Source organism: Archocentrus centrarchus, chromosome 6, assembly GCF_007364275.1.
Source record: "Archocentrus centrarchus isolate MPI-CPG fArcCen1 chromosome 6, fArcCen1, whole genome shotgun sequence".
NCBI lineage: Eukaryota > Metazoa > Chordata > Actinopteri > Cichliformes > Cichlidae > Archocentrus > Archocentrus centrarchus.
The window spans coordinates 20,045,030-20,097,712 of NC_044351.1; the positions used below are offsets into that span (position 1 = coordinate 20,045,030).

At 39.3% G+C, this 52,683-nt stretch overlaps 3 protein-coding genes across 4 annotated transcripts; all 3 read right to left on the reverse strand.

Annotated features, from left to right (window-relative positions):
- Window positions 1-4,104: 4,104 nt before the first annotated feature.
- On the reverse strand, window positions 4,105-12,430 carry blm (BLM RecQ like helicase). Of its 2 annotated transcripts, XM_030731519.1 has the most exons (22): window positions 12,061-12,430; window positions 11,680-11,740; window positions 10,971-11,589; window positions 10,744-10,879; window positions 9,870-9,973; window positions 9,638-9,752; window positions 8,976-9,550; window positions 8,483-8,659; window positions 8,284-8,402; window positions 7,915-8,028; window positions 7,688-7,786; window positions 7,443-7,591; window positions 7,185-7,291; window positions 6,718-6,878; window positions 6,356-6,551; window positions 6,064-6,254; window positions 5,836-5,980; window positions 5,482-5,681; window positions 5,176-5,371; window positions 4,968-5,090; window positions 4,640-4,838; window positions 4,105-4,515 (listed from the first exon to the last, which is right to left on the reverse strand). In XM_030731519.1, exons 1-22 carry the CDS (start codon window positions 12,153-12,155, stop codon window positions 4,332-4,334), a joined length of 4,065 nt encoding a protein of 1,354 aa, XP_030587379.1. In that variant the 5' UTR covers window positions 12,156-12,430; the 3' UTR covers window positions 4,105-4,331. The 2 variants fall into 2 exon arrangements, with proteins under 2 accessions (XP_030587379.1, XP_030587378.1); XM_030731518.1 differs by having other exon boundaries at window positions 10,971-11,740.
- Window positions 12,431-13,178: 748 nt separating this feature from the next.
- On the reverse strand, window positions 13,179-16,722 carry ctsh (cathepsin H). The gene is made up of 12 exons (XM_030731818.1): window positions 16,585-16,722; window positions 16,371-16,402; window positions 16,085-16,190; window positions 15,927-15,997; window positions 15,737-15,841; window positions 15,176-15,262; window positions 15,029-15,084; window positions 14,861-14,942; window positions 14,690-14,758; window positions 14,500-14,606; window positions 13,627-13,752; window positions 13,179-13,538 (listed from the first exon to the last, which is right to left on the reverse strand). The coding sequence occupies exons 1-12, from the start codon at window positions 16,649-16,651 to the stop codon at window positions 13,469-13,471; spliced, it is 978 nt and encodes a 325-aa protein (XP_030587678.1). The 5' UTR covers window positions 16,652-16,722; the 3' UTR covers window positions 13,179-13,468.
- A 1,971-nt stretch (window positions 16,723-18,693) lies between these two features.
- rasgrf1 (Ras protein specific guanine nucleotide releasing factor 1) lies at window positions 18,694-48,403 on the reverse strand. Its single transcript, XM_030732351.1, has 27 exons — window positions 48,128-48,403; window positions 43,790-43,896; window positions 43,385-43,532; window positions 38,289-38,381; window positions 37,955-38,208; window positions 34,597-34,676; window positions 34,289-34,482; window positions 32,165-32,274; window positions 31,713-31,831; window positions 31,040-31,200; window positions 29,481-29,544; window positions 29,075-29,217; window positions 28,858-28,940; window positions 28,525-28,773; window positions 26,611-26,981; window positions 26,385-26,504; window positions 24,861-25,031; window positions 24,633-24,739; window positions 24,282-24,394; window positions 24,116-24,176; window positions 23,272-23,375; window positions 23,090-23,174; window positions 22,806-23,003; window positions 22,641-22,720; window positions 22,419-22,536; window positions 22,252-22,320; window positions 18,694-21,175 (listed from the first exon to the last, which is right to left on the reverse strand). Exons 1-27 carry the CDS (start codon window positions 48,401-48,403, stop codon window positions 21,083-21,085), a joined length of 3,771 nt encoding a protein of 1,256 aa, XP_030588211.1. The 3' UTR covers window positions 18,694-21,082.
- Between the last annotated feature and the right edge of the window lie 4,280 nt (window positions 48,404-52,683).

The following is a 52,683-nucleotide window of genomic DNA, read 5'->3' on the forward strand; positions in this document are numbered from 1 at the left end:
GATGACTGTTGTTGTAGAATTTATCGATAGCTTAAGACACAATTAGACTTTAGTATACAATTGTATACAAGGTCCGCAAGGTTATTTTCAAACACTTTATAAGGATATGGTAAAAATAAGTACCAGTGCCAGTAGTGTTATTTGCCCAGTAGTGTCAGATGCGGTTAGAAAAATACTTACGATGAGCCAAGATTCACTGGCACCAGTAGATGATAGTCTAGATAGATGTGCAATGCTGACATGATTTTAATAATTAAGAACTTTGAATGTGCTCATTTGTTCAGTTCTTCTGTTATTTCTTGATTTCATTTGATTTACATTTTTTCATCAAGTTGAAATTCAATGAATTTCAATGATTTCATTCTATGAAGAATTCTTGATTTATTTTGGTTTCATATCAGCCTTTCTCTTACTATATTATTATTATTGTTAGAATAAGAGTAATATTGTACTTTTTGTACAAATTAGTTTGTTTCCTAATATATATTGACAGGTTTTTCATGTATATTTTAACAGAACTGAAATGTTATTTTGTTATTGAGATTAAATTATACCTTTTTTAGCGCTGTAAGGTCAGAAGCATTTATGGAAAGATGGAAGGGGGGGTCTAAAAAAAAAAAAACAGGGCTTTTATCCAGATCCACTCAACACTGATCGGCTTCCCATCACTCCACCAGCAGTGTGTGTGTGCAACTTTAATGATCATTTAGATATGTATTTGTACTGAATAAAATCTGGATATATCATTGTACCACCACAAATACTACATAATCCAAAAACACATTTTCAACTTTCATAACTTTATCATATCTTATTTTACTTGAAGAGTTTGGAGAGGTGACTGAGCCTGACCGACTGGATCTGTGTTAAAGGGGGCCTATGTTAAACTTGGCTCAAGGTTAAAAAATTAGGTCTGCAAATGTTCAAGTAATCCCTGTTGACAGTTTAGTTTTTTGTACCCTTGGATCTGCATGATGTCACTAAGAGCAGATTTCCCTAATATGGTCATTTTTAAGCAGACAGCTCTGGCTGTGAGCACATCAGTGCCATCCACCTAAATGGAAGAGCTAAAATGAATGGCTTTTTTTCAGACAAGATAAACTAAGGGGTGACACTAAAGCCTAGCATAAGGTAAATAATTATTTTAAAGCTGTGAATTATGCAGGGCTACTCTTATGAAAAAAAAAGGTCCCATTTGAAAAGCAAATAAGCAACAAAAAAACACATATTTTTACTTGTGGCCTGAACAAGTGTGGCCAAAAATAAAACTGGGACTGAAACAGTGAGTTAAATGTTAGGTTAGAGGAACGGGCAGCTATTTTGATAAATGAATAAATGTGAGGATTATCTTTTGTCTGCATTTATAAATGTAATATCTGTTGGTCAGGTTAAGGAAAAGAATATGCCACCTTGAAAACTGTAAGTGTACAGTAAGTTAATCTAGAGTTAACAGATATGAAACTTGATATTACTACTTTGGGGACAAACTGCATACAGTTACATTTTCTTTATCTGCAGGGTCATATCAAATAACATCTGTCCCTTGATATTTCGGTCAGGCTCGAGGCTCTTCAGTCTCACAGCTCAAGGGAGCAATAACTGTCGTGGCTGCTGGATTCTGGGTAAAATCTGTTTTTGTATTGAGTGTCTACCTCCTGCACTGAGTGCAGGTGTTAGTGTGTCTGTATGTAGGAGTGGAAACACGATTCAAGGTGATGCGGTGGAGGCTTGGACAGAATAAAACAAAAAAAGAAAGAGAAGTGAGAGGGGTGACAAGAAAAAGAGGTAGAGAAGTTTATTTTAAAGTAATAATTACCATGTAAATTGGAAACTGAAGGCACTTGATGACTGATCAACGGCTGTACAGGGTTAATTTTTTTCTTCTTCTTTTTTTTTTTTTAAACACACTCCTCCCTCCTGCAGCTGCTCCACTAAAGGCTTGATGGTGCTACTTCGCTTTGTTTGCTTCTGTGCAATCTGAGCACATCAGTCCTTGGCTATAGCCTGACTGCAGAGTAGCATGCACTTTAGCATTGTGGCTGGATCCACTCCTTTGGCTAATTGTCTTTCACAAACCGTAGTTATGTCTGGTGAAGGTACCAGCAATGACATTTGTCAGCACAATGCTAAAAGGAAATATGGAGTCGTTACAGCAACACTAGCAAGGAAGCTGTTGGTGTATGAGCTTATTTCCGTGAATAATATATATATATATATATATATATATATATATATATATATATATATATATATATATATATATATATATATATATATATATATATATATATAGCATTTTTTTTCCTACCAAGGGGTGGAGCAGGGTGGGTGGATTGACTTTTTTTGTGTACTTCATATTTATTACTTTTTCACTGCGGTCAGGGTGACCTATTAGTCCAGCCTCTGAGTTGCTAGACATCTTTTTTTTTTAAAGGTGTTCCTTTTACATTTATCAGCATTATGTAGCTTTAGTGGGTCTCTCTGAACATGCAACAATTAAAAAAGGCAGCATTATTCATGAAGCAATAACCAGCTGTAAGAGCAAAAAGTTGTATGAAAAACTTGTGTACAAAAATCTGATGAGTAATGTTTGATAAGTCAAATTTGTCCCACCTGTTTCTAGAAACCCACTCGCCAATTTGCTGTCATGCTCGCTCACAATGATGCGACCACCGAGACTCTTAGTTACTGTTGCATTCAGTAATGACAGTTTATAAAATCTTATAAAATTTTCCTTAGAGACCTCTTGTGTGGATGTTTGTTCTGCTGTTTTCTTTGTTGTTTCATCGTTAAGGGACACATTGTTCCCCGTGCCTGGATCCTCACGCTGCAGTTTACCAAAGTGGCAAAGATAACGGAATGGAGACAGAGAGGTGCAACATCTCTTTCGACTACAGACTTCTCCATCCTTAAATCTCTCAAACCAAGAGGGGGAAACTGGTTTTCATCTCTGTCTCAAACTTTAATGTTCATGAGGCAGACGAAAATCTTTGCAGGCCTGTTTCCTGTGACAAACCTGACATCGCATTTCAGTTGCTGTGCCATGTTTACATATTCTGCAGTTACTTTACTTCATGGATAATGGCAAGAAATTGTGACCAGTTGTGGGGGTATTGTTGCAATTTGTCATTTATGGTTCATAAGGGAAATTAGCGTGTTTGTACTTTTCAAAAAATATGAGGTTGCAGTGGAAGATGAAACAATTTTAGTAAAAGTAAAATACACACAATGGGAATGAACCCAATAACAGCAACTGCATGGATTTATAATGAAACTCCATACAACAGCCAAGCACTGTAGATTTATGTAAACCTACAATCAAATCTTATGAAGGTTGCAACAAAAGGTTAATGTTTGAGGCTGCATTTTTTTTTCTTTCTTTGGTGTTATTCTACTGGACTGCACTTTACTGTGAGATGTTATTTTGTCTACTCCTTGTATTTTTCTATGAGTCATCATTAGATGAACAGAACAGCTAAAAAAAACAATCAGAACTTAAGATTTCTTTTGCAATCACAACCAATTTACTTGACCACAATTAGATTTATTCTTAATTGGCTTAATTTCCTTCCTGTAACATTAATGTGATGCATTTCACACCAAGGGTTTAATGAAACTAATTGAAGACAGCTTCTCTACTTTTTGCCCTTTGCTCGCTCCCAGTAGACAGACCTTCACACAACTGTGCATACACGTCAAGAAGTGTATATGCATATCCATGTCTGGTGGCGTGTTCTCTAGTCTGCCTCATTCTATCCTCAGATTGGAGATTGCTGTTTAATTATGTTAAATATACAAGTATATATATCTATATATATATCCATGTGCCAAATCCAGTTCTTGTTTAGTCTGATCCATTCCAAAACCAATGTTTGTACTGTAGGTAACCTTCTGTACAAGTCAGTATAAAATATTGTTTCTCTCCAATAGTCCCTTGTAACTGGTGCCATTAAATAAGACACTTCAAACTTGAAATAAATGTTAAATAAAAATGTGATGCAGCTGCTCCTGTGGTTTTGTGAAAAAAAAAAAGAAAAATCAACAGCTTTCCTGTCTTTAAAAAAAAAAAAAAAAAAAATCTTACAAATGTTGAAGCAATGGTCATAAATTAAACTGATCTTTATTATCAAATAAGCATATAAAAAAAGAACCGCGACCATTTCCACTCACAGTGTTCTATTAAAAATGTACAACAATAAACATGCAATAACTGTATATAACTGAAATACACAGTTTTAACTGTTCCAATAAGCAGCAGCAGTGAACACATTAAGGTGATTTATAAAATTGGTTTTCAACCCCATCAAAGTCAGGTGCTGGAGAAAACAGTCCTAGCTCAAGTGTGAAAAGACTGGCTTTAAGAACGGACGCTGGCTGCTTTGAGGCACCGGGGCTGCCAGTAATCCTGGTCTCTTGGTTGCGGATGCATCGCCTGCTGAGCTCCTGAACCCTTGACCTCCACCTCCACCCCTAACGCTGGATGATGACCAGGATTTATTGCTGCTGTAGCCACGGCTGAATCCACAAAAACCACAGCAAGACAGAAAGAGAAAAAAAAGCAAAGAAGTTAGAAGGTGAAACTGCTTGGCAAACATGATCCCCAGCTGGATGATGAAATGTGAGACAACACTCTACAGACCCTTTAGAATTGGAGCTTGTGTTGCCACATCCTTTTTTCTTCTTAGAATACTTGAAGAATGGAGCCTTCTTTCTCTTCTGTCCCTGCGCAGGCTTATTACGGAAGTAGGTGGAGGACTCCGTGTCATCCTCATCATTTCCACCTGTGCGGCCTCGTGCTGTGTCTATCCACCCATCTCCCCCACTGTCAGCCTGTTCCTCTGATACACAGAAAATGTAACTTTAATACAATGTGTGCATTGAAAGAGAGAGAGAAAAAAAATAAAAGTGAACCTGGGTGATGTGATGCAAAAAGTTAAAATGTGCAAAATGTCAGTAGGATCTCTTACCAGGTAGCTGCCACTCAGAGTATTTCTGTAGGACCTGAATGACTTCGGCTCCATACTTCTCCAGTTTGTCCTCTGTTACACCATCAATTTGCAGGAGGACTTCAGGGTCAGAAGAAAGCTTTTCTGAATGTGACAAAGTGTGATAAGTTATAAAATGCTTCATTGTGAAAATAAACAAATTCTGCATCTGAGAAGTTTCAAAAATTACCAGCTATCTTTTTCAATGTGGCAGTGGAGAAGATGTTATAATAGTGAATGCCAAATGCTTTCCCCAGCTGCTTGCACAAATCCAAAAGCTCCTTCAGACACTCCTGCACCTTCTCCTCTCTCTGGGAGACATTGTTGGCCACGGCAGCTTTATGCTTCCTGATGGTGGATGCGCTCTCCGTCTCATAAAACTCCACCTGGGAAGCGAAGAGTACCAGTAATGTTTTCAATGATGGGCAGCAGTTCATTACATACCCCTATTCTACTTCTATTTACACCACTTTAAACACTGATGTGTGACTCTTACCTGCATGTGTCCAGACAGCACATTCACGGCTTTTGTTCCAGCAGAGATATAAGACACTGCTTGGCCACCATTGGTGATGTAGAGGTCCTCAACCAGGACATTATCCAGAACCAGCTTTTTAAAAAGACGGTCAGCATTATGCCTGGAGTAGCCTGCTCCAAAGCCAAACATTCCTGTCTGTACCTTTGCAGTTTTTGATCCTGACCAAAAAAAAAAAAAAAAAAAACATTTAGTTTTCAACCACACACAATTCAAACACAGCTGTACTAAGAAAATCTGCTTTTCCTATTGCATTATCACACTAGTTTTATGCTTGTAAAATGCATTTTCAGTGGAAGTCTGTATGTACTGTACCTATGAAGATATCCACGAGCATGTTCAGGGTCAGTCGGTTTTGGTTAGCAGTCTTGCCAAATCTTGCTCCGACTTTCTCACAGTTCTCCTGGACAAACCTCACGATCTTTTTCACATCTTCAGTCACGTTTCTCATTTTGTATTGCTGCATTCAGGAATATTGATGTTCAATTACATACAGCTGGGGTGTGTTACATATACATTTGATATAGAGGAACTTATTCCTACGTTGGGTTTGGCACAGTTGTCGCAGCTGACATCTGGATGTTCCTTGCAGAAACCTCTGTTAAACTTCAGCTCTCCAAAGTATGCGAGCAGCTGAATTCTTCTGCACTCCATCACATTCTCACAGAAGTGCACCATGCTGTGCAGGTTGTTGTAGTGAGTTGCCTTGGTGTGCCTGTCCCCTTCTCTGTCCACTGCAATAGTTCAAGAACCCAAAGAGAGACTGCGTTAAAAAGTTAAGAGCAATTAACTGGCCTCACATCCAAAAAAGACAGTTTAAATTTCCATCACATACTGCTGATAATCCTCTTGATGCGATGCACATCAGTGTAGGAGTAGAAGAGAATGCAGTGAGAGATCTCTCCATCCCTGCCAGCTCTCCCTGACTCCTGGTAGTACCCTTCCATTGATTTAGGCAGACTAGCATGGATCACATAGCGCACATCAGGCTTGTCAATGCCCATGCCAAAGGCTATGGTGGCACAGATGACCTGTTGACAACAATTAAATGAGCAGTGTAAAGTATGTCTCAAAATCTACTTTAAATTGTACAAATGTCACATTTTTTGGCATCCAGTCTTTGTGACTTTAGCTTTGTGTTAAGTATCTAGACTGCTAGTTTCTTCATAATATCAATGATTTGAGTTGTCACCTAACCTGGCAACCATCCTGATTGATCCATTTGGTCTGCACATATTCTCTGTCACCGTCACTGAGTCCTGCATGATATGACAGCGCCAATATCCCTGCTCTCTGCAGACTCTCGGCCATGGCATCGCAGTCGTTACGAGACAGGCAGTACACGATGCCAGAGTCACCTGGAAAAAAAAAAAATGCGATTTAAAAAAAATCATTCAACACGAGCACAGATTTAAGAGAGCTTAGGAATTTTACTTCTATCCAAAAATCATATGCAGCAACCTGATATAACTAATTAGATAGAATAATCCACATGGCTTGTTGTCTGTAGACTGTTTTGATTTTCCACTTACTGTTCCTTCAGCTTTAGCCAAACATGTGAGAGCTCAAAGTGTTCATAGACAGCTAAATTTTTAACATAGCAGTTATGACAGTGTTCTGAAAATAGCATGCACTGGGATCAGAAAGAGGACTGAATTATTCACGTGGGTAGTGCTTCTTGATCCAGCTGATGCAGTCCTCATCAACCTTTTTAGGCTTCTTGGGCAGCACTGAGTACTTCAGGTTTGTTCTGTTGAAGCTCATCGTAAACCTGTAAATACATTGGAAGAAAAATCTGCAGTTATTATTTTGCTTAAGAAAGTCAGCAAGGAAAAAAAATAACAAAAAAACAAAACAACAACAACATAAACAACCATACTGGAGTTATAAATCTAATCCAGAGGCTGAAAGTGAACACATACACTTGGGGTCGAGTCATGTTTAGCTGGTTGAGGATATCTTTCTGCACTCGGGGGGTGGCTGTGGCTGTCAGAGCCATCATCGGCACATTGGGGAACTTCTGACGCAGTTCATGCAGCTTCTTGTAGTCCGGGCGGAAATCGTGGCCCCACTGAAAGATTTAAAAAGATGGGATGATTCACAATGGCTGCTGCTAAAAATAAAAGCATACAGAGGATTGTGTACACAAGAAAGCAAAGGAACATACTTGACTGACACAATGGGCCTCATCTATGACAAACCGGGTCAGGAGGCCTCGCTCGTACAGGTTCTGCAGGGCGGAGATTAACCTGCTACTCGCACTCACCTTGGAGGGAAAATGAAAAGATGCATCAGTTTTGAGCTGCACAAAAATTAAGTTCCAGACAAGTATAATTATACTATAATAAAAAGACAAAACTTTCAAGATTAATGTGCAAGTTACAAAAAGCTCACCTTTTCTGGTGTGACATAGAGCAGTTTAATAATGGGATCCTTCCTTGAGAGCTGCATATAAATCCTTGATGCTTCGCTATCACTTTTATCACCAGACAAACTTGTTGCTGGAATCTGAAATGCAGAACATTACATAATAGTTTTTGCGGATGAAAAGCAACAAAATCCTCAGATTTGAGAATATGAAAACATATATTCAGGAAACATTTTCCCTTTTACCTAATTAAAAACAAAAATCATTTTAAAACCTTTTAATTAACTAATTAATACTTTATCCTCGTAGCTCTAAACTGACACACTTTTTAGTACCAAACATAACCATTTTACACTTCTTTGATCAAACCAACCAATGGAAACAAGTGTACTTACATCCAGGGTGGTGAGTTTCTGGATCTGATCTACAATGAGTGATTTGAGTGGGGAAACCACCACAGTGACCCCCGGTGAGACACAGGCAGGCAGCTGGTAGCACAAGCTTTTCCCTCCACCTAAAAATACAATAGTTTAAGATATCTGGACATCTTCACAACAACTGTTACACAGGTACTGTTAATGTGCTTTTACAAACCTGTAGGCATTAAAACAAATGCATCTTCGCTCAGTAGTGTAGCATTAATAGCTTCTAGTTGATTAAATCTGAACTGATGAAGTCCAAAACGCTTGTGAAAGATCTTCATCATCTCTTGAGAATGGGGGAAGTTGAAGCCTCTGAAGCGATCATGAGCTGGGTTTTTGAAGGTGGGTTCTGCAAACAAAGCCACAAAAAAAGACAAGTTCCTCAAAAATCAGGTATATCAGACAATCCTTAGGAAACTATGTTGTCTGTTAAATCTAGGTAATATTTATCATTTCTGTTTAGTTTTGTATTTCAGGAAAATGAAATTAATGTTGGCTTGTGCAAACAATCTAGAAATGTCTAAACAACATGACATTACATTTTGAGTTTAATTGTGAGTATAGTGCTAGTCCATAAAGAAGATCTGAATTGCTTTGTGAATTTTGGACCAGATGGAGAATATGTCCTGTTCTTAGATGCCTGAAAGACAGATTCAGTGACTTGCCTGGAGAACAAATCGTTGAAGGTTTTGGAGCAGAAGTAGGTGTCGTTGGTTTCTTCTGCCATAAGGACTTGCTTGGCCCCCCTTCTTTCACTGCTGTAGTCACAACTGATGATGTTTGTGGTTCATCAAAGTAATCAGGGATATCAGAGTCATTAAAGTCATCTATATCAAAGTCGTCAATGTAGAAGTCATCTGTTTCTACATCTTCTGCAGCTGTAATCGTTGGGGTGTTCGATTTCTTCTGCACATCAGTTTCTGACTTCTTGGATGAGAAGAAGAGGTCTGAGCCACCAAGATCTATGCTGTTAGTTTCCATGCATATTATACTGCTGTCCTTTTTATCCAAAGGCTTTAAATCAATAACACTGTCAGAGTGATCGGAGTCATAGTCCACAAAGATGACTGAAGATCTTCTGAGCTGAGGAGGCTTCTTGGAGTCCACAGGCACAGAGCTGCTGGACAACGCACCGCAGCTTGAAGAGGAGGTTTCTTTAAAGCTGGGTTCAGAAATCACTGTGCTGTCTGGCTGCTGCATCCTAAACAAAGAGTCACCACCAGTTGCAAGAATCCTCTTCCTAGAGGAGAAACGCAGATTGGGGTCATACTGAGATAATACCATGATAATACCAAAGCTGATGTTACAGTAATCAAAGCTAACACACCTCTGTGCCCGCTTCAGTAAAAGTTCTTCTCCACAGGACAGAGCAATTAGCTCATGTTCAGGGATGGAGTCAACCAGAGCACAAATGGACTCCGTGATCGTGAAAAGTTGTTCACCTGAAAAAAGAAAGAAAGAAAGAGGGAAAAAAAAGAATCCAATAAACAGACAGAAAAAAGTTAAACAAAATGCTTTTGCATAAAATGAGGTTTTTTTTCTTTAAAGATAACGCTCACTTGTTTTGTCTTTTGAGCAGAGCTTGGACGGTTCATGCAGTGTTGTGATGGGGCTCTTTGATTTCACTGGACTGCCTCTAATATGACCATCAACTGATTTAGTTCTGTTTGAAAAGAAAGCAAGTTATGAGATACATTTTTTAAAGGTTGAGTTTTGGTTTCATTTTTACACTTCTCCTAAAGGGTAACTAACAACCATCTATTGATCAGTGAAGTTCTGCTATAAAGCCTCCAGGTAAGCATTTTTGCCATCACCATCTTGGTGTTTTGAAAGTGGACGAGCAAGAGGTGGATCTGACTAAGAAACAGAGGATACTGCACACTTATTAATGATGTATTAATGACTTGTGATTGATTAAGTTGCTAGCAATCAGCATACCCTGGTTTATCCCCCTCTCTGACTCTTAGAATGACCATAATTTACAAAATAGCTTTCATGTTTAATTAAATATGACCTGAAACTAATGATTTAATTTATAAAAATCATCGGGTAAGTGTTGAATGAGGTCAAAGAGAGCCACAGGTCTTTTCCCCACAGATGGGAAGTCTTTCTACAATGAGAGGAATCAAACTTGCGGGCCACTAAAAGAATGCAGCTTTACAGCATTTGCCCACTGGCGCTACACCTGAAGCCATGTATGTCTTTTAGACTGTCTATACTTAAAAGCTTTCCCCATCATTCGCTAGAGAAAACACTCCTGGTAGTTACAGTTTTTCCAGGGCCTTTGGGGAGGGTGCTACACACATAAGTATGATTGGTTCATTTTGGTTTTAACTACAAATAAACAGTATGTATGCTTTGAAAATCATCTCACATAAACATTGACACTTATGAGAACAGAGGTAAAATATGCAGACAATTTAAAATTCTGACCTTGTCTCCAGCTTAGAGGCTGTGTAAGACATCTGATGAGGGAAGGGTGAAGGTGGAATGTAATCAAGGTCATTTTCAGGCTCCGAGTTGTCATCGATCTCTATTGTCTTTGAGTCAATCCATTTTTTCTTGTTGTCTAAAGAGTAATAGGAGATAACACATATTTGTTTTTTTAATGTAACTTAATATAATCAGTCATCCAATATACAAATAAAATAGACATTTACCTGTGCTCGCTTTGAAAGGTTCCAGCTCTGCAATATCCTCCTCTTCACTGTCACTCATGACAGGCTTTAACTGGGCAGGATGTTTTCTGTTCATTTTAATAGGAAGATCCTCCTCATCTGACCAGTCTGCTGGTTCCAGGTTCAAATTGGGGCCTGGTGAAACCGCAGCGGTGTGCTCTAGCTCATCTGTTTCCATATGAGATTGTTCGCTATTCTTGATGCTTAATTTTGATGCTATAACTGAGGAATCATAATTTAGTGTTGCTGTAGATTCTGCTTTTTCTTCAGTTGGAGATGACAGGAATTTGCTGCTCTTCTTTGATAATTCTGAACTGAATGAATTATTTTTCTCTTTGGCGGGTGTTTCAAAGTCATCTAAATCATCCCAGTCGTCCACTGGAAAACTATGAGAGGCATCCAGACTTGTGAAATTGATTAAATTAGGGCTACAAGACTGGCTGTCAGAATTAGCTGGAGCTGAAGTCACCTTAGTACCAGACACCACAGAAGGGGTTCGGCATGCAGGAGAAGAGTTTTCTGCTGGCCCAGTGGAATCTGACTTGCATTTTGAATTTACAGAGAAGAAGTTGTTGATTTTGGATTTTTGAGGTCTCTCAAGCTTGTTTGAAAATGTCAAAGGAGATTTAGTCACCAAACTGCTCTTGGGGACATTGACATTCCTGTTTGCCAAAACATTTGAGCTGATTACCTTGGTAGGGACTTCCACCTTCGTTGTACCTGATGATGACTTCTTTTTGAAAGAAAAAGCCCTGAAAAATACACAAAAAAGGTGGTGAATTATAAAAAAAACAAAACACAAAACAATATGAGAGTTGAGTTGAGTTTACAGGACAGCCTTTTTGTGTCATCTCTTCTTTTAGCTGGAAAACAGAAATCCCTTTGTGCATTTTTGAATGTCTGCGTACGCCAAACATTAGCTACACACACGTCTTATAGACTTTATATGGTCACACATCACTATACGGTAAATAACAAATCTTGCACATTACTGTTATGCTAATACTGCTGTTATTAGCAAAGCTTACAGTTAGCCAGTATTTGATCCCTGCGGTAGTTTGACCACACTTACCCCGGTTTCGCTTTAGCCACAGACGGCTTGCTTTGAGCAGCATTGCTGTGCCTCGCTAACTGTTCCTTCAAGTTATTTTGTGGTAGACCGGACATTGTTTACAAGACGCTGAGCTAAAGTGATAGCTGGCTAACAATTCGAGCTGAATTCATGAAGTGGCGGCGGGCAGTTTCTTTAGCATTGCACGAGACACAACATACGACGCGTCTCCGGAGGCTCGCGCTCCACTCGTCCCCCTTGCTAGATTCCAGCTCAGTCACGTTCATGAAACTTAAAGCGTGTTATACCTGAGGTTAACTCGCTCAAGGTATACCGGTGTACATAGACAACAGATTTTTGCGCCCATTCAATAAACAGACTTATCATTGGCCAATGCTGACCAAGAATGAGGATTCTGGGAAATGTAGTCTTACACACACACGCGCGCGCGTGCACACACACACACACACACACACACACACACACACACACACACACACACTAGGGCCAGCATTTTATACTGGTTTATTGTGCAAGAGCAGCCTAAAATCTAATTTTAGATCGCTCTGATTATAATCTACGATAGTTTTCATAAAAACTGAATTATTTTAGGCCAGCTGCTGTCCTAGACGTAAGGCCTTCTCAACAGCGACCCCTGCTGCCTAGTGGCACAAGCCAACAAAAACACGAAGCACATATGAAAGAACTTTTTCCCTAATCAATTAAAAAAATATAAAAATGAATCCAACAGTTTTTCTTTTGGAGAGATTAGGGTCCCTGTAGACACATTTTTTGGAAATATTTAAAGTATAACGTGGGTTTATGTTTGGTAAATACTTACATTGTTCTTAAATAGTAACATGGATGTAAAGGATGTTAATATTTTACAAAGGCCTGAACTATAAAATCACTCTAAACCTTGTCCATTCCGCGTGATAAGGCCCTTCAGGATTGCCCTATAATAATCCTGTTACAAAGATCCAATTAAGCCACTGAATAAAATCTCAGAAAAATGTTTTGATGCCTGCAATATTATTATCACAGAAGTCTAAAACAGTAATGTCCATTTGTTTTGTGTGATTTTCTCCATTGTCATTAGTCATATGTATCTGCAGTGCATGGTGATCAAAAACTCAAGACACATTTAACAGACTTTATTTGCAAATTTCATTACAGCAGTTTGAATTACTTTCAGCTAAGTGATCATTTCAGTTAGGTTCATTTCATAGTGTAAGGAGCGATCAGGATCTCTCCTGTCATAGCGCTTTAGTGGGTGTGAAGACCGGGTCCCTTTTGCAAAAACACATTTGTAGAAACACAAGCCGCTGATTAAATAAAAATAAAAAAAATCACTCTGCACCAATAATAAAAAAAATATATATTTGGCTTCCTTATTGATCCTTTTGTAATGTGCAAACATGTAAAAAAATCACACCACTGGGAATGATGCACAGGCAGCGAGTCCACACATGTTCTTCCCACGTTCAATGCGGAAATACCTGCGAGAAGACAAAATTGTTACTATATTGCTTTGCGTCACATATATTTAGTGATATTGTTCTACATGTGACTGAGTAGAAAAATTACCCTTCCATGCCCCAGCTTGATCCCCACGAGTTCTTTACTATCCAGTAAGGGATACCATTCTCTTGTCCATAGCCAACAGCTAGCACTGCATGGTTCACTTTGTCGGTGGTGTTGTGACATTCAGTGCTAAAAACAGAAGTTTTTTTATGACTTTATACATACGATTCTTTTAATAAGAATAAGGAACTAAGCCTCTCAGAGGTTTATAAAAAAGGCCATCAGCTTTGCTGACCTAAACCAAATGAAATATTCTAAACCATCTTTTTTGAGGTTCTTATTTTTAACAGGAGTGGTTGTGGTAAATTTGCTGTCCATATGAAAAACAAGTTTGAGCACATATTTGCGTGTTTGTGTAAGCATGTGTCAAAATAAAATTATTTGAAGAATAACAAATATTCATATCTTAAAAAAAAATATGGGTTGGATCAATAGACTGATGACCTTATATATGCTGTTTTTTGCATTTCATATTTTTAAAATACCTGAACTTGATCAGTAGATCATTGCTAAAAGTTCAAGTAAAAGTCTTCTTCTTCTTTTGGCTGTTCCCTTATTTGCAAGGGGTCGCCACAGCGGATGGATCCGCACATTTGGTTTGTACACTGGATGCCCTTTCTGATGCAACTCTCTCCGAGATTTGTGCCTCTTTCTGGTTTCAAACCAGAGAACTTTCACTTGTCAAAGGTTCACAGACAATTAACATTTTTAAAAGACTGTCCACTGGATTTTTGTCTTTAGCAGGCTGTATGAGCTGTTTCATGGACACTGCAAGGAAAAAAAATCACTAGACCAAACATGAGAAAAACATTATAAGACTCTGCTTGTATTTATGTCAAATCTAGTGACCATAATAACACCCAGTATTCTTCTTACCTGGTGTACACACCCTGTTGGTAATGCATAAAGTCAGAGGTCACCTCAAAGGCAAAGCTCACAGGATTGTGTGTCCCAACAGCATCCACCATCTCCACCTCATTGTACTGACAGGTAACAGAAAGATGTCATCATTCACTCACTCAGTACAACAAAGACTTTTCTTTCAAGAAAATCACTGGATACTCACTGCTGTTATGTTCACCACGTTATTCACAAAAGCAGCGGCCAGTTCTGGTTTATACACGCAATCACCTTCCTAAAATTACAAAAGGTCACACTTGACATAAATAAAGACATAAACCACAGCTGTATGTAAGTGAAAAGTTTGCTTTGTTTAATGATTTTAGCTGATAGTTACAAAAGCTGTGTATGGATAGTCCTGCTCGGTCATCAGTCCCTTGCTGTACATGATGTATTCAAATGCTTGACTGGGAAGACCTCTGGAAGACAAATTAAGATCTTATTAAATGAGTGAGTGGTTACAAGGAAATTTTCAAAAGGGAAAGTAAAGACCTGCTTGGCTCACCCATTGCATCCATGGTTGTTGAAATTCTGGGCACAGTCTACCAGCTGTTGTTCTGACTAGTTAACACAATAATCAGTAAAATTAGCAATTATTCTTTATCCTAAGCTGCCATTTTTGATACAAATTCAGCAAATTAAAGTGAGTCACCAGTGGTACAAGCTTCCCCTTGTTGATGGCAGTTACAGACTCCAAACAGCCAGTTGTGGAAAACGTCCAGCAGCTACCACAACCTCCCTTTGGTGTAAACAAACAAACAAACAATTTAGCAATATTTTATGTGCTAAAATACAATGTAAGACTGTACCTGAAGAAATGTTTGCATGGAACGAAATGTGTCAGCTACCTTGAAAGTTAAACCACCACCACCAACAACAACAAAAACAGCAACAACAAAAGCTCTTCTTAAGACTTCTTGGGATGTTTTATTTGGAAAAGAACAAAACAAACAAGGTAAGCAATTTTTGCATTGCCACTCATCAGATGAGATTACTAGTTTAACCTGTTCTTGAAATACCACAAGTGTACCATGTTTTTTGTGGGGAAATTCTATCCTCACAGGATTAAATTTTTTTTTTTTTTTTAGTATACATATTTTATTTTAATATTACTATATTACTCTTTTAATCTACTGTCTGACTCAGCAACAACATTCTGTCACCTTTGAGACCCAATAAAAAGCTGCATGTGGATGTTTGTGTTAAACCTCACCTGATTCTTCACTGGTGTCACATAATTCCCTTTGTTTCTCCAGTCAATGGAGTCTGGACGTGGTCCATTGCTGCTGAAGTAGTTCCCTTTGGTGGCAGAGCAGTTCTGCAAAAATCATAGTGTCAAATGACTTTGGTTCAAAAACAGCCTAATCGTCCCTGTAAACCACTTCTTGTATGGGCAGCATTACCTGAGGCTCAGACATGAGGAAGGACTTTTGAAATTCACCGAATGTCATGTCTGAAAACTGGTTCAGTGCCACTGCAGGAAGAGGTGAAATGCAGGTGAACGCATTTTCGTATAAGACACATAAAACAAAATATAAATGCAAACATAAAGAGGTCTTACTTGTGAAGGAGTGATTTCCTTCATTGTGTTTGTCAATCCTCTTCTTGTTCTCTGTGAATATCTGCAGTCTTTGGTAGTACTCCTTCAAGTCGTACGCTTTGTTGTACTGCACATGAGAGAGGGTACTGATTTAGAAATGTATTTTGAGGTTGTATGTCTGTATTATTACGCAGCGCAAACTTAAGCGTTAAGCTACAATGTTACTATGATTTTTCACACCGGAGAACTTTCTCATAACAAGATACTGAGCGCATTCTTTTACTTATATCACGGACCTATAGCTTACCTGTGCCATCCATGACTTGAAGTGAAACTCGTCTGAAAAGAAACCATATGGTCAAAATGTGTCCGATTACAGAGCATGAAACAATAGGAGGTGAACAGACGCCATGGCGGAATATGAAAGCGAAAGCTGGTGTCACAAACAATAAAATCCCAAAAGTTAATCGTCGTACTTTACATAAACAAAACAAAAAAGCAAAAAACAAAAAGGGGCTTACCTTTCTCAGACAGGCCAAAAGCTGAAGTTACCGACGCCGCAAAAAGCACAAGAGAAACGATCATCATGTTGACTGTTCAATCGTGCTGCATTTACAGGAGCGTAAAAATGAAGTGAAACAGCTGAGGCAAGTCACGAGGTGAACAGCTGCCGTTCAAACTGGCTGCAGCCTATGACCGGTGTTGAGTCAACAAACGATCACCTACCAAAAAGTGATCTCTGATATTTACATATGTTTTTAATGTGTAATATCTTTGCTAATATTGATAAACATACTAGTATGTTTATCAATATTAACAAAGATATTACAAGTCCTTTATAAATCCGGTTGACTAGTCAACCGGATTTATAAAGGACTTGTATATAAAATAAAGAAATGACCTGTTTTTCAGGTCATTTCTTATAAGTCTACGTTATCACCATTCCAGTCCTTTTTGGCAACTTCACATAACTTTAAAACTGTGATGTTATATTTGTTGCAATTTCTGCTGCCCTCTTGACTCAGTATTATTCATGAGAGATATATTTGAGAGATTAATCGCAGATTATGGGCCAAAAGTCATTTACAAAAGTTTAAATAAAGGCAATTCTTTTTTGGCAAATACCGGAAATCACTTTTTGGCAGATGATCACTTTCTGGCACAACACCGGCAACGTCACATTGTTGTCATTATTGTTCTCCGATCGTCAGGTTACATACCCCAGCTAACGTTTTGTCTTTAGTCATAGTTCTAAAACATTATGGAGAGCACTGCACCTCACTGGAAAATGAAAAATAATCATCTCAGTACACAATAATGTACGATATCAAATGGAAAATAAAGAGCCAGAGTCAAAGATAATGTTAAAGTGTTAAATTGTCTTCACACAAATATAATAAAATGAATAGAAAATAACAGTGAATTTGAGTGAATGCAAAAACAGAGTCTGGAGTGGCGTTCTGGCATAAGAGGAAACGTAGATTATAAATTAAATTATACAACATTTATAATGCTGCAGAAAAAAAAAATGTATATAACTGTTTGTTAGTAATATTTAGCCCCATTTTAGAAAGCATTTTATGAAACATGATTTGAAAATCCAGGAAGTCTAAAAGTTAATTCAGAATTTAAATCTATCATTTGACAATGCTTTAATTCATTTGATGGGCCCACCTCCTGCAAACTGTGCAATCACCATCTGAACAAATTCTTAGATTGCTGTACCATGTATTACATTTAATCATTGTGTGAAATTTTTAATCTGTATTTTAATATTTTAAGAGTAAAACTTAATGTAGAGATAAGGGTATGTTTTGGTGAAATAATTATTTGAGCCCGAAGTCTATGACTTGAAGTATAAATTTTCCAGTAAGATTAAAGGCACAGTGTGTAAACTCTCACCACTAGATGTCAGCAGATTGCAGTCATCCGAAGTCTGTTTTCTTACCCCTTCCAATTCAAGTGCATAATCAATGCCTTGGTGACTGCTTTAAGACAAACAACTCCTTTCATCTGTAGTGAGTTTAGGATGTCAGTCTGCTGTTTACCTCAGCTGTTAGTAAATTAAATGAGGTCCCAGTGTCAAAATATAATTTAATTTAACCTCACGCTGTAGTTACGCTCTGCTTAATAAAGGCTCAATGGCAGTTTTTTGGCCCAGAGCAGGTTAATCAAAAGAAAACAAAAAAATCAAATACTAACATATGCATAAAGTGTTAGAGTGACACAGAGAAGAAACCCTAACTGCGATTACTAGATTTAGACCAAGAACTAAGCTGGTCCCCTGTTACAAAACTTACAATGTGATTGTAATTTGGATTTAAGCATTTATTCAAACATATTTCAGTATTTGATTGCATGCCGCAAATGTTTAGGTTGTAAACTGTAATTATTATCATTAGTATTTTTTTTTATTATTAAATCTGGATTTTTCTTCAGTTTATTATTGTAGGTAACTGCACACTGTTGCTTGCTAGGACAGAGAGCTGCTTATGAAGCTAAATACTTTCAGACTGTATTTTATTTCATCATATTAGATGAACATGTCAACTGATACAAGATCTACAAAAACACTTGAGACAAAATGCCCCTGAGATAAAATGAATTTATTATCAAGAGGTAACTGGGAAACATATTTTTGTTTATTTGTTGTTATCTTCTTCATCTTAATCTTTTTTTTCCTTACAAAACTGGGAATATTTCTTAAGCTGTGGAAACATGAGGGTTGAAAGATAATTTTCATACCATTAGGTATTGCTTACAGCAAAATGTTTATTTGTTTATATACCTTATAAGAGTATGTGCATTTATAAGTGTATACAGTATAAGTATATAGTATTATTCTGTCTGTGAAGGTGTTGCATGCCTACCACATTAGCTTCAAAAGTGTACTGTACATACATAGTAAAAATACATACAAATATTCACAGAATAAGCACTACATTACTATATTCCTGCTAACAGAAATGGTTATAGACAGGATTACAGTATAAATGCAAAACACTTTGAATTGTTCTCCTACTTCTAAGTTATGGTTTCAAGACCACACTGTTGTAGCATTTTGTGTTAAGCTTGAGATATAATTTGTTTTTGAAAGGATTACACTGTTCCACATTGAGAAATATGCCAGGTTGCATGTACAAAATGTACAGCACATCTCAGTGAAGTGAATTAACAACAAAGTACAAAATACTTTCCCATGTTCATATAAAGAGCAGGTCACTCTCTCTTATACTACTACAAAAATAGTGTTTGAATGCTGCAGGCAGAGGTCATTCACATACATTTTATCATAGTTTTTAACAGCAATGCATATAACAGAGTGATATACAGTCACGTTCCACAATCACTGGAACAGCAAAAGGGACAGATTGTCTTTTGATTACAGAAGAGCAACAAACTTTTACTCTACAGAAGTAGAACCCAAACCTGAAGGTACAACACTTAACCACCACCTGTGATCTTTTTTCATAAGTTTAAATTTAACATATCACCAAAAAAAATTCAAGCAAAAGGGGGAATCTCTTTGTACCGCACTGGTGTACTTTCAGTGTAACAAAAAAAAAAAAAAATCTGATGACAAATCAATCACCTTAAATCACACCGGTCTAAAAGATGTAACCCTCCTTTAACACTGTGTGTTGTTACAAAGCTTATAGCTCAGTCTATAAAGTGAACTTAACAGATTTTAGGCAACTTGTGTGCCAACTGAGTGGATTATTGTACATCAAAACTTAACTTAAAGAAGAGGTTCCCAGCCTATGAACTGTGGACCATTACCAGCCTTAGTATATTTTATACTTGGCAAAAAGAAAAATAAATTCTACAGACAATTAAGTTTGTATAGACTGTGTCTTCACAACATGTCCTGTTTGGTCTATACGTTTCCACTTTTTGTAATTTTTAGATGTTCTTTACAAATATGTAACTTGAGCTAATGGTTCTAGCAACAAGAGATTGATTTTTGTTGCGCAGACTGACATACTTTGACAACTTTGGCACATCAGTGGATGGTAATGTCTAATCAGATGCAGAGGATATACTGTAATAACTCTGGTCCCCTAGCTTTCCAACTTTTAGATCAGTATTTTAAATTTTCTTCAATACTTGATTGATTTTTGCATTCACATAAGCTTTAACTATAGGTTTAGTGATAATTAGAAAATGTGAGCATGCAAACAAGCTTAACTAAGACGGTGAGCTTGTTATTCAGTTAGCATTGTAAGTACAGCATGCTAATTTTAGCATTTAGCTCCAAGAGTTGAGCTGTTCTACCATTTATTCAGTATTCAGCAAATAAATCAACAAGAAATTTTTTACCATCTGTTCCCTCTCATATCTGGCTAGCCATATTGAACTGGTCCACAGTTACACTGCTTGAAAACAGTCAGAGTGGTACAAAAACAGTTGGGAACCCCTGTCTTTAGAAATGAAGAAACAAATCCCTCTTCTTTTGGTTTGGGAAGCACAGAGACACGCATGCTTGGATACCTTGCTGTCAGTTACACTGATCACTGTTCTCTATCTTTAATTATATTCTCTGTGCTCTTTTACCTGATTTTATGCAGTTAGATTTTTTTTTTTTTTTTTTATAATGCTACATTGATTGCAGAGAACTTCAGTCATCAATAGAACTCAAGCCAAGAGAACAACAGCCAGCAACACGAGTGCTCGAAGTGCAAATTTGACACAGTATGGCATGATGCAAAAATAATGTCATTGGTCACAATAGAAGACACAGTTGCATGCAGCTAAAGTGACCTCTATTATTGTTCTTGAAGTACTCAAAGAAGTTTTAAAAAAATTCTTCAAGGAGGTGACATCGTGGAAATGGCAACAAACCAAAAATATACACGGGAAAAAATACACTAAAATGTTTTGTGTTGTCAAACAACCTTAAACATCTACTGTACAAAGGAGCAAATATCTTAAGCATGTACAGCTATACAAATGTCAATGTTTGTGTCAACTGATGTGTAATATTAACAGAGAAAATAATGTGGTGGGCCGCCTTCCCCATCAGTTGGGCACTTTAGGCTCAATTCTGAGTGAGGCTTCATACATGCTTTCTTCATCCAGAACAGAGCTTTTGTCCAGCAGATACTGGGCTACCTAGAATATGAAAAAAAAAAAAAAAAGTGAGTTTAGGGACTTTAAGGAATCGACTTTAATTCTAATTATTCTTTTCACAGTTTAAACAAGTATGTCTATCTTGTAGATTAGGACCATGTTAACAAATGAGTTATTTTTGCCCAATTTTGATTCACTTTAATAATAAAAAACAAGAACACAAAATAATCAGTGTTAAGTCAAAGCAGTGCTATACAATATATCTAAAAGGGTCGCAAACACTCATAGCTTCTCTTTTTTAAGTAAGTCCACCTTGAAAATTAAAACCAACATCCTGTAATTTTGCTGCTATTGCAGCACCTTACTGGTTGCTTTCTACAAATAGTTTGCAAAGTTATAGGGCGCTTAGCCGTAGCATTTATAAGGTGCTATCAAAGAGCTTAGAGAGTGCCCATATAAAAAGAAAAAAACCACATCTTATTATTATTATTATTTTCTTCACATTCCTCATTCCTTCACATTCCTCACGCAGCCATAAACTGCTTCCAACACTCCTGCTATTTTTTTGAAGTCCCATTCTGAACGCCTTTCATATATGACTTCACCGTCACACTCAAACCTGCGCTGAGACCAAATGTAAATTATTATGTCATAGTGACCCAACCTTGTTGAGTATAATCACACTCTTTAGTGGAAAAGTCCAGTGTCCATTTCCAAAAAAAAAGACACATTAGGTCAGAAGTGACCAGGAGAAATTTATGTTTCACGCACTTTGAATTTGTTGACTGTCAGTGCTCAGTTCAAATTAAAAATACACATTTTTTGGCCACACCAACATGATCTAAAAGTAATCCTCACTCATGACCCAGCCTAATTGTAAGATTTGGCTCCCTGTGACTTCCAAGTGATTAGAACAGGACTTTGAGGGACCTATCCAAAAGTAACAGGAGTGCTGGAGCAGTGTAGGTTCTTGAAGGCAACGGCAGCCCAAATTTAAATCAGGTGCCGCTGCTGATTTCAGTAGGCAGCTCATATATTAGAACTAACTACTTCAGGCAGTCACTGGTCAGAAAGGTTGGGATCCAGTGCTCTGTGGTTTTTGCAATTAATTATTTTACCTTTGGTTGCAAGTCAATCTTATATGCTGTTTGTTGAAACTGTCTGATTTCTCTGATGATGTGAGAAATCTGAAAAAAAAAAACAAGGAAGCCAGGATGTCATCTTCTGAACGTGACACAAAACTTAGCGCAAGTCTTTCATAACAAAGGGTCACCTAACATCTCACCATCCTCATCTTCGAGAAGTTGACCAAGTTGTCCTCGGTGTAGTTTGGCGTTCCTTCCTCAATGAAAGCCAGGTCAGTGAGGTACATTCCCAGATAGGGCACACAGGGAGGATCACAACTAGAAGTTTAAAAAAAAACAAAAAAAACCCACTCATCATACACTCGTGCAGCATGTTTGCTTTGTAGATCCAGTTTGAAACTATGTCCTTGAGCTCAACTCACTTCTTCAAAGCCTCTCTGAGGTTTTTGAACCTCCCCTCTGATGAGACCAGTTTCTGCAGTTTGTCAATCAGTGCTTTAGTCTAGAAAAGAGGGTGATAATGAACACATTCAGTGACAACGCCATGCACTTCAGGAAGAAACAGCAATGTGTATAAAGACAGGCACCTGCTTGGAAACCTTGAGCCAGGTCTTTTTGAGGCGGAAAACGGAGCTGCGGTTCAGTGATGAGGTGATCTCGAGGACAGCGTTGTAGTTATGTAGACAACGGCAGATATCAGCCACAGCTACCCATTTCTCTATGACTGCTACCCGAGTGACCACATCATCACAATGGAGGATCTCTGTGGCAATAAGGTTGCTCATCTGACAGAATAAAGGGAAACAAGTAGTATTATGTTTGGATAGCAAGGATAAGATATGTGTAAGAAGTCTTTTTGGCTGTTGCATACATCATTGAAGTGCTTTGTTGTCCTCATGATATACGGCGTCTTCTCATTTTTGTCGTTCTTCATCCAGCCTTGGCCAAAGAATTCCCTGTAAAGCAAACCAGTAAAGAAAAAGATGAAGCATGTATTGGTAAGTTTGTGCCTCCTGGCCACATGTGTGCTGGCACAGGTGTGATGGCACTTACTCGTATGGAATGACCTTGAACACCAGGTGGTCCAGCAGTGTGAGCTGCTCTGCAATTTCCAATGCAGAATGATTCTCAAAGGTCTCAGCTTTCCCTCCTCCAATCTGAGAGACACAAAACAGTCCAAAAACCGTTGTTGATTAAAACAGGACCCAATCAGTTAATCTGATATTGCACTAGTTTGATTAATAGAGACTTTTGTTTTTAACACTGACAATAACTTATCCATTGAGCTATTTATTTCTTATTTACTTATTTCTGTGGTTTTTGGTGCACCTTAGCCACTAATTTTCTTTTTTTACTTTTCCATTTTTAATTAGTCAAATGCTTGTAAAGTACATTGTTGAATTGCTTTTGATTAGACTGAAAAGTGCTATTGACTATTTAGAAATGTGTCTGTGATGAAGGACAGCAAAAATGATAAAAAAGGAAATATTGATATTTCCAGATTTCTTTTCTGATTTTTCACCTCTGCAGGTAAAAATTATATATGTCTACGTCTCTGAGTAATTGCTCACACTGCCATACTGTGTTTCTAGCCAGCAGTTTTAAAATGAATATATTCTATTACACAATCATTTCCTTAACCTGTATCTATAACCACTTCATAGCATGAAGCAGTCACTCTTGTACTGCATTTAGATATGTGTAAATTCACACACGTTTAAAATTCCAGTCTAATGAATCGTGTCTGCTAACTATCCCATAATGCATTGCTCATTTGCTAAATTTACTTCTCACGACTGATTAAAAATATTCAGCATCTATTATCATGGGAGCAGCCAAGTGAGGAAGGGATTGACTTCAAACAGAGCCACAAACAGCAGCTTCTGACTTCACTCACCAGTTGTGTCACGTCTTCTATCATGATCTGATTGTCACCGGGATCTTCCTGAGTTATAGTCCTGACAGACAGAAAAATGAAGGTCAAGCTCTGAAAGATGTAGAGCTTAATGACCCAATAAAATACATTTGAATCCCTCTCTCACTCAAACAGCACTCAGCAGTACCTGATGATGTTGGCTGCCGCTTTCCTCTCCTGGGTCAACAGCTCAGGGTCATGCATCACTTCCTCCAAGAAGGCAATAACCTTCGTCTTCAGCTCATTGTTACTGTCAAAGTCCTGGAGAGGCATGGACAGCATGCACAGAGCTTATTAAATACTGTAGATTTCTTTATGTTGTTGATCATAATCGAAAAAAGAAGGTTAGCTTTGAATTTGTTTTCTTCAGTGCAGATTATATTTTCAAATGCGTTTTTATCAAATCATTTCCCTTAATTATTTAATTGCTCTGTTAATGGCAAAATATTCCAAGATGCAGTGTTAACATCTCTACTATGATCTGGGAATTGTTTTTTACCGGAGAGTGTTTGGACACCCAGTGCCGTAGCACATTCAGGACTCTGTTGGTTGCTGCTCGTCTGATCACAAACTCTTTGTCTCCATTTCTCTGATCTGTTGGAAAACCTGCAAAAATATATTTAAGGACAGGCACCAAGGAAGAATAAAAGTTTAGAGAACTGCCCATAACACAGATGGTGGAGTTTTTAGTACATTTTCCTTAGTACATTTGCATTGGTACATTTACCTGTACTAGCAAGGGACATCCGTCTATATTTTTCCTTGGTAGGGGTACCCTCATTGGCTCCAGCTGTAGCAATAGCAAAGGCGGAGGCAGCAGATAGAGCACTGCGGTTGTTGTCCAGCTCTCGACATGATGACATCACCATGCCGTTGTTGTAGGAAAACAGGGAAAACTCTACAAACAAGCACAGTTTAAAAAACTTGACTCATATTTTTAACAAAAAGCTGAAAATGTATATTTATAAATATTATTGAACATGCATACTGTAGAAAGCTGGATGGCCTGGGTTTTATTTCACAAACCTCCACTAGGGAGCACTGCAGGCCAGTGCAAAAGTTTCCCTCCAGACTTTCCTTTACAAGAGGCTTTGATATTCAAGATAGTTGCAGCTAAATATAGCCACTAAATATCAACATAACAGAGGAATCAGCAGATTCTCTGCACTCCTCTATGTATAAATCCTGGGAACATGGATCATAGGCTGCTAAAAATCCCACACACAGCATCACTATTTCAATTATTTCACATATTCCACATGAGGCTTTGCTTTAAAAATCCATATTGTATAATTTTATCATAAGATTTGAAAGGCACAGATAATCTTGGCTGCAGTGAAACAGCCTCATTACTGGGGGCGGCAGGGAAAACACGCTCTTGGTGTAGTTGCTATGACACAAGTTTCCCTAACACCTACTGAAGCCAAGCTTTGGCTTTCCCCACATATTCATAGCCATCGAACAACTGATATTTCATGTTACTTATGTTCCACAGTGGTATATTTTTGTTTGGATAGAAATATGGCTGCAACATAGCCTATTTACAGAGTAAAACAATTAATCTTTCTCCAACAGACAGTAAAACATGCTCTATCATAAATATTGTCAACTGCAAGCTTTTTTTTTTTTAAGTGCCGTCTGTCTACCTGCAAAGTTACACAAAAACAACTAAATTTCATAAAATTTGGTCAAGACATGGCACATGTGCTGAGGAAGAAGCTATTAAAAACTGTTGTGGATCACTTAAAAAACAAAACAAGAAACAACTTAAGCCATTACTCTCAGCAGAATATTCTTTCTCTGAGTAACTTAGCATTTTTTTTTAATCTGTCTGTTTGTGTAATCAAAAAGGACCTGTTTTGCTCCATTCTTGAACTCTATTAGAGTAGCTTTTCATGATTCAAAACTCAAAATAACCTTTATTTATATAAGATAAATAAAAGCCTTGGCCCCTCAGTTGCTCTTCTGTGTTAAACAAGCCATTTTCAGTGCTTGCTTTAAGCCAGCTTTCTTCTGATTGGCTGTTCCTGTTAAACAGAAGGTTTTAGTGGGTAAGTGTGGTTTATGTGCTCACATTAAACCAGAGTGTTTAGAATATGTGGAAGCCCAAGCTTTTGACTCAGGTATGATTTGTATACATACTGATCTCATTATTTGAAAATTTTAATATAAGCACCTACCAGTGATATATACAAGCTTGGATATCAGACACTTGATTTTAAATAATGTATAAGACTAAGACACAAGATACCTGAGGAGTTTTTGCATTTGATATTTTTAGGTGTAGTAGGAGATTTGGTTGGAGAAGCTTCTGGATCCCCCTCATCGCTCTGGTTTTGATCATTATCACTTTCTTCTCGTACAGAGAGATCTGTATCGTAACAAGCATAAGGCCAGTAAGTTGTAAGCTCATTTAAAAACATTATTATAGCACAGCAAAGTTGAACATTTACTTTAAATGGCTACAAGTCACCTACCTTGTTTGCATGATGAGGTATCGTCCACCTTTTCCTTCCTGTCCTCTCCCTCATCAGAGATTTTGCTCGTGATTGGGCTGGACACGTAGAGTTTGTTGATGTCCAAGGTGGTCTTGCTGAATGGGGACATGGAGGAGTACATGCTTGCATAGCCATTTGAGGAGCAGCTAAGGGCAGCCAGGTCAAGAGCTTTGCCCCCGGTGATGATGGGAATATTGAGAGAGAGCTTGCGCCGGCGGTTAGGGGATGAATTCTTGGCAATAGCGAGGGGAGGAGGGGAGGAGAACTTTCTGCTAGCCCTGGGGGAGCTGGGTGGCTCACCATACAGAAGTTTACTGTTTTGACTGCTGGCAAAGAATAACTCCAGTGACCTGCATCAGGGGCGGATATAAACATTAGATTTTAGGATATTATAGCATACTTCTTTATTTGGTTAAGCATCCTCTATGTTTTAAGAGCTTAGCTAAACAAACAGCACCTCTTAAAGAATTTATGCAAACCAAATCAGCCCTGCAACCAGAAGTCTCTTTCCAGCCATGTCTCAGCTGACTGCAGTGTTTCAGAAAACCTCTCCCACTCCCTGCCAGCCTCCTGGCGACCTCACAGGTTCCCATAAATAGCACAGCGAGTGATAGTGCGCATGGCCACTGCTGACACAAACAGCCAAGTGTAGGTGTCTCTCAGTGACATGAGAAGTGCCACGGGAGAGCATACTGCAGGGTGTGGACATAGAGAGCCCTGATCTGAGCCCCACAGCGGGGCCCTTACTCTAGGCTTGCAGAACAGAGAGTTAGCCCCAGTGAAATCTTTTGCAGGAGGGTGTGGTCCTGCAGCACTGAGGTTGATTGCCATATAGTGACAGAGCACAGCTGAGACACTTCCATGTAAACAGGAAAGACTGGACCACATTACAGCATTCAACCAGTTAACACACACCTAAATATGAACATACAGTGAAACAGAATCACCATAGAGGACGCCTTCCAGCAGTGCCACCAGTCTGTGCTCCCATTTAACCAACAAAACAAGCTGTATAAATACACACAAAGCTCAGGAGATCAATGGAGTGAATGGTTTCAGTGTCACATACAGTGTCTAGAAAGTAATACTGTCATATGTACACACACAGAAACAAAAAGCCCTAAGGACTATATGCATGGTTGACCCTCTTCATACCCAGGCTCTAATTCACAACCAGATTTTAATTTGCACCATACAATGACAATAACTGTAATCAGTACTGTCAAGTTTAAAAGATCATTGAAAAATAATTGATTAAAGGAGCACATTATTGACTTAGTTTGCACTTAGGAGGACAAAGACAGCAACCCACAAGTTAAATGTGTATTTGGTCAAAATATGGATATTTGGATGTTGATTCAACTACTTTTCAAAGTCAGTGACTCTTCAATCAGTTGTAATACACATGTTAACTGTGAGAAAGCATTGTCATGCATTTTACAACACAAGCTCAGCATTTAAGAAAATAAATGCATCATGTAAGTTACCTTTGAATTTGGTTGTGTTTTCGGCACATGCAGCATTTTTTTTTCTAAATGCAGCACCTGTCTTGTCAAACTGTTCAGATATGTTTTTATAGTTTTCTTGTGTTTTACATATTTGCACATGCAATTTCATTAATCCCTATGTGTAATACAAAAAAATATATGTAGATTTTTAAAAATAATTATATATTATACTTCTATGTAAAAACCAAAGGTTTTGCTCCTGTATGTGCGTTACATTGATTAGAGGATAACAAAGCTTCACATCCTAATAAATCAATCTCAACTTTATGTGGGATGGCAAGGTCTGGAGGGATGCCACACACTTCAGATAAGATTTGTTTATCTCTGGTAAGTGCTGTCAACAACCTTGCAACATTCAAGTCTGTCCAGATGTAATGTGACTGACCGGGCAGGAATGGCACTGATGGGTTTCTTGTAGATGGTGATGAGTTTATCTAGCACCACATCGGCAGTGGTGAATACACGATAGGAATGCAGGAAGGTGTTGAGAAAGTCGATTGAAAGGAAACGGAGATCAGTCAGTCTCTCGAGCAGACGCTCAACGCTGGCATAGCGGATCTGCAGCACCTTGCAGGAGTTCATCATCTTACTGAAACGGATGTCCACATCATCGCAGTACAGACTTGAATCTGACCTGTTTGGAAAACAGACAAAATCTTAAAAAAAAAAAAAAAGGAGCAGCTTCACGGACTTGTAAACGTGTAAAGAAACAACTTACTTGATCATCTGTGGCACTGTGACTTTGGAGTTGTCTTCAAAGGCGTTCATCATGAGGCCATTGCAGCGGATGTTGTCTATGCACTGCAGGACACACACAGTTGAAGTAAAGAAATAGGACAGAGCAAATGTTAGTGAGTTCTGTAATGTGCAAGCTTTCAGCCAACATCCTCAGCTTCTTGTCTGACTGCTGGAGACTGTGATGTGTGTTGACGTGCCTGGCTGATGTCACTAGTCCATGCAGACTTCTCCTGCCTTGAGGAGGCTACCAGGATGACTGTGAACGACTGGCTGTCCTTTGGCTCCACAACAATCTTGAAGTCCAGGTGTTCCATGTCCTGGCCACTCTTGTCTGATTTAGCTTTGGGGCAAACACAAAGACTTTATGTCATTTTCTTTATACATCTCATTTAAAATATGCAGTAAAGACATAAAAATGTTATTATGTGATTATACAGTGCTAAATCTGTCAAAAGAGAAGTGGCGCACCAATACTGACCTTTATTACATTTCAGTTGTTCTAATAAAACCAACATGCTCTAGTATTCATCCGTTATATAAAACATGATACAGAGTACATATTAAGCATATTTCTGCAAGCTAAGAAAACATTTAAACACTCACACTCCTCATCTGTCCCCTCCGGATCCTCCACAAGAGTGCAGTCTATAAGTGAAACTACTCCATTCTGCAAACAGCAAACAGCACACATGTAGCTTCCTCTTTTATGTAACAACATTACATTGTGCACACTATTACATAAAACATCCATTAGTTGGCTAATTTTATAAATTGAATCTATCAGCATAAAAATATGTATGATTCAAACATGTACTGTATAATGGCAATAAGCATGCTTTTTTCTTTCTGTTTTTTTCAAAGGGATAAAAATTAATTGCGAAGTGTCCTTAAACTCAGCTTGACAAACAACATTCAGTCCTCTGAAATGTACATCTGATGCTGTTTAGGACATATTTTCTATTAGCTTATCATATTAAGTTCTAGTTCTAGTAATGCAGATCATCAGTTTACTTTAGTGCAGACTGATAAACCTTTTACACTTCATTCATAATCTGCCACATGCTACTCTAGGTAGATACTGAAAGAAACCAATATCAGTCTGATTATATTTAAAACATTAATGCATGAATTACATGAATGTATTGGAAAATTTGTAGTTCGACTCTAATAACTTCTGTGCACCTCTTGATGTAATTGTAATTTTCTTGTACAAAGACTGAGTGTGCGACGATGAGAAAACAACTAAAATGTAAGCACCATCCAAAGTCATGATGCAGGTCATTATCATGCTGGTGCCAACATGATGGTGGGAAGAGGGTTATGGTTCTTGTGCTCTGCAGTTGTGCTCTTTAATGTCTATCTGTCCTCCCAGTTTGAAGTCAATATGTTGTGTGGTTGCTGAGATACTGAAAACATGATGGGCAGACAGGCACGGACAGATGGACAACAGAAAAGTGATCCCTAAATGTCTCCTTGCCTCTCGGCAGGCGACGCAACAAAAAACCTGACCTCTGACCTCGACCTTCAGATCAAGGTGACTGAGATTTTTAGTAGAAGCATCGATGGTGTGCATTTGAATCTATTCTCCAACTTTGAAGTCAAGATGCTGAACGGTTACTGAGATACTGACAGATGGACAGACAGACGGAAAACTGATCTCTGAGTGTCTCCCTCTCAGCAGGCAACACAAAAAAATGAAAACTACATACATAAAAAAGCAACGGCTCTGAATGATTATTGCAGAAAACCCACAGACAGTATTACAAGAAGGATTAAGTTTCATGAAAACCTAACAAATTATTGTGTAAAATATCTGAAGCCTCCCACTAAAAGGCTCTTTTTTTTTGTTTTACTGTAACTATATGCAAACCTGTTTTTGGAAAACCTATTTGGTCTTAGATCCCAAACATTGCTTCCATAATACAAATCAAAGTGACACCAAGCGGCTAATCTCTTTAATGAGCCTAACAGGCTTGTGTGAGGACATGAAGCTCCGGTGGTAATTTTCACTGATAAAAGCCATGTTGTTTCTAAATCGGAATATTTCATCTATTGTCAGTTAGTTCATTAATTTTAGCTCAGATATTCCAGACTTTTGCAGTAAGACTGTGATGTTGGAAATGAGGAGCAACTCCACTGCTAACTCAGCAGCTCAGGCCCACCTTGGTGAGATGAAGCTTTCCCCCAGACCCCCTGGTGCAGATGATTAAATGCTTGGAGAATAGAAAGCACTGCCTCTCCCCTTCCTTCTTTAGAGACAGAGAGCCCAGTCGCCCACGGGTGATCTTGCCCTTCTCGCTCATCGGCACCTGTATGAGGGACCCTGTACATAGGAATAAAAGAGTGTGTCTAAACATAATGAAGGAGGAGCAAAGGAGAGGTATATATAGATATAAAAATGGAAAGGAAAAAGAGCAAGGCATCTGTGGAAAAGCTAAATAAATGCCTTCCTCTATACATGACTATGTGTACAACTATAGGATATACTAAAGATTAAATAAGCTACCATTTCTGTTTTGCCTTTTCTAATCCATCATGGCCTGTTGGGGACATTTGGCATTTGCATTTACAGATTCATCATCAGTTTGCCACAGACCTGTCTAATTACACTTGGAAATTAAAAACTCTCCTACTGAGGAGAACGTGTTGTTAACCCATAGAGAGAGCGAGAAAGGGGTGATTCTTTTTCTTTTTTTTAAAAACACCCCTGTGCCACAGTCCACAATACAACATAGAATCAGGCTGTCAGAAATGTGGAGGGACAGGAAATCCCTCTCTGTTGTGACTCTGCTTTCCGCTGGGATCCGAAGTACAACACTTAAAGATGGGAGTTACCTTGTCTTACAAACGTCTGGCTGGTGTCAAGGAGAATCTCGCAGCCCTCTACAATCATGCGCTCTATTGCCAAGTTTTTCCTGATGTTCTCAGTCTCGCTCACTTCATCGTGCATTATTCTAAAAAAAAAAAAGAAAAAAAGAAAAAAAAATGGGATATTTTATCATTCTCATTTAGAGCTTATAAATGAAACACAACAAGTCTTAAGCTTCACGAGCTGAAATTTATTTGCTATATATTCGGTCAAGTAAAAAGTCTATTTACAGTTAATATTCCCTTCATGTTTTTTTGTTATTATAAAAAAATTGCAACAGCTTCAAGACATCATGCATTATTTGTATTCATATGAATTATAAAGATAGCGCTTTACAAAGGCAAACCAAGCCTTTGTAAAATGCCATCTCTCACTTATGAGATACTATGCCCGTTTTGGTCTTAACGAATAGGTATACCTGGAAAGCTCCTCCAGCTTAGATTTGGCATAGTCCAGACTGTTTCTCTCTACATGTTCATGGGGTGTGTGGGCCAGCAGTTCATGGAGAGTAAGAATGTAGCGAGGAATCTAGAGACAGAACAGAAAGCAGCAGGAGAGTCGTGCTCACTTACGAGATCTTTCACGCAACCACAAATGTGCACAACACAAACATACAAACACGGGAATAAACATGTGCCAGCATAATGAGAAGAATATCAGTGGAGAGCACAATCTACACTCATCAGCAAAATTTATTATCAACACAGCACAGCCTGCAGCAGGCCCCAGCAGAGTGGACTGTTGGGAAACTGCATGCCTTGCCAGAAAGCAGCCATTATTAAAGCGTGAGCTCTGAGAACAACCATTTTTACAGACACAAAAAACATAATCAGACAAATGCCTGGTATTTCCTTTATTAATGAGTGATGCTACAATATGCATTTTTGAAGCCAAATTCTGTCTGAGCCACAATGTCCAGTAAAGAGGCCAGAAAATATTAATGAAATATTGGTTTAGCTCAATTGGAAATTAGTCAAATTTGGTTGCACAGATTTTATGAAGTGCCACAGCCTCTTCCGAATGAAGCCAGACCTGTTTCATATATTGCACACTTTACTGTAGGCACTCAGTATAGCACATTGACTGTCTGGCAACCATTACAGCTTTAGAGAAGACAAATCCCTCCTGGATGTGAGCAATCTCACCAATTCTTCCTGGGTGACCCTCTCAAGTTTCTGCAAAGTGGATGGAAAGTGCACATGAACTACCATCTCTGGATATTTCTAAACATGTTATATTGGGTTGAATTCTGGGTTGTGGGACAGTCAGAGACTTGCCCCAATGTCACTCCTGTATTGTTTTGGCTCCTTTGCTTCAGGTCATTCTAACACTGAAAGGTGAGCTGTTGCACCATTTTCCCGTCACTTGCACCAGCTCTGTATTTGACTGCATTCAATATTCCCAGTTCTGACTGGTTTGTTTGAATCTTCTACTGAGAGCATGTTGACAGCATTGTGCTTCACTGTAGGAATTATATAAGCAAGATCAGAAACTTGTCCTCATCTGGCAAATGCTATGCAGAAGATCATCTTTCTTGGCCTCCTCACTAAAAAAAGGCCCCAACTTCTGAAAAAGTCCTGTGGTTCCAAACAAATCTCTGCTTTCTGGTAGACATTCAAGGCCTTAGAAATGGCTTATAGCCTCACCCTGATCCATGCCTCAACAAAGTTTCATTGTGGCAGTCTATCGAGAGTTCTTTGGATTTCGTGGCTCAGTTGTTGTCCTGACCTGCAGTGCTAGTTTTGAGAGTTTATAAACAAAGGTGTCGGCCTTTTTACACTGTATCAATCATTTTAATCTGCAAAATGTTGCAGGTTATTTACAAAACTAATCAGGTTTTATAAATATCATGATTATCGTGAAATACCATGATTATTAAAGCAAAGAGGATGAACTTGACTACAATTTGGAGCATCAGAGTAAAAGGGTCTGATTCCCTTTGTAAATGAAGGATTTCAGTTGTTATTCTTTTAAGATCATCACCAGCATCAGGGTGGCTGTAGCTCAGGAGGTAGAGTAGGTTACCTGCTAATTGGAAGGTTAGATGCAAAAGTATCCTTGGGCAAGATACTGAACCCCAAGTCCGATGTGTTCATTGAAGTGTGAATGTTAGCACAAAAATACCAGTTTTGTAAATTATATGTAAGAACAGTCAATATCATAAAGAAAAAAAAAACCTTATTTTTGGACGAGAGTAGATTTAAATTTTGCATTTTGAATTTTAATGATGGCCCTTTGTTTACATTTGAATCGCAGGCAGCACCTTGAAAAGACTTTCAGCTTTGAACAACTACAAAACAAACTGGCCAATTGCTTTGTAAACCACTGCAGCTGGGCATCATTGGCATAGCAATAGCCATCTAATATTAGGTTGGTGAAATATATGGCTCAAGGGTAATATTTATATATCGAGAGAAGAACTTGGCTCAAGCTGTGAGAACACAAAATTAACAACAAAATCTGCCTCTGGGCCGCACCAATGCAGCAAACAAATGGGCCTGCCTTTATTTCTTGTGTATATCAGTGAGACAAACGACCTAACCTGGAACATGGGGTAGGTAAGGAAGGTCTCCAGAGTCCTTTCCTCACAGTCTGGCTTAGCCTCATACTGCTTCAGCAATTTATCAAAGTCTCGGTTCTGCTTGCAATGTGCCAGGATCTGCAGGCTGTACTGGTGGTTCCTCACAAACTCCTGGTAGATGTTCAGCATGGGCAGCAAGATGTCAAACAGGTCAGCTGTGGAGACATCAAACTTTTTTTTAATCACCTTTCATCACGCACACTCTGACAAACATCTGAATGGGCACATTATCAATTCAACAAAGACAGAAAAAAAAGGATGATTCTTACCCAGCACTAATGTTGGCCAGCTTGCTATTCTGGCTTTTAGACCCTGGTAAAATATCTGATGTAGAAACATGATCGTTTCACTGAAATAAAGTAGAGATCGAAAAAAATATATGTCAATGCAAATAATCCCAGACAAGTAAAGATTTTAAAGTAATAATCCTGCGGTTTGGTTTTCAGCCTGTAACAGGTAAGAAAAGAGACCCATTTGTGTCTTGTTATATTGTTTGTAGGTACAAAAAATGAATAAAGATGTCCATGCCAGGTGTGTGTCAAGCATGCAGGAAACATGAATAATCCAAATTTTAAGAGGAATAACCCTTCCTCAAACCAGGTGTGGTGCTTCGGCCTCTGTAATCTGCACGTATCATTATATTTGCATTTATGATATCTTTTTTTAGCACATTGATAGTGTCCAGTGGCCCAATCCTCTCTTTACTGCCCAGTGTGTAGCTCTGAGTCAGTATACACATGATATTTATTTGATCACATTTTATTAGTCGGGAAGTTGTTCTGCTGACTGTGACCTTTGTGTTTATGTGCTTTTAACTAGAATGTAAAAACAACATGGGTGTTACGAAAATGATGCATTGCATTTTATTGCTTGGTGAAACAACGCGTTGATCTGGTATATACTTTACCGGATTTGTTATCAGGATTAATACTATATAAAAATAAAAAATAAAAAAATAAAAATTCTAACTAATTTATTATAATGTATAATAATATATGCATATTATTATAATATTATTAACATGTACTGTAAACGTTGCAGGCTGCTCAGTTATCAAACGCAATACCAGTACTGATGTTTCTTTGGCACTTGCAGTTACCAGTACCTGCTAGAGGTTTCTTTCTGTTAAAACTGAGTTTTTCCTTCCCACTGTTGCCAAGTGGTTGCTCATAGGGCATCATTTTGACTGTTGGGTTTTCTCTGTAATTACTGTAGGGTTTTTACCTTACCCTTACCTTAAGGTGCCTTGAGGTGACTGTTTATTGTGATTTGGTGCTATATAAATAAAACTGAATTGCATTGAATTGCATTTGCCAAAACCACTCAGTATCATCTGACAATTACTGAGCCTTTAATTAAGTAATCTGCATTGGTAAACAATGGCTGGCAGACAGATACCCACTGGCTACAACAGAAGCCCCCAAAAAACTGACCTTAGAGGCTAATTCAGCAGACTAGCTTATGGCTTCAATGATTACATTTAATGGAAATGAAATACATTCTGTTTTTTAAGGTCTAAAGCCACATATACTGCCCTGCATCTGCATTTGCAATGAGAGGTGATCTAAGTGTATTTTAACAAATTCACATTTGTGCCAAAATGATGACCAAAATTGCACTGTGCTGCCTAATCAGCATATCCAGTGTCTCAGCAGTGCCTTTCCTCTCAGCTCAGCACAAGCCTGACTGGTTGGTGCCAAGAAATAACCAAACAGGTGCAGACAAAATTATAGACACGAGCCGAGTTCTGTGAAAACTGTGTTTGCCCTAGAGTTAGGCTGAGGCTGGTGTGAAAGAAAAGCCTTTGGTCTGATATCAATTTTTTTTTTTGCCATGAAAGTTTCATCAGTACATTTCCCAAGAATCAATCATTACTTAGACACATAGAGTATGTTGTCATGAATTTCTGGGTTTTCTGTGAAAATGTATATGTAAGATCAATTATTTTTTTAAAAACTTTATTTAACCAGGCAAACACATTAAGAACAATTTCTTATTTGCAACTGTGGCCTGGCAGCACTGATTGATCACTTAAGCAAACATGAGGAATTATATATCTGCATTCCAAACATTAAATTTAAAGGTATTAGACATAATTATGTTTCCACGTATGTGATCATTCTTTCATTGTGTTTGGATTTCTGTATAATATTAAACTACTCCACTTAACAAGCATTCGTGGTGAAACCATTATTTGGTACACTTATGCTTTAAGTTTGGTATGATTTATGGTATGGAAATCATACACTATATTGCCAAAAGTATTGCTCATCTGCCTTCACATGCATATGAACTTCATTGAAACCCCATTCTTAATTCATAGGGTTTAATATGATGTTGGCCCACCCTTTGCAGATGTAACAGCTTCAACTCTTCTGTGAAGGTGTTCCACAAGGTTTAGTGTGTTTATGGGAATTTTTGAACATTCTTCCCGAAGCAGATTTGTGAGTTCAGACACATCCCCAAACTGTTCCCACAAAGTTGAGAGCATGAAGTTGTCCAAAATGTCTTGGTATGCTGAAGCATTAAGAATTCCTTTCACACCATAATGCCCCCTCCACCAAACTTGGGGCAGTGCAGTTAGACAAGTACCATTCTCCTGGCAACTCCCAAACCCAGACTGGTCCATTGATTTGTCAGACAGAGAAGTGTGATTCGTGACTCCATAGAACATGTCTCCACTGCTCTAGAATCCAGGGTGCTTTACTCCAATGCATCCAACGGTTTGTATTGCGCTTGGTGATGTAAGCTGCTTGGTCATGGAAACCCATTCCATGAAGCTCTCTATGCACTGTTCTTGAGCTAATCTGAAGGCCAAATGAGGTTTGATGGTATGTGGAAGCTGACTCTGCGCCTCAGCATCCGCTGACCCCGCTCTGTGATTTTACATGGCCTACCACTTCAGGGCTGAATTGTTGTTATTTCCAATCTCTTCCACTTTGTTATGATACCACTAACAGCTGACTGTGGGATATTTAGTAGTGAGGAAAGTTCATGACTGGACTTGTTGCACAGGTGGCATCCTATCACTGCATGCTGGAATCACTGAACTCCTGAGAGTGACCCATTCTTTCACAAATGCTTGCAGAAGCTTTCTGCATGCCTAGGAGCTTGATCTAATACACTTGTGACCATGGAAGTAGTTGGTATAACTGAATTCAATGATTTGGATGGATTAATGAATACTTTTGGCAATACAGTGTACCTGTAACCTATTTGCTTACATAGCAGGATGCAACCCATCATAATCAATTTAATTATTAGCCCACGGATGCAATGTGAACTACTGGCATAAGCACTGGCGCATTCATAAACTTGTTACATTTTTGTTACAAAACTTTAAATGCAAACAGTTTCCCTGGTAATACATCAATTCTAATGTTTTATACTATTTACTGATTGGCAGTGTCTGATAACACTGACTCCAGTGGATGCCAATATTCTGTATTTCACTGTGGACTCAAGGCTTATGTGCACGTGCCCTTGTGAATGCACAAAATACAAATAAATCAAGACTCTGCTCCCAGTGTCACTCCAAAACATTACTATGATCACACTCTACCTTCAATATGATTATGTTCTTAAGGGATATCTAAAGAAGAACTCTATGGGACAGGATGAGCTGACCTGTTGAGGAATATGCTGCTGACATCATCGTGGGTGATGGGTGGCTTCTTAGAGCTGGCAGCCATGCGCAGTGGCCTCAAGAAGTTGTTCACCAGAATATGAAGCTGCTGGACGTACTCTGCCTCTGAGTCCAACATGCTGAACACCACCTGGTTCCTCTTCCTCATACTCTCTGCATGAGGTGAGCGAATATAATCCTGGATGATGGTTTTCCACTTCCTCCTGCAAATCCAGCCTCGCAGAAAGCTCTGGACCTGCAACAGACCATGCAGACTGTTAACCTCAAAATGCACAATACATAAATGAAGGCAGCAGTTCAGACTGCTTGTTTTACCTTTTTGATCTTCTTAATTTCTGAATCGTCGTCAGTTGGAGCGGCTGCAGGGCTGGCATGGATCTTCTCGTTGTCTTTGAGCAGCCCAGCAATCTGTCACAGAAGCCACCACAAGAAAGTCCAGTCATTCCCACTTACACACTCCTCTTCTTCTCACTTACTGTAACAGCATGTAAACAAAGTGACTGAATCAGAATCAGAATCAGAATCAGAATCAGAAGGTTTTATTGCCATATGGGTGAACAGGTTCACAGCATTAGGAAATTGCTGCGGTACTTCGTGCTTACAGAAAAAAAACAAATAAGTATAAAAACTATAAGACAATATACAAGTATACAAATTGCAAATATACAGAGATATTAGAGCTATGACTATAACACAATATTACAAAATTACAAAATATACAGTGCAGAGACTTATTAAAAGATAAAAGAATGTAAACTATATTCCACTAATATGTACATCAGTGCAATCAGACAGGTGCATAAACATAGGGTCATCAGCGTTTGTGGAGGGTGGTGGTAACAGTCTTAGGGTAATTGTTCATGAGTCCAACAGCAGAGGGGAAGAAACTGTTCTTATGGCGGGAGGTTCTGGTCCGTATGGACCGTAGCCTCCTGCCTGAGGGGAGAGGGTCAAAAAGTCTGTGCCCAGGGTGAGAGTGGTCGGCTGTGATCCGACCTGCACGCCCCAGTGTCCTGGAGCTGTACAGGTCCTGGAGAGATGGGAGGTTACAGCCAATCACCTTCTCAGCAGAGTGCACAACGCGCTGTAGTCTCTGTTTGTCCCTAGTGGTGGCTCCAGCGTACCACACAGTGATGGAGGAGGTGAGGATGGACTCAATGATGGCAGTATAGAACTGCACCATGGTCCTTGCTGGCAAGTTGAATTTCTTCAACTGCCGCAGGAAGTACATCCTCTGCTGGGCCTTTTTGACAACAGAGGTGATGGTGGGCTCCCACTTGAGGTCCTGGGTGATGGTAGTTCCCAGGAAGCGAAAGAGTCCACTGTGGTGATGGGGGTGTCAGTCAGGATGATGGAGGGTAGAGGGGCTGTGTGCTTCCTAAAGTCCACTATAATCTCCACTGTCTTCTGGGCGTTCAGTACCAGGTTATTGTGGCTGCACCAGGACACCAGACGTTTGACCTCCATCCTGTAGGCCGACTCGTCCCCGTCTGAGATGAGTCCGATGAGAGTCATGTCATCTGCAAACTTAATAAGCTTGACAGACTGGTGGTCAGAGGTGCAGCAGTTGGTATACAGGGAGAAGAGCAGAGGAGAGAGGACACAGCCCTGAGGAGTGCCAGTGCTGATGGTCCGGGAGTCCGAGACATTCTTCCCCAGCCTCACATGCTGCTTCCTGTTCATCAGGAAGTCAGTGATCCACCTGCAGATGGGATCTGGCACGTTCATCTGGGACAGCTTGTCTTGGAGGAGATCAGGGATGATGGTGTTGAAGGCAGACCTGAAGTCCACAAACAGGATCCTGGCGTAGGTTCCCTGGGAGTCCAGATGCTGTAGGATGAAGTGCAGAGTCAGGTTGATGGCGTCGTCCACAGACCTGTTGGCTCTGTAGGCAAACTGCAGGGGGTCCAGAAGGGGGGCTGTGAGGGACTTGAGGTGGGACAGCACCAGACGCTCAAATGACTTCATGACCACAGAAGTCAGTGCCACAGGTCTGTAGTCATTTAGTCCAGTGATCCTTGGCTTCTTGGGGACAGGAACAATGGTAGCGGTTTTAAAGCAGACAGGCACGTGGCAAGCCTCCAGTGAGGAGTTGAAGATGTTCGTGAACAATGGGGCAAGCTCGTTAGCACAGTGTCTCAGTGTGGCAGGTGAGACACCATCTGGACCTGGAGCTTTGCGAGCTTTGACACTCCTGAACTGCTTTAGCACCTGGTCCTCCTGAATACAAAAGACTGTGGGGGTGGGGGAGGAGGGGGACTCTGGGGTGGGAGTCCTTGATGATGTGGGCTTCTCTGAGGTGTGGGGAGTGGGGGAGGTTGGGGGGTGAATATTTGTGTTGGCTGTATTGTAGTTGGGACTGGTGGAGGTGTGAAGGCTGCTGAACTGACCATCAAAACGACAATAGAACTCGTTCAGTCTATTTGCAGTTTGTAGGTCGTCTGTGGAGTGGGGGGTTTTAGGCTTGTAGTTGGTAATCTGCCTAAAACCTTTCCATACAGAGGCCGCGTTGTTCTCTGAGATCTGCTGCTGTATATTCTCAGAGTGATGTGATCTAGCAGTGGCCACTTCCTTGCTAAACCTGTACTTGGCCTCTTTGTAGCAGTCTTTGTCCCCACTTTTAAAAGCCTCCCTCTTCTCTATCCACAGCTGCTTCAGTTTGGGAGTAAACCAGGGTTTGTCACTGTTATAACACACCCTGGTGCGTGATGGCACAATGCTGTCCTCGCAGAAGTGGATATACGAGGTTACAGTGTCCGTGTAGTCATCCAGACTGTCACAGGCAGCCCTCATTGAGTCCCAGTCTGTAGTTTCGAAGCATGTGCGGAGCTCCTCCACAGCCTCACGGGTCCACTGCTTTGTTGTCCTCACCACAGGTTTTGAGAGCTTCAGCCTCTGTCTGTACGCGGGGATCAGGTGGATCATGTCGTGGTCAGAGAGGCCGAGTGCAGCGCGGGGCACTGCGTGATAAGCCCCGCTTATCGTGCTGTAGCAGTGGTCTAATGTCTTCTCCTCTCTGGTCGGACATGTGATATATTGTTTATATTTGGGAAGTTCCTGTCTCAGGCTGGCTTTATTAAAGTCCCCAAGTACGATGATAAGAGAGTCCGGGTATGTCCGCTCCATGCACAGAATCTGCTCTGTGAGCGCGCACTGGGCCTCGTGCACGTCCGCGTCCGGCGGGATGTAAACAGCAGCCAGTATGAATGAAGCGAACTCCCGCGGAGAGTAGAACGGTTTACAGTGAATGAAAAGATATTCCAGTGAGGGAGAGCAGTGCTTAGCAATCACTGTCACATCCGTACACCAGCCACTGTTTATGTAGAAGCAGACTCCTCCACCTGTAGCCTTGCCGGAAAGCGCAGCTTGCCGGTCTGCGCGGAGGAGATGAAATCCCTCCAACTGGAGCGCGCAGTCCGGTATCTCCTCACACAGCCATGACTCCGTGAAGCATAACACACAGGATATGGAAAAGTCTCTATTCATGCTCCTCATCAGTGTCAGTTCGTCCATTTTGTTCCTAAGTGAACGCACGTTGGAGAGGAAAATCCCAGGTAAGGCTGTGCGTAATCCACGTCTCCTTAGCCTCACAAGCACGCCAGCGCGCTTCCCTCTCTTTCGGCGTCTCACTTTCTGGGCCAGAGTGTGTAATAAATCCGCCGCAGATGCGACAAAAACAGGAAATAAATCCGAAGGTGTTGTGGACCTAATGTTGAAAAGCTCTTCTCTGGTGTAAGAATACCCAGAAGAGTGTCCAGACACAGAAATAACGCACAAAAACAAACAAAACAGAGCGCACCGAAGTACCAGGGCATCCATTCGCGGCGCCATCTTGGACTAGTTCGACAGGACAGGACCTGTCAGCACTGTCAACACTGAAACATTAGCCTGACTAAACTAGCTGTGTTCACTTGGCTGCTCCTCTGTAGCGGTTATTAATATTTATTTACATTGGTCATTATGTTGATCATTTTAGTGCAACACGTATCAGTCAAACTGTCCTGCGTGTATGCTGACTGGCAGACAACAAACAGAGTGCCAGAAAAAATCCAGACTAGACTTTGTAGACAGAGAGAGTTAAGTGTCATTGAATTTCATAACAGGGATGCAACATAAAACACTGTCCATGCATATTCGAGGCCTAATTTGATTTCAAGCATCACATTTGCACATTAAAGTAAAATGACTATTTGATCTGAAGCATACAGATGGGAACGTGGCCCTTCATTGTTTCTGAAAGGAGATGCAAAGTAGAGAGAGGTTGGCCTGAACGTGTTTTTGTCTGTGTCGGGGTCGTGCTTCCATTTCTGTCTTCTCACACTAGTCTCCACATATGAGACAAACAGAACAATAATCAGCATAATCCATTGTTTTCCCACTGGCTCAGCTGTTATTTGTTGAGCTGGCGAGTCGACGCGAGGATAAGAAGCAGGCACATTTTTGGAAAGGAATGAAAGTGCAATGTAAGAATCAGTTCTAATATAGTACTATTGTGCCAGGTAGTCTATTTACAGCAGGTCTGACTGATATTTTGTGTACATTTTCCTGTAGCTGGGGAAGCCTGTAATCCTGGACTATTTGTGATCCAGTCAGAGAGGACAAAATCCTGGATATTTTAACAGTGCTCACTTTAGTGTTGAGGATGCTGATATAGTTAAATGACTTTCATAAAAAGCATTTGTAGTTCTCATATGTAAATACAGCAAATTGCTAAATATTTTACACATTTAATATTTTGATGCCATTCATGATATGTGGAATATATGTATTGGAAATAGAATAAGAGATGTTAATAGTAGGGAAAGGAACATGGCTGAAATTTCAAATATGAGGGCAGTGTCTGTACAAGTAATCCCCATGAGCCAAACCTCTGGCTATAGCTCCTCAGTTTTTTATAATCTTTGCTCTGTATGATGTCAAACTCAGGTACTTTGTAACTGAGTTGAACATAGGCATAAAGGTGCTGCTTAAATCTTCAGCTTGAAAGGGGCAGCCAATCAGAAAAAAAAGCTGGCTTAAAGCAGAGGTTCTCAAACAGTGGGACAGGAAACACTGACCACACAATGCAAAGTGAAACTTATGTGAATTCATATATTTTAAGCAGCACTATGGCCCAGTATATAAATAAGGATTTTTTTTTCTCTGAACTATGCAATTCTACTCTAGCAGAGCCCAAGATCAAAAACAAGGAATTGGAAATAAGTATAACAGGTCCTCTCCAATGAAGTCTGTAACACCACTGGAATAAGTGAATTTAGTTGCTGGTGTATTTAGGTTTGATTCAGGAGGATGAGCAACAATTTCAACAAAGTGTGTTCATCTACAATGGACAGGGTTAGCATTTATGACCACGTATTGTTTACATTTCTACTCTTGTGAAGTGCTAAGAATGAAATCACAGTGAATATTACCTCTGACTTGAGTCTTTCAATCTCTATTTCCCCATCCTCTATCTGTTGTCGAAGTTGCTTAGCAACTGTTTTCTCTGTCTCCACAATCTGAAGCAGATGAAGATACTTCTGCATGAGAGCCTCATGCTCTGTAGCCAAGTTTCTGTAACTGTAAAAACATGAAAACACGCAAACCACATGGTTTTGCATTGCAGCTTGAGTAATGAATTTCATATAACTGCACATAGTCTCACTGCATCTCACTTAATAAATCAATAAAGCAATGAGGTCTTTCTCGTGAATAAAGCATTTTTTTCCTTCAGTTTTCAGATTTTAACCCCACTTTGAGCACATCAGTCAAAGATCACTTACCCTCCACTTACTATTTAACATCTGATGCACTGATGTGTCTTTGCATGATTTTACCTGGCGTGTGATATTGCAGCCACCCATTCATCGCAGTCCTTTACGTCCTCTGTGCGTAACTCAAGGGCCTTTTGGTTTTCGTGGTTGAAGCTGACTGTGAAATAGTACTGAAACAAACAGTGAGGAGAGGGTGAGGAGCTCGAGTTAGACCCAACGCATTACAACAACGTGCATGTTCTGCACAGGAAGGAGCATTCATTATCAGATACCTTTGGATAATCTGTATATATATATAGCAGCTTGACTGAAGCTTCTCCACTGCTTTGTTTGTTTCACTGCCTCGTTGCTGCAGACATCAAGTGGGTGATTTAAAACCACACAGAGCCTGGGGAAGCCACATCTTCCTCGCCCACCAGTGCAGTTGATGGAGCACACTGAGGGAAGCCTCCCCCAGCTCAGTTCCTGGGATGCCTCTGGTTCCCAGGAGGAAATGCCATGAGACATGGAGGATTGGAGCCACGGCCAATTACATAACTGTGCAATACCTGTTTCCTAGCAACTCCAGCCATTGTGAACAGTTGTTCACAGCTGTTTTTTCACTGTCACTTGATTTTAGATCAGCACTCTCCCTTTCACACTGGACTGGTTGTGACTGGTGAAATGATGAGCTTTTGTGCTTTTTGTTGTGTTTATGGATCCTAAAGTTTACATCTTAAGAAGTTAATTTCAGCCTGTTTTTACATGCCAGATTCCCCAGACTTTAAACAAAAATACTATAATAAAAAGGATTGTATATTATTACTTAGGCAAACTGAGGTACCCCTACAGTCCTGTTAACCTTTTTTAGCTATTGATCAACTACTTTTTGTTACTGCTCTATTTAACAACAACAAAATTTCATCTATTCTTATGTTTATCTAACATTTCAGTTTGTACTGTTGCCAAACTATTTCAGCTACTCATCTGTGCTTTCATTTCAGCTGGTAGATATCAGTCTTAGTGCTAGCCATGTTTCCCCCTGTAATGTTAGCTTACAAGCTTCTGTTTATCAGTTATGTTGACCTAATGTTTAAGTTTGTATTGTTAACAAACTATTTAAAATACTTATCTTCACTTATCTAGCCATTTCAACTGTTGATCCAAACAAGTAGCTATCATTTAAACGCTAGCCATGCTTTCTACCTATAGTTTTAACTGCTTATCACTTAAGTTAATCTAACATTTGAATTTCTTTGCAGCTAACTATGAAAGCTTGTTACTGCTACTAAATTTAGTTAATTAATTTATCCATCCATTTTCTTCTGCTTAAAGGTCTGGGCCAGAACCTTCTTGTTGTGAGGCAACAGTGCGAACCATCACACCATCATCATTATTTAATTTAATTAAATTTTTTTCAGTTAAATTTGAGTTAGGTATCTCGAAATTTTGACTTGCTCAGATGTTGTGTCCATAAGTAATTATTAAATGTAACAATTTAGTCTATCTAATTATTCATATTGCCTAGCTAACCTAATAGACCTTTTCCTTGCTATTTCAACCATGCATTGTCTTCTTGTTTAATAGCTAGCTATTTTAACAGTGATTATCTCTCCTATTTTGTACTGCATATCCATTTGTCTATTTTTAGTTAACTTTTGTGCTTAAACCTGCTCAGATCCACTCAATTAATTAATTTGCAATTTGTCTGCACTTAGTGCTCACAGTACGATACTTGTACTTGGGACTCACTGACTTAAATGCAGTGGTCTAGTATAACTAATAATAATGGTAAAGCTTGATGAAGAATTGACAGTGAAGATGCATTTGTATCAGCTGAAAGAAGCTAATATTTATGTGTTTTATTTAAAGAATTTTTAGATGAGAGTTTCACAAAGTAAGTATTTATTATATAAAATCAACAGCATAGTTTAGTTAACTGAACTATCATCTTTTTTCTGGACTATTCCAGCCACGTTGAGTCTGCTCAGACTCTAATCTTTGGCCTGCAGATGTTCAACAGGCGTCTATCAACATGCAACTGATCATTATTCATGGCTGACTGCTCTTCCATCTTCACATTCATAGGTATTCATCATACCGTCAAAGAAAATCTATTTCTGGCAGAGAGGCATGCCTGTTGTTGTAGTTTTCCCTCATATCTGGTCTAAGAATGCCACTGAATGTCTGAAGGCATGTTAAACTGTATGTATTCATTCTGATTTATGTTTATGACTGAGTCAGGCACCTTTAAAAATAATTATTCATCTAATTACTGATCTAAACAGGTATAAGACAGGATATATCACTGATAAATCTTCTAACACTGATGTCTGTGTATCATTCGCTTTCAGATATATACAAATAAGCTTATTTTGTCATGGAGGTGCAACTCACTTGTCAGTCTTGCTGTGCAGTGTACATGAGTGAGTAGTAAATAATTAATTAGGCATGTTTTGATTAATTGTAGAATGAGTAGAATATTTCTAACACTCAGCTCAGTTTTAGTGCAGAGAGATGGTAAATCTATACAGTAATGTATACTCATTAGACTGAAGAGTTAGTAGTAGACCTTCTTTCAGCTTCATGATGAGCTTTAATTGCAAATACCACTGACCCCAGAGTGTCTTATTTTATTCAGCTCCCTTGGTTTACATTACCGTTTAGAGCCTGCCATCAGAGGCTGCCTGTGATATTGGTTGATGCGATGCTGTTACCCAGTGTGAGCAAACTGCGTTTTCTATAATTGGACCCTGACCCCTCCAAGGTACTGCAAGGAACAAATTTAGCTCAGATAGCACTCACATTAATAGGAGAGATGAGACACACTGCTTCTCTCCTCGCTGTTACCCCGCCTCTTCTAACTGCATCATTCTTTAGGATGCAAATAAGGGTTGCCATAGAACCTTGGCTCAAACGCATTATCATTTTCACACTAACTGCATTTTAGGATAAATATAATGTGGGGATTATGGCAGATTGTTAAAATGTTGCCACAAAACCGTAAATTTCAGGTAAGGGTAGGGATCCAGATAATTTCCCCCTGATTAAGATCTTGTTTATAATGAGAGGCTACTCTCCAGATAGCAGTCACATTAGTCATATTAATATTTGTGCATCCCATAGTGCTGTCACTCTGCAAACAGGACATCAGATACTATTTGTCTGTGTGTTTGCAATCATATTTTCATTTAATCGGCACAATACTCATAAAACAGCATTGCTGACATTTTTAAAATCTTTCAGGAGGCTTTTTTTTTTTTAGGAGGCTTTTTTTTTTGGTGCCTTTAAAGCAGCCATTTACCAATGTGCATGCATTCTGCTTTGTCAGCACAAGAGCAGCTGTGCACAGGAAGAGCCTGGACTCACATGGATTGCAGCCCTCCTACCTACAGAGTCAGCACAGAGCCTGGAGTGAGCAAAGGAAAGCCGACCAGCATCGGATGCATCCTGTTCTCACCGTTTAATCACAATAACAGTGTTAACAAGCCTGTTAACCTTTCCACTCTAAAATGATAGAACAAGGAGCCAGAGGAAATCAAGCAGAATTAAATAAATATTTCATTTGCAGTTATTTGCATTCAGATTTAAAAATCTTATGGCCCACAGCACTCTAAAAAGGGTCTGGTAGAGCTTGACAGCTGACAGCTATTACCTGGCAGGCTTTAATCCAAATGTAACCTCCAGCATAACACTCCAGACTGAACCATTTCATTCAGGTCATAGAGATCAGAGCTGACTGATCACAGGCACCCTGCTGTTTCCTGACCCTTAAGTGTAATTTCAAAATTCTGCCACAAGATGGAAACCTTGAGGCCACAACTTTTATTTTTTGCATGTTTTATTGGATGGGGCATTAGGTATGCTATAACACTCTCCGCCCTAAAACGTCAAAAACATGATGACAGAAAGTACCAAGCAAAATATGGGACCAACCAAAATGCAAATGCATCGTTTCGATGAGTCCAAAAATCCATTTGCATTTTATGCACCCATAAAAACTACCCTACCAGTTCTGTTTTTTTTTTTTTTTTTTTTTTTTTAGATCGAGCATAGGTTTGGTGCAACCCAAAGCAAAAACACTGCATTGCTTATTGCCAGGGCTGCTGTAACATGATTAGGTGTTAATATTGTTACCTCATCATTAATGTCATGCATAGATTACATAACGTGCAATACAGCAAACCTCGTGCTATTCTGCTGCACTGGATTTGAGGTCATCATGCGATGCGATATATATGAAGAATGAATATATAAGAAAAAAGCTTTGGAGTTCAAAGGCATCTAAGAGAGAGAAAAAAATAAATTTATTGCTGCACCTCGTTAGAATTTAAGCAGGAAGTCTGGAAAACAATAAAGCAGAAAAAGACGGTTCATGTGTGTGTTTGTTTGTGCGCGAGCGCACGCGCACGCTCTCCGTACCTGCTTTTCCAAACACTCCTTGGCTGACAGTGAAGGTTTCGGTGAAGGCGCCCTGTCGCATATGCACCCCTCCAACAGGTATAATCCCGAGGGTCGAGAACTGGACTCGTTCTCAAAATAAAAGAGCATATTCTGTAACAAAGCGAACCACTTTGTGTGCCATTTCGTGTTGTCTGAGCTCTTTTTGCTCAAGCACCCTCGTCTTGTACCATCCTTCTTTGCTAAAAGCCCTAGGTAGGTGACATGACCATCATTAAGTCGTATTCCCTTCTGCATTTTGATGAGGACACTTCAGATGCGCAAGGTGGATCGGTCGTTACATCCTTCTGAAGTCGCTCCGGAGAAAAATCAAATAAAGAAAGGCAAGATGTTGACTTTCTCAATGCGGACCTCTAGCAGCAGGCTTGTCCACTCTGTCCGACGCATTCACCGTGCTGGCATTTAACTAAACAAAACAAAACGAGGAGCACAAGTCCAGCATCCTAAAATCTTTTGTCATACTCCGAGCGCTTTGAAGGTCCACATTATCCGATTGTGTTAAAAAGAATTTTTAAAAAATGAAAAAAAAGAAGAAGAAGAAGAAGAAAGAAGAAGAGAAAACGAGGTAAAAAGGGTCCGGAAAAAAAAAAAAAAACAGTCTCAGACTGAACGATACGAAGAAAAGGGGTTCGAGGTTTGTCCTTTTCTCACATGAAATCTCCAGAAACCAGTAGGCTTGGTGCTGAGCTAGGCAGTGCTGGGTGAAGTCACGTGACGCATGCTTGGGAAAGCAGATTTCAGGACCTTGGACAGGGACGTCTCAACGCGATGCCGCATAAGTTGAGTTTCGTCTCAAGACAATCAAGTAGGCCAAATGGAGAGGAAAATGGAAACTAATAAGCATTCACTATTGAAAACAACTTTAGTGGAAAACAGCCGATTAGTTTGCAGATGAATCCACGTATATCACATTCTCCATGACGTTTTTTTTTAGTTTTAAGTGGTTACATGCAACACTTGAAGTTACTCTTTGACCATGAGCACATTTTAGTGGCTGTAGGTGAGAAAGAATTGCTATCAAGTTGAACAAAAAAAAAAGCAGTCAAACAAACAAACAAAACTGTGACATGAAAGTCCAGTGTATGGCACTACATTTTACTTGCATTTAAATGAATATTCATATAGTGGCATGGTCCTAGAACATATGGTCTGAATGTGACCAGCTGCAGCATTTTAAAACTTTAAAAAGATGAGTACTGTAAATCAGGGTGCAGGCAGTGACAGGAAGTAGGTCAAAGATAATTTGCTGCCCAACATCCTCTGCAGTGTTTTACTGTAGACTCTGTTATGTACTAGTCACAGATTCATTTCACTATCAGTCATATGAGTTACACTAAAAGAGGCACATAGTAGTAAAATATAACTATGCAGGAAATGTAAAAAAGGGTTAATTGCCCATGGAATCTGTATCCCGCAAAAGCATAGCCCAAGCTAAAAACTTAATCTTTTATCTCAGTCTTCCCTGTTTGGACTGCACCCCAATCTCACATGGTAACTGACAGACTTGTGTGTCTCGGTGGTTACAGAATCAAACAGTAAAACAAGCTCAAGCACAAAGCCAATATGCATCTTTGAGCACCCAATTCATTAAAAAGACACATGGCGTAATCTCCCACTGTCACTCCTCCAGAGGAGCTTTATTTATTGCTCCATCTTCACTGTTATCTGCCCTCTCTCTGATCTATTCTGCCATAAATCCCTTCAGGCTCTGGAGCATCTTCCTCAACAAGCGCCCTTTCTTCTTCAATTAGCCACTCACACTTAAATATTAAACAAATAGGAATAAAAAGTATGTGATTATTGAAACCTTGGCTTAGATGTGAAGAGAAGAAGCGTGTGAATGTCAGTTTTGTCATTACATACATGTGCTGCGACTGAGCACAGCTGCCCAGTTTTGAATAGATTTGCATAGACGCACATGATAACACAGCAGGTATTGTTGGTATAGACTTTATGACCCAACATACAGCACACCAGGTTTGCCTTGTGTTTAATGTGGGAATTATCAGCCCATCCTACTCCGTGGCTAAGTGAAGTCTTTCCTAAAATGATATATTTGAAATATGAAATTTGTTAGCTGCTTGAATTCATTTATGTGTGTTTGCTTCCAGGAGATTCAGTCAAACTTATGCTCAGCTTTCTTGCTGAGCTTCAGAGACGTTTTCTCTCTGTGGAGAAAACATCTGACTGAGAAGAGAGTTAGTGTGTTGTTTATGAGGGTCAGTGATGACAGGTAAAGATCTTTTTTTGTAGGAAATGAGCATCTGTGCTGGTTACTTTTCTAGCATGAAGATTATTCCCTTTATTTGATTATTATAGAAACGCTGCATAAATTCAAACAATGTAGGATCCAAATGTTGAATTAGGTCTATAAACTGCTAAATGATTGTAAAGTATCCCCCAAAATTGCTTGGGTTGTTCAAATAGCACTTCCATATCCAGACATAGTAAATGTACACTCTGTAGCCACTTCATTAGGTACAGCCTTCTAGTACTGGGTTGGACCCCCTTTTGCCTTCAGGACTGGATTAATTCTTCATGGCATAAATTCAGCAAAGTGCTGGAAATATTCCTCTGAGATTTTGGTGATTTTAAAGGTAACTGCATTCTCAAAATTGTGGTCTATGCAGTATTTTTTGTCAAACAAGTAATTTATAAGTCTACAGCTTTAGACAAAATCAAAAGACAGACTTTTGGGCTCTTGTTGGATTTTAGTCATGAAAACCTGTAAATTGTATTTTTTGTACATAGCTTTCTGAACTGCAGGAGGACTAACATGTACAATCAGAACTGTACAGGCAGTACTTTCAAGTAGAAAACAAAACAAAAGAACAAAAACAAAATTCAAGTTATTCTTAAAATATCAAACTGTATGTTTTGAAACTACACATTTCACGTGACATCCATGGCATGTATGAAGAGAGCAACAGTCATGCATCACTGTCAGCTTTGTTTGACATTGTGATCTGTGTCTGCATGTGTATGTGCAGAAATGTGTGTTGTGTGTGTGTGTGTGTGTGTGTGTGTGTGTGTGTGGTGTGTGTGTGTGTGTGTGTGTGTGTGTGTGAGAGAGAGTAGGTGTGTGTGTATGTGCGTGTGTGTGTGAGAGAGAAAGAGAGTGAGAGAGAGTATTTGAAATGGTGTTTTCTGTAACAGCTCGTAGTGCTGTCAGCAGAGGATGCTGCTGTGGTGTCCTCGTCTTTCCCTGAGCCGCCTATGAAAAGGCTCCAGTCCTAATTACATGATCCACCAGGCTTCTAATTCGCCATACTCCTCTCAAATGACATTTACTAATTACTCCTTCCCTTTTTAGAAACAGCTTTCTGGATTTTATCCAGGCCCCCTCATGCTTATTGTCATGTAGGAACAAACAAGTTGGCTGTTGTGGTAGTCACAGCCTATTTGATTGAAAGTGAGTAAGCAAACATACAAACAGACATCTTAAATCCCTTTAAAGCATGATGTTTTGTTAAACAATCTGGATTAGATGAACAGAGGAATTAAATATAAAGAGAAAGATGTAGGGGGAAATCTGCAATGCAGTGATATTGGGACATAAAGCAGAGGCCCTCTTTATGAAAGGTGAGTACATTTTCTTCCCGGAATGCAAAAATCATTCCCCATATGTCAAAAATAGTGTGAACCCACAGGAATGCATTCAACTGCCATTTGCACAACTGTTGGGCAGAAAAAATAAAAAAGCGTGAATGACAAAGCATATTGATGATAAATTATTAACTAAACAGTCTTACAATAGACTCTCAGGCTGGCAGTTGCTGATTTATTAAATTCTAATTAAATTCAATTTGATCCAGATGTGCTGCAGCTTTCCCCACCAGAAGGTCAGAGATCAAAGAGTGTATTGGTAGTAGATTGTGGTTTTACTCATTCACTGAAGAAACACCAGAAATAGGCACACTGTTTCATAACTGGGAAACATGCAATTTATTTCATTAATGGCTTATAATGACAATCTATGAAACATTAGTGAATGATTATATAAAGTATTACAAAACAGCTTATTTGAAAGCATCAGTGGGTACTTTCAGGTTGCATCAAAGTGGCACTTGAACTAAGCAGAGGAAACTTTTTGGAGCTCTTGGATTACTTAAGTACCTCTTGAATGGCCCACCAAATAAATGGTTGAATACTTACATGCTAATTCACGTTAATGGCACAAGTATCCTCTGTGCATACATTTTCTGTTTGTTTTTAAGGGTTACGCTTTGCTGGATTGCTGTACAGAACAACATGCTTTTGGACTTCAACTGGAATGGAGGCTGACATGTCTTGCTGATGGTCTCCATTGTGGCAGGCAGGCATTTCTCCCACGGCTGCTCCCTCTCAACTCAGGCTGATTCTGCTGTGTCAAGGCCGGTTAGCCGGTCTGCCAGTCACAGCTCATGAGTGGGGGAATGGGGGAAACTGGGTCCACAATGGCTCCATCATGTTTTGACAGAACAATGGTACTCGAACCCACTGTTTAAACCTTTAAATCACACATATTTAGTGCTTTG

Coding starts and splice junctions, on each gene's coding strand:
- ctsh (XM_030731818.1), bottom strand. CDS start 16,651: ATGATGATCGTTTCTCTTGTGCTTTTTGCGGCGTCGGTAACTTCAGCT. Junction 15,842..15,926: donor TCCTCATGTCTGAGCCTCAG/GTAATGCTGCCC, acceptor TGATTTTTGCAG/AACTGCTCTGCCACCAAAGG. Junction 14,943..15,028: donor AACAACCATGGATGCAATGG/GTGAGCCAAGCA, acceptor TTTGTCTTCCAG/AGGTCTTCCCAGTCAAGCAT.
- rasgrf1 (XM_030732351.1), bottom strand. CDS start 48,403: ATGCAGAAGGGAATACGACTTAATGATGGTCATGTCACCTACCTAGGG. Junction 34,677..37,954: donor AGCAGCATATTCCTCAACAG/GTCAGCTCATCC, acceptor ACTTTATTTCAG/TGAAACGATCATGTTTCTAC. Junction 24,395..24,632: donor GGGTGTCCAAACACTCTCCG/GTAAAAAACAAT, acceptor ATGCCTCTCCAG/GACTTTGACAGTAACAATGA.
- blm (XM_030731518.1), bottom strand. CDS start 12,155: ATGTCCGGTCTACCACAAAATAACTTGAAGGAACAGTTAGCGAGGCAC. Junction 11,741..12,060: donor GTGGCTAAAGCGAAACCGGG/GTAAGTGTGGTC, acceptor TGTATTTTTCAG/GGCTTTTTCTTTCAAAAAGA. Junction 4,516..4,639: donor ACAAGCTCCAATTCTAAAGG/GTCTGTAGAGTG, acceptor TTGTGGATTCAG/CCGTGGCTACAGCAGCAATA.